A 72,089-nucleotide genomic window follows, 5' to 3' on the forward strand; every position below is an offset into this window, starting at 1 on the left:
CAGATCTTGTCTCACTGACCTGGTGAGGTTCCTGAGCTGCACAGAGTGTGTGCACCCTCTTCTCCTCCCACATGGGCAATATTTGATACACAGGTGACATCTGCCCAGAATGTGCAGGTCTCCTCATTATAACCCCGGAGCACCTCAGCCCCTGCTGCTTCTTGTGCTGTCCTTTGGGGGAAAGCCACGCTGCCTGCAGCGTGCACACTGTCTAATTACACTTCCTTGCCAAAGGTCAGATTTTCATATGTGTGTTCTCAGTAATAAAAGTCTGCCTATCTCTGGCAAATAAGCCTTGATTCTCATATTGGTATTTGTTTTACATTTTTTTTCCGTCCTTCAGAACGTTTGTTGCTTTTAGAATCAACCAAAACCAGCCTGACAAATATTTGTCAGTAGATACCTCTGACAGTTTCCTAACCACAAATCTTTTGCTTCATCTCCATTTGGCCCTGCTGTGTCCTGCCTGTCTTGCAAGCTGAGAATTATGTTTTAGTTCTTTTCTTTGTGTTCGTGAAAATGGGCTTCCAGCTAAAGCAAATCTCCATCCACTTCATTTGTAAAAGCAGGCAGGGAAATTACACAACAGGTCTGCAATGCGACTCCATCCTCCCTCTAATTCCCTATTAACCTCAAGAGAACCAATTAATTTTTTTACCATACTTCAAGTACATCCATTCTTTGGAAAGCTTTTTCTTGTTAATTGAGATACTGTCTATGTATTTTTCAACTTCAGGCCTTACTCCTCCCTCCTAATTTTTTTAGATAAGCTTCTTTTCCTAATCTACCCATTTCACTCTGATCACCTCTTTAAAAGCAGAAGGGCCTCATTTAGCCAGCACTCACATCCAATATGAAAAACTAGATTAAAGCTGGGGTGTGTGTAGGTTTATAGCATTTACCATATAGTTTGGTATCAATATTTAACCCTTAGACAGCCTTCCATCTGTAAAATACATTAAGCTGTAATGTCTGTCTTGTAATACACTTTTGTACTGACAGATGGAGTAAGAGACTCATGCCTAGAAACTGTGGTGGTAGTGGTAGTGGTAGTGGTAGTGGTAGTGGTAGTGGTAGTGGTGCAAGTGTCTGTCCAGCATTTGTATAATTGTGTCAGATGAACAGAGTATAGAAAACAAAGGATAAAGTTAAAAAGGTAAGAAATTTAAAAAGATGAGAAATTTATTTTAATTTCTCCTTTGGGAAATGAAGCTTCATTAAAAACTAAACTATCTGAAGAATGCACTGCTTTTCATGAAATTCTATGATGAAAAGAATTGAAAAGCATTTTAATAATGTCAGTGTGATTAATTTGGATCCTTTTCAGAATAATTTTTTTCATGACTGAAACTCACACCTCTTTACTAGTTAATTATCTTAGAGCAATGCATTTCAAATTTCCTGAAACAGCATCTCCGCTAGAAACTGTCTATTAAGAAACTATAAAAAAGTTGATTTTCTTCTCATTCAGAATGAGCCCAATTTTCAAGGAGTCAGAACTTCTCTACATATTATAATTGGAGTGATGTTATAACAAAAGTAATTTGAGAGTCTCAGTGGATATGATAGGAAAATTTAGAAATTAATTCCAAGGATTATGAATTAGTACCTACATGCTCCCATCACCTCTGCACATTTAAAATTTTGTGGGAAAAGTAGTGCCATGTTTTTTGTTCTGTGTCTTTCCAGAAGAAAAGCCAAGTGCTCTTGATCTCTCTCTCACTCTTGCTGATGTCTTAATATTGATGTCAGTCTAGATCTATATTATTGTAAATGCTGATTGAACCTGACTGTGTCACCATATGTTTAATGCTGCTGACCTTCAGGCCACCTCACAGAAATGTGCTGGTGTAAAATGCTAAATATGTACCACTGGAATACATGACTGGGACACACATCAGAGCTAGGTACTTCATTATTAATCTTACAACCCATGAGTCACTTCCATCATGTATATTGCCACCAGTGAAACCTTCTGCACCTGGAAATCTGCTGATTCTGGGAACTTTACTAGCAGGTCATGGGACAGAGTAAAACACTGGCTAGTTCTGCTGCCTATACAGTTTTAACAAATGAGGTTAAAGCTTTGCTTTGTTTCCAAAATAAGCAAATTCAAGCAAGCCTATAGAGAAGAAGGGTGTGATTAGCTGCTGATGATACTTGCACAAATTTCAGTTGTGTTAGCACATCTCCATTTACACTACAGCCACAGGTTTAGACAATTACCTTTTAATTATCAAGATGGTAACTGTTTATCCATTTTCACTATATATCAATTAACAGTAATAATGGGAACTAAGTTTTTCTTATTGGAGATTGTCTCTCTCTTTAACTCGGTGATCCTTTCCTTCTGCTCACTTTACTGAGAATGTAACTCACATGAGGAAACAACAACATAATGGAGAATGCTGCCTATGAAATTTTCCCAAGCCAGCTAAATTATTTGGTAGCTGTACTGGTTTCAAACTTATAGGTCTAAATGCAACTTTTTGCTTTTGTTTTGTGCTTCAGAAATAGGAATCAGAGGTATCCTTGGTAGTTATGAAGTGGGTTTCCCAAATAAACTCTTTCTTCTCTTTTCCTCTTCTTCCTTCCCCCTTCCTTTCCCCAGGTTCCACTGACAAGTCCTTTGTCTACTTAGAAGATACTAGAAGAAGATTAATCTAACTAGTACTCATTAACAGCTCCATCTTTAGTTTGAAGGATGAAAGTGGTTCTTGATTGGGTAAGGAAGTGAATATGAAGAAAGATCATTGCATACAGAAGACAGGGTCTGAGGTTGGAACTGGGACAACCACTACACCCAGGTACAAAAATGGCTGCATGTGCTGGTTTGGAAAAGTTAGCTTGAAAACTAGAGGGATGGGATTTCAATTCATCAGCAAAACCCCTTGGAGTTATGTCACTGCATTTTTGAAATACTGAAATTTAGCAGAGGATGAGTTTGGCAGCTGTAGAAACTTAAAAGAAAAGAACAAAAGAATTTATACTTCCTTGTTGTACAGACAATTTTGCCATCAAAGCAGGCAAGAGATTTTGATTCCTCTCTTCACTTTGCTTTTGTGTGTATCTTGCAGGAACTAAAGTTTATAGTCTCTCAAACTGTACATCAATGCTGAAAAAAACTCCCACGGATTGGATGGTTTGGCAGAGGTTCTGAAAAAAAACATCAGTGGAACGGAATTTGATGCTCATTTGTTGGCATAGCAGTGAATATGAACAGAATTAGGCATAGAAATATCTTCTGTGAGCAGGGAAACAGCATTAAGACACACTGTTTCCCTCAGGACTTCATACTTAATCAGGGGCAAAATTACAGAAATATTCATTTTCTCCTTTGCTAAGGTTATGAGCAGGGTGCAGCAATCCTCACCTTGTGGCACTCTTGTGAGACATGTTCTTCCCATAATTTCTGACTAAGCAGCTTCTGGATTCTCTCCTGTTTGTGGTCTCAAAATTCTGATCTCTTGTAGGCTTCAGGTGTACTTAAAAATTATAAACACATTATAAATATATGCTGAGTATTCTGAGTATTTCTCAATAGAGAAAAGCCCACTCTCTTGTCTTTTTCTCCACGGCTTCCCTTTCCAATGCCCTCTAGCAGAAAGAATAAAGCTTAATAATTTATTTTTGGTGAGCAGCAAAGGGAACATTCCAAGTTATAACCTGAACTAATCAGATTATTTTAAGTATAAATGGCAAGAGAATCTAGATAAAACACAAGCACTTCTTTTATTGGATGGCTGTATTTGCATCGCTCTTTCTCTTAGGCTCTTCAGCTCTAAGTATTCCTGTTGCCTTTTCCTTGAGTCCCTGGTCCTCAAGCTGGCTGTTTAAAGCTATACAGGTTATAAAGAGCTATAATTTTGCTAAATGATATATACTTAAAGGGGGCAAACTTGCTAAGAAGTACCTGGAGATGGGCAAAAGACAGATAGTTTTCATCAAGGTCTCACTCGTGGCCAAAATCTCTCTGGGTAATGCAATTAGAGTTGCTAATTCCTGAGGGTTTCCCAAGAGGGAACCTGGCCTAATTCAGGAACTGACGGAGCTCCACCCGCAGAGCCAAGTGGGAGGGAGTCTCACCTGCTGCAGTGTGTGCATCCATCCAACTGCCTGCCTGAAACCAGCACAGAGCTGGTCCCATGCAGGGTACTGGAGTCTGTGCAATTTGCACTTCTTTCTCTGGAGTTATTTGCATTTTCCTTCTCCTGAGCTAAGGGAAATCACAATGGACATATTCTCAGTGGTCTCAGAAGAGACTCCCACTCCCACATCGCTGGGCAGTGAGAGTTCCATAAAGGATGAGTATTTGACAGGATCCTGGGCTCATACTGTATCTAATACAGATAAAACCAACAGTTTATTATAAAGGGAAAAGATTAATAATATGCTCTCTAGGAAAATCTGATTGTCATGCTGGTATTCTGAACATGAGACAAGGACAGACAATATACATTACTACGGGGTCATGATGGCACTAAGCAGATTAGTTTCACTTTGAATCTCTCCTAAAAGATACGTGGCATCTTTAGATTGACTGGCTTGTAACATTTTTAAAGGAGCCTTACTGCATGCTGAAGAGAGCTGCCAAAGAGATGTCCTTCAAATATATCTTTTGATTTTTGTCCAATTGTTAAACAAGTGGTTTTCCAGAAGCTGGCTGTGTTGGCTGCCTAATAAATGCTCAGGAAGTAAAAAAAAAGAAGAAGAATTTTCTGTTTTATTTTTAACCTTTCTTATTCCTTAATTAAAATCTTAATAATGATACAGTCCTTATTTTCTTTAATTTTTTTTTATAATTTTTTTTGGTTACCTAGGTTGAAAAGTGATGTCTGAAGTAAGCACCAGGAATGATCCCTTTGTGGCAGCTCCCCTTTCCTGAAGCTGCATGAGCTGTACAGGCTCTCTTGCACATACTAGTTTTGGTCTCTTCTGCACTTAAACAGGACTGTTTCAGTTCTGCAGAAACAGAACTGTTTCACTTCAGAAGCCTGATAAGATTAATTCCTTTACAGGGGGTTCTTCTGTCTTAAAGTCATGTTCATTCTTTCAATTTTGAATTGTGCTGCTGCAGAAATATACGAAAGAAGAAACAACAACTGTGGTAGCAACATTACCTGTGCTAGTACAGTGTATGTTTAAGTTTAATTCCAAAAAATCTGAAAATGGAGGATCATTTTTATGTGATATTCCATATCTTAGAGGAGAGGACTTCATGCTGTACTGGCCATATATGCCAACAATGAGGAAAAGCCAAAAAATGTACCCATGTCCTGAGTTCCCCTAAAAGCAAAGGTGTGTTAGACAGGCTGCTTGGCTTCCCTCAGTGTGGTTCTCCTCTCCCCTCTCCTATTCCCTTGCTATGGTTTCCTCTTGCTTGAGCTCTGAGAAAGAAGAAATCTCTTGGCTGTGTAGTTTGTCCCCCCAGTTGACCAATTTTCCCTTCTTTTGCCCTCATGCTAAGGGCAGAGATGCTGTTGCAGACACAGTGGAGATCTCTTGCAGATCTGTGTGCTGCAAGTATTTGCCACCAGCAGAGCAATTCCATCATTCTCCCCCAGGACAGACAGGCACAGCAGACCCTGTGGCCACACTGATCATTTCCCTCCTGTTGTGTTGCTTTGAAATCACAGCTTCCCTCTTCAACTTTGCTTCCAAACCACAGAGATGGTTACAGTCTGTGGGAGGGTAGGAAACATGGGGGGTTTTTTACATGTACTTTGTTCTGAACTAAATGTTGGCATGAAGAGGACCAGTTCAGCCTCCACTCAGGTGTGCTATAGACCCACCACCACCAGCCACAGGTGACCTAGACTAGACTCGTCTTAACAAACTACTTTAAACCAGCTGGTTTTATGTTAACAAAAGGAAATACATGCTACGTATGTGAATCTAATTTCTTAGGAGTTCTGGGTGAACTGTGAATCCCACAGCTGTTTCCAGGGGTGGCAAGCACAGCCTTTTCACATTCCCAAAGAAAGGAGAGCTTCCTGTGCTCTGAAAATAACCTCATCAAAATTTTGCACATCAAAGCCTATCATAAAGATACTGGGTGCCTTTGTTAAAAAAAAAAAAAAAAAGGAAAAATAGAACACTTCTCTTTAAAGCTCTCCTTTTGCTGAAGTTTCTCTCTCCTGTGTGCTTCCTTGGGACTTTTCATTATTTCCCACCATCAATCAATCATACTCCCCAGTGAATCAGCTCATCCACTCATCTTCACCTCCCTGCAATTTCCCAACGAGGTTAGAAACAGCAAATTGCTGTAATGTTAAGTAATAAACCCCAACCTTTTTATGACTTGGCTGTTGCTTATTTTTCTCTAGTGGATACCAATAAAATAGAAAGAGCTCCCTTGAGCAGCACATCTGAGAAGCTGGAATGCTTTTAAGTGTGACAGGTTAGAAGAGGTCTTTAGAGACAATCTCTGGTACTCTCTAAAATTAACTCCTTGGGGAAATCCTAAATAATTCTGCATAATTAGAAACCTTGTAATTGGATGCAGAATAGTTACAACTACTTTATTACCTCTGTTGAAGCAGCCTTCTGTTACACTGAAGGCTAAGTAAGCCTGACTGCTTCTGTGTCTCCTATTCTGCACATGCAAAATCTCTGATGCCAAGGAGGATAATTTCTTCTATAGCTACTGTAATGTCCTATTGAATCAGATCAAGCTTTCAGCTATGTAACTACTTGTTGTATAGAATTTTATTAATCTCCCTCCTCCAGTTTGTTACCTGTTTAGAGAAATAATTCCTAATGATAGGACAATACCCTGAAGGAAGAGGCAGGGAGGGGAGACAGGTAACATGGCCCTTAACCTTCTCCTGGTCCATCCTTCTTTAGCCTCTTCCAGCATGCACATGGATTCAGACACAGTGTGTGAAGCCCCACACACAACACAGTCCCCAGATCTAGATAAGGGTTGGATCCAGCCCTGTTTGTGTTTGCTGTCCGCAAACATGATGATCACAGTATATGTACTGAGCCAGAAAATATATTGTGAGAAATGTGTAGCAGAGAAATGAGGAAGAAGTGTATCCAAAGTAGAAATATATTCCAGAGAAATATTTTCTATATCTTATCTGAAAGATACAAATTGCAAATAAAGTCCTCTGAGAACATGAAGAACATATATGGGAGTAGTCATCATGGACTTGCCAAAGGAAAATCCTGCCTGAGCAACTCCATTACCTTGAATAGACTCAATTTATAATTTCTGAAATAAAGTAATAACAACAAAGATGGGAAAGGGCTGCTTAAACTTAAATAAGTAAAGTGGTATTAAAAAATCAAGACAATAAAAAAATGCTTTGTGGATTCTGAATGTCAGTGCAATTAATTGTTCCTTAATTTGGTGTGTCTCTAAAGGTAAGTTTAAAAAAGCTTCCTCATATCTCTTGAGAAGTGTCCTGGGTTAAGGTCAGTCCCTACTGGGATTGACTTTATCACTACAAACTAAGTTTATCATCAGATGTCTTAATTCTGAAGCAATCTGCAAAGGTATTGCCTAAGAAATGTAATCTGCCTTCTACCCAGCAAATGGAGGAGTGGAGGAGTAGTGACCAGTGAAATAACATGAGGCATCTGAAGGGCCAAAAGTTTAAAGTGCATGACAACTTTTAAAGAAAGGGGTAACTAGGAAACAATAGGGTGAAATCATAAAGACTAAAGGTGTTACAGAGACCCAAGATACACAATCTTTGCTCTCAACAGAAACTCAACACCTCACATGCAGTTTTCTTGCCAGTTTTCTGATTTCTTTAAAGAACTGCTTCATTAGACTCTTCATGAGATATTTCAGAAAGAAAGCAAGAAAGAAAGCAAGAAAGAAAGAAAGAAAGAAAGAACAATAGCTACTGCAAAACAAATCAACCACAAAAACATGAAAACCCCAAATAACTTTTTAATGCTATGGATTCAAATAAGAAAGATGTGATCCTTTTTTACACTTGTCAACCTCTGTTAGCATAATAACTACGCATAAATGAGAAAAGTAGTTTGTATTTGTAACACAGTTTTCCCTGGAATTAGCCAATTAAATGACATTGCTCATAGTTTAAGCTCATCTGGAAATTAGGCACCATGCAGCTGCTCACTCAAAGCCCCTTCTCTCCCCCCAGCCCAGTGGAATGGGGAGGAGAATCAAAGTAAAACTTGCAGGTTGCAATAAGAACAGTTCAATAATCAAAACCAAAGTAAAACACAGTAATAGTGGTAAATGATAGTAATCATGGCAATAAAAAGGGAAGAACAAATGATGCACAGTACAATTGCTCACCATCCAGTGATGTCAGATCCCCCTTCCTGATCCCCCTGACTGGTCCCCCCTTCTGTGTAACTCCCCCAGTTCATATACTGGGCATGATGTTCTCTGATGTGGAATATCCCTTTGGCCAGTTCAAGTCACTTGGCTATACTCCTTCCCATTTTCTTTTGCATACCTCCTGTCTGGCAGAGCATAAGACAAAAAAAAAACCAAAAACCAAAAAATCCCAACCCAACCAACCAAAAAAAACCCCTCACAAACCAACACTAAACACCTCCTCCCCCAAAAAACCCACCAAACAAACAAACAAACTAACATAAACCCCACCAAACAAACAAACAAACAAACCACAAAATCCCAAACCAAAACCCCATTAACTAAATCAAAGTCCTCGACTTTTTAGATAAACACAATTTAGCAAGAACCAAAACATCAGTGTGTTATCAACACCATTCTCATTCCAAATCCAAACCACAGCATGGTAACAGCTTCTGAAAAGAAATTAATTCTATCCCAGCTAGAACCAGGACAGTTACCTATATTGAACCGAGTTTCACAGTTTGGGATCTCTGCACATTGCATGTCAGTGCTCCTCAGGGCAGTACAGGTCCTTAGGGACAGCAGGTGCAGTTTGTCCATGGATTCAGTCTAGAGGTAATTTATGCCTCTGTCATTACTGGTGTGCATGTCTATCCTTTGAGGAGATCTTTCTAGATCTAGATGAAGGAAATTCCTAACATCTGATTTTGTGGGGCCATAAAGGCTTCTCCTGGAATCCAGCAGTTCTCTTTTGGCACCTTAGGTCAAGGTATGTGATACAGAAAAAGGCCAAGGAAAAAGGCACCATATCCTTTTTCTTATGATTGCAATAAGTCATTGTGGAATGGAAAGGGTCATACAGAGGTGCTATGGTCATGCCAGAGTCTTACTCCAGTCATACTCCATGTTAATTCCTACAGAGCATATAGTGTGTCAGAGACTATCATCAAAGTCCATATATTGGGTGCACTTGGTTGCTTTCTGTACTGAAGGATAACATTAGCATCACACACTGTAACTACTTGCTCAAGTTATTAAGTATCACACACAGTCGACTCCAAATGATTTTTGTCTTTTTATCTAGTCAAATCATTACTTTATGGAAATTTTTGTGCACTGTATAGGGGGTGAGGTAGAATTTACACTTTAAAATGCATGAATTTCATAGCAAACTTTTTCAATATTTTTGTATGTGAGACTAATCTGGAAGATCTTGATGCCTAAAGAAGAAAATTAGGAATACTTCATATTAAGGCAAATTTTTGCTGGAGTGATGTGGAGTTTCATTCAAAATTCATTAAAAATTGTGCATAATAGCTCTTCAATATTTCCTTCGCTCTCAAATGATTCCTCTATTATTTGACAAATATCAATAACACACATAAAGAAGAATTAAACTAAATTTTAAAAAAATCTTATTCAGTTATCCAGTTTCCAGTAAGGAATATTATGGTGGTGCTGCTGTAGGGACAGAATGGCATCTCAGCTGGTCCTGGATTAGTACTGGTTCTTGCTGCCCATCTGACAGTAAAGTGATAAAGCAGCAACAGCTGATGAGGGGCATGAAGAAGGTAATTTGAAGAGATCTGCATGCCTGAAGCAACTGGTGTAACTGCTTGATAATACACACCTGCTACTCCATGGCCATAGGCAGAATGCCAGGAAGAAGGCAAAGGAGGAAGGGAAACAGGGGTGTGAACCTCCCACTGTTACTGACTGGAAACAGAATAAAGGATGATAAGTGTTACCACTGGGACCATACAGAATGACAAAGCTAACAGTTTTCTAAACATGGAGCAGTATAAGGTGTTTATATATTCAAAAATGTTTCATGAAGGAACACAAACAACACTGAAAGAGTGATTTCAGAATATGCTAATAAAATTGAGAAAAATAGGAAGAAAATTTTGGGAACTCTTCCTGTTGCACAAACTTACTTTAAAAAATAATCTTTACATCTTTTAAGATTAAAAAAAAAGTACCCAGAAAAGTAGAAATATGCATAATAGGAAAAGAAATATCTGGTTTTTATCCCAGTTTTGGTACTAGTTTCCCATATTTAACCCTTTTATTTGTGATCACAAGAAGTGTGAAGAAAGCAAACATTGCTCAGAGGTTTTACAAAGCTAACTAGTTCAATGTTGTAGAAAGCTTTTATTGTGCTCTTTCAATGAAGAAGGAATTCTCTGGTCAAGTCAGGACTTCTACAAATGATATCGAGCCCCCCAAGATTTGAGTAGCTCAAGATTTGAATCAAACTTTGCAATTTGTTTTTTGGTTGTTTCCCAGTAGCTCTAGCTGGATGGTTATGATTAAGCAATTGCATTGCGAATGTTGTATGCTTGGCTAATCTTTTAAGAAAAAAAGGAAGACAATCCCAAGATGAATGGGCTGTCTGGATGAGAGCCACCAGGAATGAAGTCAGCAGAACTCAGCAGTAACTGGGGGAAAGGCAATTCTGGCAGTACAGATTGTGACCATTGACTCATTGACCACCTACTTAAAGCAGACCCCAGACTCAACTGGAGGGAAGAACTGCATGTGCAGACTAATTAGCATGAGGAGCAAGAGATACAACTAATAGGAATTTGAGTACTAATTAGTAAAATAAATATGTATTCTGTAACCAGTGAGTGCTGATGCCTTTGTTTGTTAAAATGCATAGTCTTGGTAATCAGGGAGCCCGCCTTTTGTGGGTTATCTCCCTACTTTGTGCAAACCGGAATAAAAAACTGAAATACCTCAACTTGGTGTGTGAATTGGTGCTGCATATCAGGGAATGAGCAGCACAACACAATGGTTCACATCAACATTTCTGTTATTGTGGGAACAATAATGGGGAATGACTCCATTTTGAGACTGAGAACTTCTTCCTGGGCTTTGATATACTGCGGATGCGTTTATTTTCTAAAGCAACACCTGGGTTTGCAGACTGCCTGTTTTGCCTGATGACTTGGAAAGCACTCTAGAGCAGATTCATTCAAAGGGACTATATGCTTAATTTACAGTACACATATTTTATAAAGGCAATTTTAAGTGCTTCAAGGGACAGCTGGAGGCAATATATCCAACACAAAATGCTTATACAGTGTTTTGAGAATGGAATGTACACAAGAGCCAGACAGTTGAAAAAAAATTGTGCCCAGTGAAAACTGATAAAATTGAAATTGTTATAATAAAGATTAAGAAGCAATGGTATAGGTGGCTCAAACCTCCAAACAAACACATTCAGAAACAAACTCTAAATCCAGGTAAAGAACTGAAGAAGGGATGAGCTATAGAGCTTATCCATGGAAATTTCTGTATGCCTTCAGGTTTTGTGAATGTCTTCGCCTGAAAATGTCTACCAGTGACATGTCTACCTTTCCTGTGTGTTTAATAATGTTGTATGCAACTATTTACAACATTCCTTTGGGGTTTATTGGCTGTAGAGAGAACAGTTTTGATGACAGTACCGTCAAAGAGGGCAGACCAATATATCTACTTACATGACTAACATCTGTGTGCTGCTAAGTCTTTGAAAGATCAAGTTTGGAAACCTCCTTCTGATGTTATCTAATGATATCATTTGAACCAGGTTTACTAAATAACTTCAGTTTAAACACATGCTTTTGAGTATCAATATATGAGCATTTTAAGTCAGTCTCAAAGTCAATAAATAGTTTCAACACATCTAAATTTTTTTCAACACAGCTATTTTGTCTCTGTTGAACTGCTAAGAGGAACCATTTGGAAATATTTGTTTTCAAAAGTCCCAAATACCATGCACCTGGACTCCTACTTGCCTAAGCTGTGTGCCCTATAATAGAGATCTGCTCTCTACACAGGCCTTATATTTAGCAAACACCCTAATCTTAATTACTGTGTGCAAGGCTGTCTCTTCCAGCATCACAGGTTCCTTCTTCCTGTTATGGAAAAGCTGCCCTCGAGTGCAGGAAAGGGTGCACAGGGGTTGCCGTGGATAGAACAGGTTTGGGGTCAGAGGGAGCAGGCTCCTTCATGCACAGACCTAGTCCGTCTACCCTGTTTCTCATCCTTCTTCTGTATAACTCCACTCAAGTAGGACTAGAAAGCATTTTTATGTTTACAGCATCTCTTGTGACTGGAGGAGAGGAGGAACAGGACCAAAAAGAACACACAGCCCTTTTTCATGTGATTCCCTATCAAGACTAACATCCTTTAAGTCCTTTCAGCCCTCTCCATCTCATCTGATCATTCATTTATTTGTATTCTACGTCTCTCTCTCCCCAGATGCTTGATACTGAGCACCTCTTACAAGTTCCTGTGTGCCCACCAAGCCTGCTGAGGACTACTGAATGCTTCAAAAGAAAGACAGGACACTCCAAGCCTTGGGCAAAATCTTTGCTGCAAATTTAATGGATGCCTGTTATTGCAACTACATTGTGTCCCCAATCTCAGCTGCTGGAGTAGGGGTGCAGACACCAGAGCCTGGAAAAAACAGAAAAGAAGTAGAGTTTCCAGTTCACAGTCTTGGCACGTAGGAGGTGAGGCCATTAAGAAGAGACTTTTCCAAGCCCAGTCATAATCTACATCTCCTTTAAACTACACAGTAGAGAAGAGCCAGGCTGTCTACTGAACTCTGATTTTGGAGGCTTCTAGCTAAAATGCTCTTTTGCCTGGGGCTAGGGTCATAAAAGTCAGAATGGGAGGCGAATTAGGCTTAAAATCATGTTTTCACCAGTGTTTAATAAAAAATGTGAATGTTCTCTCAGAGGATGTTTGTAACTCATCAGTTAGCCTAGCTTGAAACTATGAATAATAAATAATTTAGTAGATATGCTACAACAAGGATTATAAACATGCAAAGTGATATAAACAGTGCCTTATAGAGGGAAACACTCAGATGAGCTCTGCCTTTGATTTTGGAAGCTGAGATTTTTTTTTTAATCCTCATGCTTCTACAAAGGCATAAACCCCTTCTATGTTCAATGCCTGCCAGTACCATAATGTGGTTTCCTAAATAAAGAAATAACAACAAAGATGAAGAAGGACTGCTGAAGCTCAGTAAAAACCAATTATAAACCAAGAAAACACAAAGAAATTAATCCATAAGCTTTTTTTTTCTTCTGATCTAAGACGGCTGTAACTGATGGCCTGATTTATACCCTCAAACTTGAATACATATTTGTTTGTCCAAGCTACAAACTTGATTGTCTGCTTCAGAGCTGACTTGAAGCTAACCTTAAAGCTGCTTAATAAAGCTTAATAGTAAAACTCAGTCAAATGTTACTGTGTTATTAAAACAGTCTCTGCATCTTGGGTTATCCTTTCATGCTAAATACTTTTACAAAATCACTAAACCAAAAGTATTAGGTGAAACTGACCTCCAATCCATAACCTGCAAGGACTGTACCCTTGCTGTGGAAAAAGTGAAAATGCAGGCTACTTTTCTGTGCTTTGCAATTTACTGAAATACACTTTAAAAGCAAATATATGAAAGAGATAGATATATCTTTTACATATGGGATTGCAGATGTATCAAAGGGAATGCCATAACTTGTTGAAGAATATCAAACTATATTAAAAGATACAGATGTGTGGGAACTGATGAAAACATGACATTAAGGATGTGCTAGCATTTCCATTTACTTACAGCCCTCCCATTAAAAGTGCCCTGAGCATGGTATATATTTAGCTACAGTTCCTCTTTTAGTCACTTCAAAGTGGAGGAGAATCTGGGTGTAAACAGCCTCAATAAACTACTTCACCAAGAGAATTTCCTGTTCCTCAGATATGCTTTTCTCACTGTATTTTGTTTCATGATACCCAAAATTCCTTTTGAAAATACACTTTCTAGATCTTAGTGCTCCCAAGAATTGCCTCAAGCATTCTCTTGCATGAAAATGAGGATTCCTAGTTTGTGGTCCTGGTAGAAGTAAGTAATTACTTGGCTAACATTTTGAGGTGCATCTAATGATTGCACTATGCAATTAAGGAGGACACAATTAATTTAATACTTGGACCTTTTCCATAGCATGCCATTTCCTAGGGCAACCAATGTTAGTCTAATCCTCAAGAGGAATTTTGCAACTTCCAAACTTCAGGCTATTCTGCATTACACCAATAGCCCCTGACTAAGGCATTTTTTGGGCAACAAAGCAGTAATTTCAGGGAATGAAAAACCGGCAGAAGTTTTTTCTCCCAACCAAAGGATGTCCTTGTCCAAGGAAGAATTCCTTGTGAGTCTTTCAGATTAATTAGCTTAATTTTTCCATTGCTGCAACAGGTGAAGGCAACTGTAGATAGATCAAGTATGCAGCTGTATTTTTGCCTTATGTATATGGAAAGGTTTCTCATTTCCTCTTTCTGGTCTAGGACACTCTAATGAATATCAAAAATCCTCACTTCCACTGAAATGGACTTGTTTTTGATGTGTCACTATTTACATAGTAAGTCATACTAGAGTGATGCCTCAGAATTTTCTCTTCAATGTAAATATTTCAGCACATTGTTTACTGTATTTAATTTTTATTCATGCCTTACATAGAGTTGTAATCAAATTGGCTTGAAATGTTTCTTGTAAAATTGTTGTATAAACCATATTTCTTAAGTAGAAGTATGTATGAAAATAAACAGATTCATTTTCTGAATTATATGAGTTTATGATAGTATAACAAATCCTTCAGTGTTTTTAACATGATTATATGACACTTATGTGGGAAATTAGGATTATATATCAAGTAATAAAGTTTCTCTAGACACCTAATAAATCAAGCTGCAAAATAACACAATCTGGATTCTCACCCCAGGACTTAAATCTTTCAGGGATAAATAAGGTTTATGCTATTTAATTTTTTTATGTTTGTATATTTTATATGAAGATTTTTTCTAAACTAGGTAGCTCCTGGTGAAAGTAACACAAAATTTTTTATCTATCTTGATTGATATTGGTCCAAAAAATTATAATATTAGATGATCCCAAGCTGCAAATAGTGCCCTTTCTCTTCTTACATCTCCTGTTCTGATGCAGTAACTTCAGAGCTATCACTTTTCATGGGGAATTCAAGCAATGTCATAAAATGCTACATGATACCTTGTTTTCCTTCAGCACAACTGTCATTCACTTTGACAAAACTGTGAATGCACGTGTATTTGAAACACAACAATCCAAATCAGTGGGGCCCAAACAATGGCTTGCAGACCTAACTTGGTCTACCAGAATAATTTCTCTGGTCATCACTTGCTCCTTGCTAATACTGTCCCCCACATCTTTGCAACTCATACTCTGTTTAACAGCAAAAAGTGTATTCCCTGCATGAGTTTACATCCCCCTTCCTTCAAGTGGATGTAAAGGAATCTATAGCAAGGAAGACTGCAGGCCAGATGGAGGCACTTTCTGTGAGCCTGCTGTGGCCTAAGAAACATTACTCCTGACATAGATAGATAAACATAGATTAGTCAAGGCTGCACTTCCCACCAAAGGATCTTCACAGTAATGCTGGCAGACTAACAGGCATTTAGAAGTACACTAGCGTTATGGTTCTTAATATCATTTTCTCAAAAAAGTCCTGCTTCTCCCTCCCAAAGAGCAATGCAGAAAAAACTATGGCAAGTTTTCAGGAGCTTCAGAATTAATTTAGGTCCTGATTTGTGGTTGAATGTATCCTACTTCCCATCTTCAGCATCCCTATTCACTATGGACCAGTTGCATGGACCTAAATGAGTCATGCCTTTCATTTCAAATTGACTCACATGTTTAGTTGGGTGTGTTTGCATGATAATAGCCCTTCAAATAAAAAATGAGACAGAAGAATCATAGTTTCAAAACACAAAATAGAATTTCTCAGTTGCTTGTGCCAGGACAAGGAAATATCCTCAGCCTACAATGCCGGCCTGGAAAAAACACTTCTCTGGTAAAAATTCTTTAATATCCACTACCATCTATATAATTGTGAGAGCATCTTTCTACAGAAACACCTTTTCTTGAAGCAGAACACTACTCCAGCTGTTACCCTGTGCCTTGCAGGTTTTACATGTATTCATTGAGAAAGACCAAAATTAAATATTAAGATAGGTAAGAAAACAGCTCACATGATAGATGAGATAATGAAAATCTAAGTAATTAGATCCATCTAAGGAAGTATAGGAGCAGTATTAGTTGATGCAATACAATAATTTAAACCCATATGAACTAAACCTGTAATTCTTATTCCTGCTACTTCAAATAATTTCAAAAAGTAACAGCTGTGCTTTTTAAAAGAACAGGTTAGACAGCATTTGCTGCAAATTATTCACTAAATCAACTATCTACTTGGGGAAAAAGGAAAAACAAACAAAAAGCCCTATCTTTTTTTGGAGAACAAAGTGTTTGTCCAGGAACTGTGTGCTCAAGAGCTTGCCTAGTTTTTTAAGTGTAATGATTGGAAAGAGAACTGCTTTTCCCTACAGATCTTGCCTTGCTTGTAACATTGCAACTGCATCATCCATGGTACAGGAACATCCTATGATTCACTGACTAGTAAGTCTGAAAGGCAGACCATTCTGTCCGGCATTTTGTCTAGCAATGTGCCAATTTGGCACATTTCCAAGGGTGTGTGAGGTTGTTGCTTTTCCCTTCAGATGGTAAGAGCATTCTGGGAAGGTTCAGAAGAGCCAGCTGACACTGCCTCTCATCTCTGTAGCTGTATCCTCTGTGCATGAGGGAGCAGCTACCAGCTCCACCCAAGTCTTGCTGGATTCCTGTGGCCTCACTTGGATGTTTATCCAAAGATGCTCCATGACCATGGTCTGTGTCACTCAAAATCGGACTATTTGTTGCCTTTCCTTCCTGAGCTATTGCTCCAGGGAACAGAGGAATGCCAGGATTAGCTATTTTTGGGAGCCCAGATGATGGATAAGGTCAAGGAGATTCAGCCTGTATATTCCTAGGGACTGGAAAAGCATATCCACTAACCAGTTAATTTTTTTTTATAGGTTAGAGTGTAATATCAAAACTGTCACTTCGATAGACCATTATGTTCTTCATACTCTCTTGTGGTCACTTTTCAAGTACATTTGCTGTAATTATAAATACAGAACCCTGTAGCTTTTAGAGTGACAGCCAGAAATTCATTCCAGCTCAGAGTGTAAGGTTCTGCACTTTAAGTATAGCAATGGAGGGGCAGTGAAAAGCTGTAACTCTGTTAGACACTTCCACACAGACTTTTTCCTGTTTTATGAAAGTATAATATATTGAATAAAAATATACACAAGCTGAATCCACATCAAAGACATATGTGCTCTTAGTATAAAACCAGAAATTAGTATTTTGTCTTCCTGTTCACCTGACCTCCCAGCTGCCCCGTTTGCTGAAATGCCTTACAGAATGTGCAAGCACGCCCATCATCCTTTACAAGCTCTAGTGCAGGGTTATGTTGACATTATTATTATTATTACAATTCCGGATGTACGCCCTGCCTGTGTTTGCATGCAAGCAAAGAGTGAAGACAAAATCAAATGCTCTCACTCAGATAAAGGTAACAGCAAGCAAGCAGGTCATGCTGGAGACATTTATCTGCAATTTCCCTGCCGTACAGAGGTTTTATTCTGCTCTTGGCTCTCAAAGACATCTGTCATTTTCTTAGGCTGATTTGCTGGATTGTCCAGATTATATTGTTTCTACCACTGTATTTTGCAAGTACTCCATAATTGCAGTACTTAAAAGATATTCTTAATTTTGATATCTGTTTGTTTGTTTCTAATCAGCCTTTAACGTTTACAACCTACACGTATTCTCGTTTAATACACGCTTGCAAATTTCCCAGCAGGGGAGTATAACTCCACTGGAGCACGTTGTATATATAAGCGTTGCAAAGAAAACAAACCCTTTCTGCACCTTGCCATTAGTAACACCAGAGCAAAAGCGACCTACGAAGCCATCGAGCCTCAGCGAGGCTCCCGAGAAAACACCCCTCTAAATGGAGCCCTCACTCCATGTCCAGGCTGTTTCTTTCTTTCTGGCAATGCCTCAAACCTCACCCTCAAACCGTGCCAAAGTGGGTCCGTGCCTTCGGGCATGTGAGCCACGCTGACCTGGCGCGGAGGTGCCGCGGAGCCCGGGCGCACCGGCTGTCGCCCCTCGGCTCAAAGCCCGCTCGCTGGTCGGGGAAGGCTCGTTCCACTGACAGAGACGGGCAAGCCGGGGTGTTTGCGGTACAAAGCCCTCACGTAAGAGAGGGAGACGTGTCAAGGGAGCGCAAGAGTACCAGTACAGTCAGCGATGCTTGAACCCCGCGCTCCCCTGACGGAAAACAGCCCGCTTTCCATCACGGCTCCGTCCAAACCCTGCTGTCCCGGCTCTGCCGGGAATGCGGGCGGCTGGCACCGGGGCCGAAGGGCGGTGTGCGGCCCGGGGCGGCTCGGGCGAGGCGGGCGGCGGGGCCCCGCTGGGGCACACCCGGCCGCCGGGGCGCTCCCGGGGCGGGGCGGGAGGCGGAGCCTTGGAGCCGCGGCCGAGCCCCGCAGCGGGGCCGGGCGCTGCTGCCGCCGGAGCTTCGCTTGGCCTCCTCCCCTCGGGCTTGCCACATCGGCACCGCCGTTCCGAGAGGGCGCTTCCCGGAGCGGAGCGGGAGCCCAGCGCGGGGAGATGGAGCCGCGGTGCTGCCGCCGCCGCCGCCCCCCGGGACTCGCGCTCCGCCAGGGCCGCTGCTGCCGCTGCCGGGACGGAGAGAGCGGCCCCGCCGCCGTCTAACGCCGCAGCCCCGGCGGCGCGGCCGAGGCGGGAGGCGGCGCGGAGGCCTCTTCGGCCCCTCCGCCCGCCGGGCGGCGGCGAAGCGCGGCCCCCTCCTCCCCGCCCTCCCCGCCGCCGCTTCCCCGCCCCCGCCCGGCCCTTGGCCGGGCTCGGCAGCCGGGCCATGGCGGGGCGATGAGGGAACGGCCGCCCCTGCCCGCAGGCTGCGTGGGGAGGCGGGGAGCGAAGGGGCTGCGCGGCTCGGCGGCGCTGGAGCCGGGCGGCGGGGCGGGGGGATGCTGGGCGCGGGGGCCGCGGCGCTGCAGCTCCTCTCCCGGGCCGTGAAGCAGGCGGCGGCGCAGGGCGCCCGGCAGGACCTGGGCCGCTGGCTGTCCCGAGCCGCCGGGACGGCAGCGGGAGGCGGCGGCAGCGGAGACACCATCGGCTTCGTCCCGGCGGAGGCGGCGGGGGCCGGCGGGCTGCTGCTGGGGCCCTGCGCGGACCAGGACGGGCTGCCGCCCGCGGAGCTGCTGCTCTGCCAGCTGCCCGAGCCGGGCGGCGGCGGGCATGGGCTGGCCGAGGCCCGGGGCTGGCGCTGCTCCTGCTGCCTGCTGGGCACCTGCTGGTGCAAGAGCTGCCTCAGCCTGTGCGTCCTGGCCGCCGTCTGCTTCGCCTCGCTGGCCCTGGTGCGCCAGTACCTGCGGGACCTGCTGCTCTGGGCCGAGAGCCTGGACAGCCTGGCCGGCGTGCTGCTCTTCACCGTGGGCTTCATCGTCGTGTCCTTCCCATGCGGCTGGGGCTACATCCTGCTCAACGTGGCCGCCGGCTACCTCTACGGCTTCGTGCTGGGCATGGGGCTGATGGTATTCGGCGTCCTCGTCGGCACCTTTGTCGCCCACGTGGCCTGCAGGCGGCTGTTGGCCCGCTGGGCACGGGCCAGGATCCAGGGCAGCGGGACGCTCAGTGCCATCGTCCGTGTCGTGGAGGGCGGCAGCGGCCTCAAGGTGGTGTTTCTGTCGCGGCTGACGCTGATCCCCTTCGGGCTGCAGAACGCCGTCTTCGCGGTGAGTCCCTGCCTGGGCTGTGCGGCCAAGGAAGACAGGTGCTGGAAGGATGTCTTTCGGTACAGTGGCTGCTCTTAGTGGTAGGGGTTGCCTCCTTTTCTGGGAACAAGCCGTGATTTCTCTCTCTTTTAACAACAGTAAAAACAACCCTCTCTGCCTGCTCTTCTGTGTATGCAGAGGGACACAGGCAGATTTTGAGATGCCTTGCTCATTGGCGTTGTGTTAGAGTTGCTCTCTTGTCCTTCAAAACCATATCCTGGTGTTAGAATCACCAAGGTGCCGCATAGCAAAATCTGTGGAGAGCTCAACAGTTATATGTGTCTCTGCTTTTAAAGTGATCCGCTTTAAAACATGGCAAGAGTCGAGGAAACCTCTTGCCAGGTCTTCCTAAACTACTTAATATACGTAATCATATTGGAAAAAAAGAAGTAGACAGATTATAATTCTTTCTCGCTGTGGTTGGTGTTTGTACCATGCATCTGGCAAATCCATACAGGATGTTAAGTCCACGCACACAAGATAGGTTGCAGGTTTTGGGCAGAGCAGCATGTAGCCTCAGACCTGAAAAGGGACTGTATTCTGGAGTGGCACTGAAAGTTAGTTTAAACTTGAGTCTGGAAAAGGGTTAGTCTTGCTTTTCTTTCTACTTTCAGGTGAAGATTGGTACATTCATTTGGTCTCTAATCATCTTAAAGGAAAAAAGTAAAGAACATGGATGGTGGTTTGTTTGAGTATTTTGCTGCTGATTACAATTTCAGACCCTCCTTTCTTCCTGAGTACTTTGTTTGAAGGATCTGGTTTTGGCTGTGTTATGCCTCAGTTGTATCTACTAACTTGGTGACATCAAAACAAAGCAAACCGGATTGTGAAATACTTCAAATGTTATCAGTAATTTGTATATTCTTTAATACAAGTGACTATCTAAACACATGTTTTGGTCTGCCACTTTTTTATAGCCCACTCTATCTGCAGTCCTGATCCTGTACCCTTCCAAAGCATTTGCTTAATTTTGACAGAATCATGTAGCTGCAATTAGTAGGTCACCAAATACCAAATTTGTTTTTTAAGTAAAATTTAATCCATTCAATTTTGGGGTGTAACATCCACACCAAATATTTTAAATTGCTGTATATAAAAATGTGTGAACTGGAGCATTCATCTCCAGAGCTGTAATCTCTATCCATAAGAACTATAGCAACTTGTAATTTCTTTTTAAAAAGTCCTTAACCATTTTCTTGTTAAGAATGAGAAACTGAACAGCTGAACCTTTGCTATTTTATTTGTTAACCTATATTACTGCAGGCTTATATTACCTATATTACTGAAGGAGCTTAGACCTGTCCAGCTGGGAGAGCAGAGTCCCTTCTGGAGCCCAAGGTCCAGGTGCAGATGAAGCTTCTGCTGTGCTGTGACCCTCCTAAAGTGAGGAGAGCTGTTGTGCTCTGGTTGTTTACAGTTTTGGGAAGTCACTTGCAGTAGTCAGCAGATGATACAGAGTAGTATTGGATCTAAACAACAGACCAGAGAATTACCAAGTTTAAATTATTTCCTTCCTGGCATAACCCTTCTGTTGGAAACACAATTCAGCAGAGTATTCAGGCCAGTTCAATATTAAAATGATGCTGTAAATCATTGTGGTTTGTATTCTCCATATTCTGCAGGCTAAATAATTTTCTTTCCAAGTGGAAGGTTTCAGTGTTAAAATAATAGATAGGAAATGAGATGAAACCAGATGCTTGAGTTATGCTAAGTAACTTGGATTTTTTGGCTAATTTTAGTTTGGTTATGTTTATTACTCCTGATTTACTGCTTTATAGCATAGTCAAATAATGCACAGTGTATACTCAATTTTTCACTCAGAACATTTAATATGAGCTACTAGATCACTGAAAAGTGATGCATACAAATCTAGGAATTTAAGACATTTTCTCATTTTGAGCCAAATTTAAGTTACGTAAAAAATACAGTTTTCTGCCTACACAGACCAAGCTGTCATTCCCTTGAAATCTCACTTATTTGAAAACTTAACACTCGTTTTAAGTTTAAAATGCATTTCCCCATGCTAGCAACTAAAGCAATGAATTTTAAAAGGATTAATTTTTAAACAACAGTGAACTTAAGAAAAAGTACATATCTTGAACTTTCCAGTGGTCTGGTCTATGCATGTTTTCTGTGTGGATATTTTAAAGTAAACTGGAGATACCGAGAATACTTAAATGAGAGAGAAGGAAGGAAGTGACACGTGAGATTTAGGGAAAGGCATAACCTTGATGTGAGCAGGGTCATCTGCAGGGCTGGGATTAAATGATTTCTACAAGCACTTGTTTGGTGGCATGTACCATCTGCTGAGGGCTTTTGGGAGGTTGACTTGTAGGGGGTGTAGAGAAAGATGGAAGAGCTTCTTAGCATTTGATTAGTGAGGGAATCATATCAATTGAAACAGCACAAGGAGAAAATTAACACAAATTCCTTAGTGTCTCACCAGCCCGACATGAACATCTTGCTTCTTAAAAGGTCTTTCTGCTGGTAGAGGGGTGAGGTAACACATTTGCTTGCCTTTCTGGAATATAGCACTTGTTAACTGAAAGTATGTTTGTATTTCCTTTTAAGTTTTGTTTAATTGTAACTCCTGATGCCAGAGTGGCCTGGACTGCTGGGGTGGGTTTGAAAGTATGTTTGCCCATGCACAGCTCTCTCACCTTGCCAGCTCTGGAGTGTTTTGAAGGCAGGTCTGTAAGGAGGCCTGGTATGCAGGTTATCATCTCCTTCCCACGAGTTTGTTCTTGGAGTGAGATTTGTGCAGCCTGGTTATTTGCAGTGCCAGATGTAGGTTAGATGGGATTTCATACTTCCCCTCTCCTCTTTAAGGGGAATATTACATGAAAGAAATAATCTGATTTAAAAAATCTGAGTGTTCAAGTGGATTCAGGAACCTCTGGGTTCAGAAATGCATACAATGAAGTCAGAGTTGAAGAAATGGTACCTGCTTTGCAAGAACATGCACACTACTTCCTCTTGTTGGAAAGTTCGCAGCTGTTTTTTGGTTTTTTTTTCTATTACTGGGATTTTTTTTAGGGGGTGGTGTTGGCTATTTTTTGGGGGGGGGCAGGAAGAGGTGTCTCTGGGGGTTTTTGTTTTGGACTTTTTTTTTTTTTTAGGAAAAAAAGCACCAGTTATCCTTTGCCCTTGGTCACTAAGCCTACCTGATCTGAAATTTGTAAAGTGAGGGAAGAGAGATTGTGCTGCAATTCTTAAAGGCATTGCAGCCCCCAGCAAAGTCTTGACAGAAGCATTTATTCCTTGACAGTGTTGAACCAAAGTTGTCAGCTGCAAAGAATGCACGAGAGTTCCATGGGACAAAGCCCATCCAAGGCTTAATGAGGGTGTGTGGGGGGATTCTGACTATTGTTATCAGTGTAATTAGGTAGTTCTTAATTGTATTTGAATACAGTTTAAATGTGTTTCTGTTATGGCCCATAACACAATTACATCCATCCTTACTTTGGGATTTCAGGGTTAGTTTTTGCTGGCTTGAGCTTTCACCAGAAACAGAACTCTGGTAGGCTCTGTAAGGCAGCCTGGCTGTGCAGATACCAGTTTGGCAGGTTCATAGAACAAGTAAAGTTCCTAGAAAGAAAAGTATGGAAAGCTGTAAGTTTTGGTGATGATTTATGAAGTTTCTTAGGCTGGGATGCTGCCCACTTCCTGTGCATTCTGGGGAAAGGGATACAACTTTTATTGATGATTTCTCAAGTTTCTTAGGCAGGGATGCTGCCCACTTCCTGTGCATTCTGGGGAAAGGGATACAACTGTAGCTCTAAACCTACAGTTCAGTTAAAAGGACATGTCAAAAATTTTTTCACCCTCTCCTTAGCTTTCATTGCAGTGGAAAGCACAAGCTGCAATTAAGCGTATCCACTGGGGCATTCTCCCCTTCATTTGGAAACAGTCTCTCTCATGACTCAGGAGGTCCAGTTGTTTCGGGACTCATCCAGGTGTGCAGCCATGTTGCTCTGCAACTGAAGTGTCCTTAATACATCTACAGAAAATGAGAGAGGTGCCAAGAGTGTTAAAGCAATCTTTGGGAACTTTCCCAGCTCCATTAGATGTAGCGATAGTGTCCTACTTAGCAAATCTTTCCTCTGCTTAGTATTTCAGAAACTTTTAATAGCAGCTCCTTCATTCCCTTGGCAATATGGGAACTTTGGACTATGCATTCTTATTACGTGGCCCAGATTACAACAATGCTTAAAAAATTCTTTTGAAAGTATTGGTCAAATGTGAAGTTCTGACATAATTATGTAATCCTTTTTCATTTTAAATCTAAATTAATCTTATCTAGAGAAGGAAATATAATATTTGTGGTGCTGGTATATATTTCAGTCTGTGGGAAGTATAATATGCAGTGTGAAGTTTGGAAATGGCTTATTGGATCTTGTTCCAGTGAATTATTTTTAATCTTTATGCTTCATTGCATTCTGCTCCTCCATTGCCCTTCCTCCCAAAAACTTTCCACTGATGGTAGTTAGAGCTCTGAGAATTCAGCACTGTGACTTTCACGGTAACTGAAGTTTATTTTAAGAATAGCATGATGAAATGAGTAACGTTGCTGCTATTCTTTGGTCTTCAACATTGTACAAAACTGGCAAGGTCAATAATTTCCATGTAGGCTCTCAGTGTTAGAGCTGTTCTTAATTAGATCTCTGTTATTATCAACTGAATTAATCTGGAGAATTTTTTGGACTGCTTGTTTTCAAAATCATTGTTTTCATACTCATTTTTAATCCAGTTTCCTCTTTTCTTTTTTCTTGTGTAAATATCTTTTGATCTCATGACACTTGCCTTTAATATTTCCTGATGGCTGCTGATGCTAATTTAGCTGGTACTGTGTGCTTTGTTCCTGTGTAAGCTTCTATGTCCACCTATTGACACAGAACAGAAACCTCACAGCAAAGAGAAGAAGATACCAAAGTATTTCTTAGTGTTTTCTCCAGATAAATTAATAAAACCTATAGCTATGCATACTATTTGTTCACTAATTGAAGTGAGATGCAAAATACCTTTGGTAGACAATCTTAATGATACTCCTATATATCAGTATAGATGTAGATGGGTATTGCTCATAGGGATCACTGAAAGACATGTGTATCTTAATAAGCTCATAACTTGCTCTGCATAGACAAATTGTATCTGCCATTCTGTTCACCTGGATCATATTTAAAACAGTGACATTTTGAGCAATTACCTCTTGTATTATTTGCCATATGCATAAATGCAAGATAGATAGATTTTTGTGCTAGACTTTCACATTCGATAAAATAATTTCTTCTCACAATTAAATTCTCATAAATCCAAGGACTCTGTTCACCAGGTAGAAATAAATATCTTCAGTGAACAGGGTAATTGCACCCCTAGTTACTGACTGTTGCACAGAGATGTTGCATAATGTAAGGTGAAATCAAACCTAGTAACTTTAAAAAGGCCAGATGAAAACTAGATACATAGTGTACCATTCTGTTATCTTCCCCTGTGCTTGAATCAAAGTTTCAGTGAAGGAATGTAGAATATTCTTTAATGTTTTTGCAGGGATGGTTGTGAGAAGTGGTAGTCTGGTTGGTTGTACACATAGATTGTGTTGAAGCTGCTTTTGATTTCTTACTCTTTTTTTTTAAACTCAGATTACAGATCTATCACTACCCAACTACCTGATGGCTTCTTCACTTGGGCTGCTTCCTACTCAGCTCCTGAACTCGTACTTGGGCACTACCTTACGCACCATGGAGGACGTGATTGCAGAACAAAGTGTTAGTGGCTATTTTGTATTCTGTTTACAGGTCAGTTAAAATAATTGCTTTCATAGACCTTGGTAACAGTGCTGTCTGTCTCTCTGTGATTTCTGTTGATTGCTAGATACCCAGAAAAATGAGTTCCCAGTGTACTGATTTCTTTAGATTTAGTTTTATGCTCTGGGAAAAGTGTAATTCTCTCACACCTCACCATAACACAAAGCAGAACTTACTCAGTGTTCTCTTTTTCTGATACAGTTTTCAGTAAGTTTTCTTCTCTTGCTGTCCTAGGGTGACGTTATGATGCTTGTATCCCCAGTATTCTGTTCTATTTATGCTGGATATTAAGTTCTGCACATTTAAGACTGATTCTGAGAGCAAAGCGGGGGAGAAAGAAGGGCACAGTTTGTTTTTAGAGGCTGCACTTGCTCCCCGCAATTCTCTCATGGATTGTGTTGTCTGCAGCCCAGACAGCAGGAAAGAGCTCTCCTTTGCTTTTAGTTAGTTTTTTTTAGCTAGCTGAGGCAGAGAACTTCCTCAGATTATGGCTTTTCTTTTTCTTGGAACTGATTGGTCCTGTTCTGGACTGAAAATTCAGAAAAACACTTGCCTTCTAGGGTAACCTGCTGAATTTTAGACTTGTCAACCACCCCTACACAAAAGCATATGTGTGTGTAGACCCGGGACTTGTGCACTGTTCACCGTTAGCACTCAGCATACCCATGTTGCGTAAATATTAACGATATTAAAAATGCTGTAGAGTACAATTTCCCTAATGCCTAAATCAGAATATCCTAATTTTACAAGTGAGTAAATTAATGAGAAGTATATAAAGTACCTTTATGTGACCTTAGCTCTTGAAATAATTTATCAGTAAATTTTGGGTATAAGTCTTAAGTGTGAGACCATTATGAGCATAGAGGTTATGGGTATTTCTGAATTATATTATCTATTAAAACCTCCTCTGACGGTGACAGTACTTCAGGCTGTGTTTGACTAACAATTACCATGGTTTGCAGGCTTTCAGTAGGTACTGCAGTAATTTCAGTTTCTCAGTTTTTACAGTCATAAAGCTGATGTTTAACAATGCTAACATAGAAAACTAAGTCTAGGACCATTTTAAACATACCTTCCTCCCTTGCCCCAAAATTTGTGCACTCTTAAATAGAACTATTTCTACTGAATAGAAATAGAAGCTATAGAATTTATAGCTTTCATGAAACATGGTTAAAATGCCTTTGTAAGTGTGGCGTAGATAGTCTTGATAAATCAAAGAGAAAATAAATTATTTCTTGATCAGCTGTTATTTTAGTCATGAAATGTTATTTCAGGGTAGTAGTTTTTAGTAGGCTTTTCCTTTTTTTTCCCATTTATATTTTTTTTTAATTGACATTGACTCTCCTTTGCAGATTATATAGGTTGTAACATAAATGTTGCTCAGGTAAGTGGTAGCTGGGTAGCCTGAATGTTTTAAAAGGAGTACTGACCTCTTTGAGACCAGTCCTTGGGACGTGACTGAATAACTGAAGGGGAGGCCTTTAGCAGAGGAATTATTTACATTCTCCCACTATCTCTCAGGCTTCTGCTAAGTGCTTTGCCTGGGTGAGCTTTGATGGGACTTTGATTTAGTAAATAGCTCTGAAAATCCTTCACATTTCATGGTTGTCTATGTATATAAATATATTTTTTAAATTATTTATCTAGGGAAGTAGGTTACTGGTAGCAATATTTCTAAACCAAAGCAAATTTAAATATTTGGGTAAGCTTCTAGAATAGAAATTTTCCTATCTGTTCAAAAATCAGTGTGTATAATATTGTTGTGAATATTACATTAGCCAGCTTTTGAAATGTATAGCATAAATTGATGAGGAATGTGATTTAAACCCCAAGGGTAGTCAAGCACTGGAGCACAGTGCCCAAAGAAGTGGTGAAATCTCTATTTTTTTACAGTTTTCAAGCCCTGATTGGACAAAAGTTCTGTTCTGATCTTACAGCCAGCCCTGCTCTGAGCAGCTGCTTGGGCTGGAGACTGCCAGGGTGCCATGCAGCTGCAGTTGTCCTGTGCTCATACTTGTCAGTTGTCTTAGTGGTATTCCAGCACTGTCTGCCATGCTGACAGGTGCTTTAAGCAATAGTACTCAATGTTAAAGAAAGCAGCCCTACAGTTAGTAATGAAGTTCAGGTTTTAGACTCAGAACTCTAGGTTCTGTTGTAAGTAATATAACTTCTTTGCCTTTTTGAAAGGAAGCTGCAGATTCCAGCTAGTTAATGTTCTTTTAAAAGGCAGAGGAACTTGCTTCTTTCAAATGGATTTTCACTATGAGACACCTTGCTTTTTATTTGAAGATTTTATGTTTGTGTTTTTTTCCTAAGGAGGATCTCAGCTAAAAACTTGACTGGTATTGTATTGAAGAGAGAAGGTGCAAGGATTGCTTTATAACATGTATAAGGAGTTTAACAGAAAGAAAGAAACTTATCTTTTCAATGTATATAAATATTTTAAGCTCTGTGTGATGTCTATGTCCTACTATGCTGGTTACATTGTTACATATGCAGGTTTAGAGCTACTCACGGGCTAAGTTCATCTCCCTTCCAGTGTCTTGCATGTGAAGCTTTGAGTCAACAGATGCCTTCATGAATCTTGACATTGACAACTTTTTGTTTCATTCAGATCAGTTGTATTCATTCCCACAGCCTGTGGAGCCTACAACACTCTTGTTTTATTTGCAGATTGTCATAAGCATAGGACTCTCGTTTTATGTCGTTCACCGGGCTCAAGTGGAACTCAATGCAGCAATTGTAGCGTGTGAAATGGAAATGAAGACATCACTTGTTAAAGACACTCAGCCAAGCATCAATGGCTCAACCACATACTGCAACAAGAGGACAGTAGCATTCTCTGGAGGGGGTGTCAATATTGTGTGATTTCAAGTGTTAATGACTAAGTAAGGTTTTGTGAACCTGAGCTAGAAATATCTTGAACCTTGCCTAGAAATATCTATGGACAATTGAAATGGATTTTTAAAAAATTACAAGTGATTACAGGTTGTACTGTGGCACAAACCAACTGACCAGCTCTTTAATTGCACATGGGGTGACTTCTAGCAACATAAGGAAGATGGCAAAGTAACTTAAGATGTAAATGCAAATTTGGCTGCACCTTTGGTCATTTATTATGCCTGTCATGGCCTGTAATCTGCACTTTAAGTAGTTTTTTTTTTCCTTTGCTCCTATAAACTGAGAAATGCTTCTATAAACAAAAAAGTAGCACAGAGGTAAATATTTTTCTGCTTAGCATTATTTATAAGGCTAAATAATTATATACAGTAGAATTTTATTACTGATAAAGGTGAATGAGAAAGTATACAATTCAATGTGTGTTATTCTTGAATGTGCTTTTGCTTAGGAATTGCTTCCAGAACTTGGAGTGTATTATTTAGCTAATGATGGGACCATTTGGCTTTTTCTTCATTTTTTTTTATTTAAAAAAATAGAACCCTGTATAAAGTTTTGGTTGAATGTATTTTTCTAAGTCATTACAAATGTTGCAGAGCCATGCAAATGTATTCATACAAGCTTAAATCCTACATTGTGGGACTGAAGTGCTCTTAAATTACATTTTAAGTTACACTGTGTAATATGCAAAGTACAAGGGAAAATACAGAAGTTGGATTGCAATGACTATTTGAATGACACTTAATTGGTTTTGCCACCTTGGTGATTGTAACAAAGGGCTGTTCCACATTAGTCCTATATATGATATTTTTAATTGTTTAAAGGATGAAGTTTTTCAGCTCACATGACTGCATATTGTAAGGCTTCTAGAACAGGGAGTTAAATCTCTGCTCTAAACAGAATGGTGGGATATTAGCAGTACTAATTTTACAAGAAGGTGGCCTTTATTTTGTAAGTGAATCCCCTCTCCCTTTAAAAAGCTTTAAAAATTCACTTTGGTTGGCACATCTTTTGTACTAGTTTTACATTTTTTAAAAGATGCAATCTATTACAAATTTCATTAGAGTGAAGAAATGAAAACTAGAGGTTCTCCTTGGAAAAAAGAAATAATCCAGTAATGGAGAGGACAGCAATGTCTCTGAGACTCAGGAATTCTGACTCCACTTTTGCAAGACAACACTATATTGGATACTGCTCCTTTTACGCCTGCTGTGGACTGTTTTTCACTGCATTAAATAGACTGGATAACCTGGTAGTAACTTGTGTGTGTGTCTAAAAGAAAAACAACAATGATGCCTGAACACAATGTTCTGTATGCGTGAGTTTCATGTAGATATACATACTGATGTTCAATGGCTCAAACACACGCAAGTCATCTGATACAAAAATAATGTAGAGTATGGCTTCTTTTGTAGTTATTTTGTGTGAGTTTTTAAGGATGCTTTCAGTCTTCAAAATTTTGTGTTATTTCCTAACTGTATGACTCTGCCTCCTTTTCGTAAGGTTGGTTGTAGGGTCCAAGCATTTTTGTCTTAAGAACAGTGGGTCTTCAAGGCCATTGGGAAGCTGAGATATGAGAGCCTCTGACAGCCTTACCGAGAGGACGTGCAGCACTCGCGTAACCGAACATCGGCACAGTCCTTCATAGCGGGAGTTCCATTTTGTTCCTCAAATACGTGTCCTTTGCAGATTGCTGTTCTTGGTCCTGCGACCTAAAGAACTGAACTAGTCCAGTGAAAGCAACAAAGTTCAGATTGTCTCCTTTCTGTTGTTTAGGGGCTTGGTTTTGGTTTCTCTTTTGGTTGGGTTTTGTTTTGGTTTTTTTTGTTTGTTTTTGTTGGGTTTTTTTTTTTTCTTGTTTGTTTTTGGTTTTTTTTTGTTTTAGTTTCATTTGGTTTTGGGTTTAGTTTTGATTGGTTGGTTTTTGAAAAGGCAATCTGTATCTACCTGGAAGTGTTCATTTACACATCTCTGCCTCTGACAGCTCCTATGTGAAAACAAGAGAGCCAGATAACTTTTTGATGGCGTTATTTGTCATCATAGTATAATTGAGTCCTTTCTTAATTAAAGGTGTTTTTTTTGTTTGTTTCTTGTGAAGAACAGTCCTTCAGTGAACTGATCTGAACTTTGCTCTATCTTGCCAAATGAACAATAGTGTTTTGAAGAGGGTAGCTCTTTCTTTGCATTTTGTAACTAACTTAAGGTTGCGTTGATTATTTGAAACATTTCCCAAATATGTATTTTGAAGTGCTTTTATTTCCATGACATTTTGTAACCAGAGTAACTTCACTATGTGAACACTTTTGTAGTATGGAATTAGTTCTTAAGACTTTTGCATTTTGCTTGATACTTGTAATATTTGTGTACAAGTTAATGGGAAATGTGCATTAAAAGGAACTTTTCTGTACCATGCCAATCATAATTTTATACAATAAATTCACTTAAATTTCTTTAAAGGAATATGTATTAAATGTTTAAATTGCTATGACGTAGTTGGAAAGAAGGTGCAGTGGAGTCTCATCTTTATGCAGCCATACAAAGATAATTGTCTGCATCAAAGGAGAAACAAGTTAGACTTTAAGGATGAATTCCTTGGGCAGGGAGTTACTGACAAGAGTAGTAGACTCAATTTTTACTTTCATTTAAATAAATACATGCTTAATTCTATTAGGTACTTTAAAGGTTTGGTATTTGCAGCTGCCTTTTTAATAGAAGAATAAGCATACATGTGCTTATGAGAAACATACTACAAAACTGCAAGAGGATTGACATTTCTGAACATAATAGTAGCAAAAGTGATGTAATCATTTTTTTAAGATAGGCTCCCTACCTAGTCTAGTTAAAACCCACAAAGGTATGAATCTAGTTTAAACAGTATGTGGCAAGTCACCTTCAAGAATATTTTCTGGGTTGTCATGATGGTGACATTTCTGCTTTTTGTATATGAAAGATACCTAAAGGGCAGGTCTTGAAGAAAGACTCTCAGCTGCATGGCACCAGTTTTTCTTCTGCCTTGTGGTAAGTGCAATTGTGCAGTAAATTTGTCAAAATTTACCTCTAGACTAAGCATCTGTGAGAAAATCCTTTTTTTTAGTCCCAGAGCTTTATGTACTGTTCTCATACTGATTTTTGCACAACAACTTGGGCAAGCATTGCTGAGGCCAAGTTTGAAAAATGGAAAGCTGCTCTTATATTGTGTGTGGCTTTTGTCCCATACTGGATCCTTAGTGTTCATTTTCAGCTTTCCACCGGAGGCTGATACGGTTTGGATTTTGACTGACTGAGATAACTGGAGTCATCAACTGTCTTGCAAATAATCTAGGATAAGATGCTTAAGATGAAATATAAAAGAGTTCCCATTCACACTGTGGTCATTTTTAATGGTGCAAGTAAAGAACTTGGGTAGCTCTGTGGCAGGCTTTCTCACAGTAATTCAAAGCTGGCACTAGTCCTGTCTGTGTAATGATGGTTTGGGCATGAGGGGATACGAATCGATTGCAGAAGGGCAGCTGATGCAAATTCTGGCTGTGCTGTGCAAAGCAGCTTGTCTCTGTCCTCTCCAGTCCTGCAGAATTAGTGATGTGCCTGGCAGCACAGGGGCAATGAGTCTAACAAATTCTCTCTTCAGGGACATTAGCATTTGTCTTGCACTACCCTGCTGTATTGATTTTTAATTTATATTAATTTATTAGTGATAAGTAGCAAGAAGCTGAGTCTGCGGTGTCAATCCTGTGCCTTTCCTACTACAATATATTATCCTGGTGTATTGCTAAACTTAAAATTACATTTTAATGAAGTCCTAAGTTCATTAGTGTAAGTTAAGTCCTCCTTGCTAGCCAAGTGACTAATATGTAGTTGGTTGGTTCTGGATTCTCGATTCATTTGGGAAGTTAGCTGGGCCTGATTTGCTGTTGTGAGGGTGAAAAGTCCTCTAACTTTCCTTCTAATTATTTAGAGCTTCAGATGCATTGCTAAAGAAATTGACAGAACAGGCTTAATGTACTGGAGGTTTTGCTTTTAGAGCAAAAGTCATTAGCAAGGTAGTGGAAGGGTTTGTTCTGCCTGATTCTGAGACTTGAATATTAGGTGCCATCCTTTTTGGAAGACAGTGTTTCCAAGATGTAGCCCACATAAGCTTATGTCAGTCGAGGTAATAAAGGACTGTAAAACTTGGATATTCAGGTAGTGTGACAAGTCTTTTTACATCATGCAATCTCCAGCCCAGCACAGTTTGGCATTGGTGACTGTAGTGCATTGCTTCCCATCCCTCCTCTGCAGGAGGAGGAATTTAGAGAGCTACAAGTTGTTCAAGCTGAAGGGGAAATTACCATCTGGGCACAGTGGACACTGTTTGAAGAATTAGATTAACCATAATGTTGCCAGACCTTTGAATACACCTACGTGCCTCGGTTTTGTAATTGCCACATCCTTTGGCAGCTTCTGCTTCTTACCAGCTGGGGTAGCCTGGCCTAGGGGCAGGTCAACATTTTCCCTTCTAGAGAATTCTAGCATGCTTTGACTTCTAGACCTCTTAACTTCTGAAATAATCTTCTGCTGACTTTTCTGTAAATTAGAAAGGCTTAGTTTGTCCTAATAACAGGGTAAGATCACCTGGGATACAAATCTGTGTACCAAGTGGTGTTCCTGCCTATGTGTGAGCTCCCTTTGCTGAATGTGAGGTGTTTCCCTCTGTTCCCTGTAAGCTGCAACTGTTTCCCTTAAAGTCTGTAGGTGGGTGGGTGGGTGGGAGGAAGGATGGAAAGGCCTGTGGTGATGAACTGTTCTAATACCAAATTTTCACTGTGCTTTAGAAACTTGATTGCTTAAGATCACAAATATTCTCCATTTAATGTGAGAAATGGTAGGTGGTGGGGGGAATAGACTAATGAATTCTCTGATTTTTGTGAGGGAGTAGGAATTTGCTTGAATAGATTATGAAGTACCCAGATGATAGAGGGTTGTTTTCGGTTGGACTTCAGGGGGTGGAGAGGGATGGGGGTGGTACTACTGGAAGTAAATAACATTGAAATGGCAACAGTATGAAGCTTTAAACCTTGACTTTTTTGACTGTTCCAGGTGTCTTTTACAGTTATGGGGGACAGAGCCTCAGAAGAAGCTGGGGTAAACACTCAAAGAGTGTTTCTCGGATTCTGGAGAGCTGCTGGATGCACACCTCTGCCTCCAGGACCTGCTTTTTTAATTTGAGCTAGAGAGGTGCAAACCAGAAGTAATGGCTAGATCTCATTAAAAGTGGAACATTTATTGCTGCCCTTTTGATGTCTTATAGAGCAGCAGCACATGGCAGATGGTTTGCCTGCCTGAAAGGCTTCCTTTTCGCCTTGCTCTGCTTTGCCTGGCACAGGTGGTGGCTGGGGGAGGAAGAGCTGTGCACTTGCCATTTGCTTTTCCACCAGCTGGGGAGGCAGAGATTGCTGAGCTGAAGCCAGAGGTTGCTCTGTCTTTCATCCCCAAACCCCTACGAGTAACTTCCTTTCCTTGTGATCTAAAAAAAAAAAGTTACAAAACCAAACCAAAATAAATGATAATTTAAAAAAGCCCCCAAACACTGCCACCCAAGAAAGCTTCAGAACTGGTAAAATTCATACCAGTAAATTAATATTCTATATATTCTCCCATGGATGCATATTGAGGTACAAAATTATGCTTTTTCTGTTCAGACAGCTGTAGTAATCTCTTCCACTTTCAGCAGCTTCTGTGTGAGATTCTGCAGTCAGTGAGCTTTGAGGGACCAGTGCTGTGGTAGCTGTGCAGGCATTTCCTTGCAGCTGACACTGGACAGAATCACTGATTTCCACCCATTCTCTCGTGGTGCTGAATTTCAGGGTTTCACAGCTGTGGAAACCATAGCCATATGCAGCTCCAAGGTCATATAGATTGGTGCTTTACAAGCATTTTGTGTTGTATTTGTGTTGTGTTCTGTGGGAAGGCTGCAGTGGTTGTAACACAATGTGTGTCTTTCCAGGTCTTAGGCAGAGCACGGTTGATTTTTGTGCAGTGAGTTGAAATGTATTTCTCTGACTATAGCATGACTCTTTCCCCCTGCCCCCACGGCAGCCACAGCAGTTTCTCAGATGTTGTATGGTTATCATTTGGTTTGCAGGCAAATAGAGGACTCTGCTATGTATACATGCTGGTCCATTATTAAGCAGATTTTTTTTGGTGGCTGTCTCCTTTCAGCTGAGGAATCTATCCATCTTTTTTCCACCTACTTCACTCAGTCTAATGATAGACATTCATTTTGTAATGGATGCTTCCTTTAATTAATTTGGGCATGGTCATGTTCTTTCAAACAAGCTTGGAGGTGGGAAAATGGCAGGGTCTGGAGAAATAACTCTGGACTCTTCAATGGAGAAAAGTCTTGTAGTAATGAGTTTCAAAAATGTTTCCATAAAGAAGCATTTTGAGAATTTAAAATTTAGAGGAGGAAGGGGAAAGTTGCAATTAGTGAAAAGAATATTAGTATACTTAGCAAGAGGTAAAAACCCTGGCAGCTATAATTAGAGGACTTTATTCTCTCCTTTTCAGTGAGTCATTGAAGAAAGAATGGATTAAATGTATTTTTTTAATCCTTTTTACTTGTTAAAACCCGAATAGGAAAAGGAAAGGGAGTCACAGGAGGATGTATTAACAATGCAGAAAATGCAGACTTGTACAGATTACTGAATACTAACCTTGAGACAAGGCAGATATTTGCTTTTTTAAGTGGCAGGTATGTTGGTACAAGTCTACTTTTCTTCATTATATCTGCTCTGATAAACAGAGGTTAAAAAGTAACCACGTAGTGAAGCATGGGTAGATTTGTATCACATGTATTATATTCTCTTGGGGAAAAGTCCTTGAGTATTCAGTCTTTGGAGTTATTGCAGAGCAGAAGTATCTGGTGGTGTTCTCTTCCTATGCTCCACATTGTATATGAGCCACTGCAGTGTCTCAGAATTGGCCAAATGTGTAGCTGTGATAATGTGGCATAAGCCTGAGCAAATAATCCCTCCCTCTTAGCAGTAACTCTAGCCAGCTTAGAACTTGATAAAGGAGATGCACCTGCCCTTTCTGGTAATGGATATCATTGGCCATAATGATATTTACAATGTTTGAGGTACCTCTGATGGAAGCCCGTTACAGGTGCTCTGTGTGATTACATTTACCTAAATAAGAGATGAGTTTTCTCCTAAAAAAAAAAAAAAACAAAACCAAAACCCAAACAAAACAAAACTACTTCTTATTTTCCCCTATATTTAAGAATTAACATAACCAAGCTGGGAACTTCTGCCTTGAACTAATGAGATCATTTTGACCAGCTGAAGCTCCAGAAGAGCAGTTTGCTTCCAGGTTTTAGCATTATAGAGTAATGAAGATTGGAAAGGATATCTAGTCTAGCCCTTGCTGAGTTAGATCTGCTCTCCTGAGGGCAATATATGGTTGAGGCTTAAATATCTCCAAGGGTGGAGGATCCAGAGGCCTGGGTGACCTGGTCCAATCTTTGACCAACCTTATGGTGAAAGAATTTTTCCTCATACTTTCTTGTGGTTGCAGTTTGTGTCCATTGCTTCTGTTACTGAACACCTCTGGGAAGATTATGGCTCTGTCTTCTCTTCCTGCCCATTAGGTAGTCAAAGACAGCAACTGAGTGGAAGCTGGGGGCTACAACTCCCTCAGAGGCACTTCTGCTATGTAGGAGCCCAGCAGGAATGAGCAGGAGATGCTGGTGGGAGGCTGGTGCTGGGGGCTTGGGTACTGCAACAAGGAAAGAGAGCAGAGGTGCAAAAGGTCATGTTCTTACATTCAGCCCTGCAGGTCGAAGAAATGCACAGTTCCTTGGATTCCTTGTTTCTCTGTGATTGTAATGATATGCATGCACTTGAATATTTATGTTGCAAAAGAGTTATTTGTGCATGAAGATCACTGATGAGGAGAAAGGCATCTCCAAACATTGACCTGGCTAAGTTATAGCTGGAGAACAAAGAGAATATGACATCCCAATGACATCTCAGACTAATTTTGTTTTATTCTGCTGCTGAATATGCATTTTTGCCATTTCATGCAGTAGCTTCTTCAACACATCCTCAAAACTTGTATTTTTGAATTGTTGCATTTAAATGCTTAAATTAAGTATCTATATCGTATATGGTTTGATTCCAACTTTTTCTCTTAAATATCATGGTAATTATTAAAGTGTACTTTTCAAAGTGTCAGATTGGTAAAAATGATACCAGCATATCAGCTCTTCAGAGCAGAGTGTTTTTCTTCCTAGAGGTATCTGCAATAATGACAATTAAGACAAATGTCCAAACACTTGCAAATAAATGTTTTAAGTACAGTGAAATTACTGTGAGTCATTTTCAGATTCATGCTGCCTTGGCAACTGTTTTATTTTTCCTATTTTGTACTGGTAGTGGGTATTTAACTGTAGCAGGGCAACAGTCAATGCTGTCAATACAAGAGAAGGAAATAGTTTGTCTGAATTTATCAAAGAAGTCCTGTTATGTATAACAAGTATTAGGTACCCAGAAAACAGTTTCTCTAAAGTAGCTTTGTGCCTAAAAGATGCCTGAAGCCATGTGCTAAGGGTCTCCAAAGCATTTCAGCACCAATTCCGCTGAACACTTCTGATGTTTTCCAGTGCTTTTAAGGGGCCTTTTGTGACCTGCTGCATCTGTATTACTCAGTCCAGAGTTTGGAGAGGCACAAGAGGATCAGAATGGGAGTGCTGTGGTGTCTTTTGCAAAGCAGCAATTCCCTGATCCTGATTCCCACTGATTTCTGAACTTGTCAGCTTTAGGGGATCTTCACTCGTGATGAATCAAGATACTGTGATAAATGTGTCATGCCTCTTGGAGAGGTACAGTCTCTTGTTAAGTTGCCTCAGGCACGCTTCCCTCTAGTTTGGACAAAGAAATTAGAATTTTATCTACTTTTCTTGAAATCTTGCTGAACCCTAGTCTACCTAGATGTCATCTAAATGCAGACTGCAGAACAAGCTCAGAAGTACATTAAAACAAATCACAAATGAAGGCTGTGGCTGTATTGAAATATTAGACAGGGAACCAGACCTGCTCCCTACCATCACCTTAAATTCCTCAACTTGAATCATGTGTAGGTTGTTAGCTGGAGCTGCAATGCAATTCAAAGCAAAAGCACTGCTTGCTATATATGGTTTCACTTTGCTCTAGAGATCCCTCAGCATATGTCTGAGATGATCCTGAAGAAAGTAGTGCTGACACATTTTGCTTGTACTCTTTGTACTACATACAGGAAGAGAGAGGAGGCGTGGAACAAAGAGGTCAGGAAACTGGTTGCTCTCATATATATATGTATACACATACATATAGATATATATATATATATACACACATATATGACTATATATATTCATATAATATATTCATATGTATACATATATGACTGCAGATTAAATAGGCTCACAGCTTTGTGATCTCAGGCACACAGATATTCTGGACTTCAGAGTCCATTTCTTCTTAATCTGAACAAAGTACCTCAGCAATAGTGCAGGTTCAATCTATAAAACAATTTTGCACACAGGGTTTTGTGGAACGCTGTGTCTGTGTGCTTGCAGGTCAAAAACCGCTTCTCAAAATCTCATGCTTGCAAAACCAGCCTAAAAGTCTGGTCTCACAGAGTCATTTTGTGAAGCTAACTCTGAGATGCTGCACTAGTTCATTGCAGGGAGGAATGCCAAGAAGCCATGCTGCTAATTCAGAAGTCTGCTGCTTGCACGAATATTCTTCTGCTGCCATTTGGAAAAGATGAAATTTTGCAATAAAAAATTAGTATCAATAAGGAAGGTTTATTATCTTGTGTCAATATTATTACAATATTAACTTCTCATTGATTCCAAGAGCTCTCTGTTATATTTAGATTTGTGTCCTCTGATGTATACTTAACAGTTTCAGGATTTAATAATAAATTAAAATACAGATGGCACCCACACTGGAACTAGATGGATTATCTCATTGTAAGATACTGGAACTGGAGAAGATAAAAGCAAAACTAGTTGTATTTTATAATTTTAGTATAATTTAATCTTATATAAATTTAGGGTTTTATATCAGTATCAGTTCATACATATGCATTAAATATGCATAATCATATGCATTAAATCTCTAGCTCTTACTTAAGTAATCTCCAACTTTCTTAAAGGCTTAAGAATATACTTAGATGAAAAAATCAGTATGCTAAATATTTCAGACTGGAGGGATGAGAGAGAACTCCCCCACTGTATCTGACATCCTCCCCTTGCTCTGGTTAACCAAAAAAAACCCCTAATTTTCCAAGTGTATTCATGTGTTAACGGGTTTTAGATTTCAAAATTCCAATAGAATGCAGAAAAACTACTTAAAAGTTTCCCTTTTCGGTCATCTTCGTAGGTGGCAAATAAAATCACATATTTAGTCAATATTAATAATTAATAAAAAAGAGTAATAGAAAATAGTCCTCTGTCACTGCCTTCATCTATCCTCTCTTTTGAATACATGGAGAAAATGCCAGGTAAGATTTCTGGAAAATTTTAAAGTCTCACTTAAAAATAATTGAGGTCTGAACTCAGCAGAGAGGTCTGTATAGCAAGGTAAGTTCCTGCATTGTCACAGAGCAATGGCTAAATAAAGTAGTGCAGTATCCCCCAAAGAAAAGTCTTTTCTTAAATGGTACATTAAATTAAACATTTTTACTCATTTTACTATTAGAATAATATTCACTGGAGAAGACTACTTACAAAATTATAAAATATATGGTGTTACATTGTAGTTTACAGAAAGTAAACTCTGTCAATCTCTTGAAGAACAGTATGTTATAGTCTAGATCAGAATAAATAAAAGAAAAATGTTCACTGAAAATATAAGGAAGTTTTTAGGTGGCATGGAAGCAGACAGGCGGATTTTGTACAGCACTTATTTTGAACATCTTTCTCTTTCCCCTTTTCCTATTCTCAAAATGGATTCTTTGTATTGGCAAGGTCAATATCTGGTTTTATGTGTGGGGTTTTTTGTTTTTTTGTTTTTTAAAGGGATAATGATTTCTGAGGGTTAGGAATCTTTAAAAACTCCCATGACAGCAAGAGTTGTTCCCATCTCTTCAGTGGAGCTTGTTCTCCTCTGGCAGTTTGTTTTCCTTTTGTAATGCTGTTTGCCTGGCTTTTTACTTGAAGCAGGAGAAAAGGCAAAGATCTGGTCTGCTGCCACCTGCATATTTGCCTGTAACAAGAAAACAACCTGATTCAAGACTGACAGTGGGGGTTTATTAAAGGGGTGGCTTTGGGATAGAAAACTGCTTTATATTTTATCTGTATTCGTTATATTAGCTTGACCTATTTGTGTGCACATCAGTAATCATTTCTCTTTAGAATTAAAAAGAAAACTCTGTGTCTTGTTAGGAGCTTCCTTATATTGATAACTGAGTTTGCTACTTAACAGGAGAGATTGATTAGTGTGCTCAGGATGAAGAGTTAGAGTACACAGTTTGTAGTCTCCCTGACTGCCTCTACCCAAAGAGGGATTTGTACAGGAAAATAAATAATTATTGACCTTGTGGTCCGTAGCATATGAAAGAGAGAGAGAGAAAGAAAGAGGAAGGAAGGAAGGAAGGAAGGAAGGAAGGAAGGAAGGAAGGAAGGAAGGAAGGAAGGAAGGAAGGAAGGAAGGAAGGAAGGAAGGAAGGAAGGAAGGAAGGAAGGAAGGAAGGAAGGAAGGGTTGTGAATGGCAGGGTGGGGGCACAGGGAGAGAGTGGAAACATATCACCTTTCCAGGGGTCCTAATGACAACTCACAGCTTCCCTCCATCTGGTTTTCTTGGTGCTGAGTCCCTCACCAAAAATTATAGAATCTCAGGGGTTAATGTATGTTTTGGCCAGGTGGGAATGCCCACCTGCCTCCTCTGGGGAGGGCAAGTTTGACACTGTCCCTTACAACACTGTGGATCCATTGCAGGGCTCTGGCGCAGGGTCTGGGGACCCCTTTGGGGGAGTCTTGGATGGGCCATGATGTCCCTCTGTCCTTGATGTGGAGGCAGCTTATCCCGGGGTGAAGGGGCCTCACAGCTGAGCTCTGCACAGAGCAGAGGGTGGGTGTTCACTGCCTCTGAGCAGAGGCTTTTCCACCACACACCCAAAACCTCTCCTCTTCCCACCAGGGTCTGTTCCAGCCTGGCAGCTCATAGCCCTGGGGCTCTGGTCTCACCCGAAGGTGCTGAGCTTGATTCCTCTGAGAATGTGTTCTTCTTCCCCAGCCCAGACCTGAGGCATTTTTTTATCTTCAGAGTTCAGGGCCTCAGTCAGGGCCAATTCAGTGTGTGGTGGTCTTCTCTGCAGCTTTTATACAGCTTTGCTGTAATAAACAATGTCCTTCATGAAGATGTTTAAATTATAACATTCAGTCTCTGACACAGTCCCATGGTAATTCTTATGATAAAGCCACACTCAGATACTCTTTTTAATGCTGACTAATTCTTTATGTCTCAAAAGGTCTTACTTCTCAGGGTGCTTCAAAAATTCACATTCCCACAAAATTAAGATGGGTTTATCTAGAAGAAAGGAGGCCCATCCTTCTGGGGAAAGAAAGGTGGACCCACAATAAATGCTGTGCTGAAGAAAGCAAATCTGAGGTTGAGTCTCTTGTGTTTTGGGAGAAGTGTCTCTCAGTTTTTGTTCCTCATCTATAAATAGAGATTATTTCTGTTTTCTTGGGCACTTGTGCTGTGTGCTTGTGGCAGTGTGGTCTTGTTCACAGCATAAACATCTACAGACCCACTTTGGAGGGATTCTGTAGCTGTGGGAGGACTCCAGGCACTGTATGAATTATGAAAAATAATAACAGGTACACAGAGATCTCTAGATGACAGGGATTTGGTGATTTTCAATTCCTTAGAATATATAGAAAAAAACTCTGGAGAATAAGGATTATATTTATGTTTTATTCCTTCAGTGTGCAAGGAACCTTCTCTGTTTTTAAGGAAGGGATTAATGCTAGATATTAACCTATGACAAAATGACTTGTAACAGCAGGGATCTAAACTCACATAAAAGGATGGGGGAATGCTTGTTTAGTCCAGCATGACTGTGATTTGGTCTCTGTGTTTGTACATAGAATGTAATCACTGGCCTACAGTTCTGCAGCACTGCAATCCTGCAGAAATATGGTATTTGTACTGCCTCAGGAAGGAGATACCAGCTCTAAATGTGTGCTATGAAATATTCAGCACGCCTTGCTACTGCAGGGAGTTTGAAAGGCTCGCTGCTGACGCTGGGGTTACAGTGCCTCGTTTGATTTTGCACTCAATACGGTTTGTGCCAGATGAGGATGCCACATGGACAGCTGATGTCTGTCAGGAGTGGCTTGGGGACCTAGAGTGCTGAGTAAAGGTAATTGAAAGAGTAATTAGATTCTAATTAGTAGCTGTTAAGGCATCTGCTTTCTCTAGCTTGTTTTTCCTTGCAGTATTGTGCAGTCTTCCTGTGTGACAACCCAAAAACTGATTTAATTAGTGCTGTGTGATTCAGATGATGAATCTTCACAGTTCCACGTTTTGTTGACTTTTGCAAGCAAAAGTATTTTGAGTTTTGGCTGTAACACAAAAACCACATAATGAACAGTGTCAGCCATGTGTACAGCAGAATGCACATCGATGGTACTAACACCTCTCACATTGTTTTAAATAGTCACAGGAATATGAAGGGAAGATGCAAACAGCTGTCCCAGCCTGCCTGGTTTCCTGCTGTCAAAGCTCATGGTGTGTGCTCTGTGGCACAAGGTACATTTCCTGCTGTAAAAGCTCACAGTGTGTGCTCTCTGGTACTCTCTGCAGGCCTAGTTCAGTATTATCTCTCTGGCCCTTTTCTGACCTTTCTGCACATGCCATGGTACTAATTGTTCCTGTAAGATGCTGGTTGGTTTCAAATATCTCTAGACTTAATGCAGGTGAAGCAACCACTTTGGGAGGTCAGATCCACAGTTACAGTATTACCTGGGCATGTTGTGTACAGACACTGCAAACTCCAGTGCCTGAAGAAACAGGGTCTCTTTGTGCTTATAGATGAGAAATTTCTTATGTAAAATGCATACCCTTCATAAAGCCAGGAATATTTTTGTTTTCCAAATGTCTGAAACTGCTTGAGGTGCCTGAAACTTCCAGTGCTCACACTGATCAGGATTATCAGTCTATTTGTCTACTTTTCTGCTGCAGGTTAGGAGCTTTAGCTTAGTACTAGTTAAACTGAGCTGTGCTAAGAAAGGGTGTGCCTAACCTTCTATTGTTTCTGGGCAGTATGAAGCATGGTCTAGGGTCTGACTTGCTGCCCTGGGCTCAGCTGGGCACTGCAGTGACCCTCCAGAACATTGCTCTGGTTGAGCTCACCTAACTTTAATTGTCTGGTTGTTTTGGTTTCCAGCAGAGTCCCAGCAGTGGAAATTCAAGTACAGTTCATTTGATCATAGGAAAGATGTTTCCTTGAGGAGGTAATGAGGCAGTCCCTGACCTGTTCTTGCTGTTCCTGCCTAGCTCCCTCCTCTCTGCAGGACTGTGGAAGGATCCTATGGTGACTTGGCCCACATGTGTGCTAGACATAACTCACACCTGATTCAGTGAATCCCATAATTTGCTGTCTGGAGCTTTGAGATCTGTACAGTAAACTTTTTAATCATCATCAAAGACATGAGATCCTGTTTCTGGGCTCACCTGCTGAAAACACAGAGTAAATGTGCCACTAGAAATGGAACCAGTCCTGTCTCCTCTTTAATCTGACTGATTCAAACTAATTTCCACCTACATTCCTGAACCCTGTCTTTTCTGCCAATAGCTTTCAGCAATCTGAAAGACAAGGTTAGACTGCCATCATCATAAGCAGGAACTCTTTGATGTTCTAAAATAAGTTGTAAATACGTTGTGCTGTTTATGTTTCACTAGTCTCCTCTAAATAGAACCAATGTCTCCAACAGAGCAAGCTGTCCTGAAACTTTACTAAGCAGATATACTGCTTGGCAGTTTATGCAATCTCATAGACACAGATTTCCTAGTCACTCAGGATAGAAATTATCAGGAATTAAGCACATATGGAAAAAAAGCTCTCAGATGTAAAAAGGAGAGTAGGAATAATACAATAATTTAACAACAACAACAGCAACAAAAATGTATTTTTCTAAGCATTTTTAAGAAGATTGTAATGCCTTCCTTCCATGTGATAAATACAAAATTTCTGTTCTGGTCATTAGGAGACTTAATTTTCCTCTTCTATTTCCACAAATGCAGCCTAATCCGTTGCCTTTTAGCTGCAGTGACAAAATCAATGTTGTAGCTAAATATATGGTTTGCCAAGTTGTTCTTGCAGGAGAAAACATTTTGTAGATTCCCTTGGGTCTCTTCCATCGCTTGGACTGCTTATCAGTTCATATGCTCCTGTTGTTTATCAACTGCTTTTAAATCTCTGCAGGTCACATTCTTGTAATAATTTCAGCGTCAGCTACCCATAACTTGCAATATTTGGCTATGTTGGTATTCACAAAATAAACATGTCTGGGAATATTCTCCAACACTGAGACCAACTAGCACAGAATAGCCCTTGTCCAACTGTTACACTAGTTTAATCTCCAAAAAAGGGATGATTGCATCCAATCTGCCTGCAGGGAATAATCATGGTAGGACCTAACTTCTGAGATGTGCCTGTAAATTGTTTGTGAAGGTGCTAGTTGGTCCAAGTCAAAATAATGCTTGCAACTTTCCTAATGTTTAAACATTCAAAAGATTGAATTCCATCAGATTGAAATTTTTCTTGATGCTGTTTAATAATTTCCAGTAGACATATAACTTTTATCACCATGAGTTTTGTTGGGTTTTTACTCAAACTACAGCACTTTTTCTGTCCACTAGCAAGGTGGTATCTAGATTTGGCCTGGATTTTGTTGGGTTTTGGTTTTTTTTAAAACTCAGCCATATATTGGATACTTTTTTGGATAGTATTGTGAGAGCCTTTCCCAGCTCTCATCTGGGAATATTTCTGACTTTAGGCTGTTTTTGTTTGTTCTTTGTTTTGTTTTTGTGGTTTTGTTTGGGTTTGTTTTTTTTTTTTTTTTTGTGGTGTTTGCTTCTTTGTTTTGTTATGCTTTTGTTTGGTTTGTTTTGGATTTTTTTTTGTTTGGGTGGGGTTTTTTGGTTTTTGTTTTGTTAGTTGGGTTTTTTGTTTTACTTGTTGTCTGATTTTTTTTTTTGTTTTTTTGTTTTTTAAGGTCACTTTTAGCACTTCTGATTCAAAGTGATGTAGGTCAAACCAATATCATGCCTTTTCATTATCTTTTTTTTTACATATGTGACTTATGTTTGTGGCTTTGAAAAGCATAAGATAACTTTCACTGTGGATTAAAACAATATATATAGAGATATATATATACATATATATATGTAAACAATATATATAACAATATAAAACAATATATATATAGATATATATATCAGAATATATATATTTATATATATATTTCTGATATATTTCTATATATCAGAACCTAATTCCAAACTCATGATGCTTACTCTCTGAAAAACCTTACCCATTAATATTTTACACACTGTAGGAATCCAGTGTCCTGATTTGTCCATTTCACATGTTCTCCATGTCAGTAATTTAAATTTTTTCTCAAGTTTAGTTTTTAAGTATGTAACTTTGGTATTTCACTTCAGGATACAGCTCTAAAATTGTCTTTTTTCTATTCAGCTCTTGTGAGTCTCCAGCCAGTACAGCTTCACTGCTTGAATTCTCCAGTCAGCATGATTTCAGCAAGTCTGTTACAGCCCTGTTAGGATAAATGTCGAAGATTTTCTTGCAAGAAGCAGCAAAACAAAGTACTGTTTTCCCCTCACATAGAAGTTGCAGAATGCAGTGAGGTCTCCCCTGAGTCTTGTCTTCTCCAGGCTGAACAGACCAAAAGACCCTCAGCTGCTCTTCATTCAGCCTCCCCTCAAGGCCATCTTTATTCCCTCCTTTGGACACTCTAGTAACTTAATGTCTTTCTTATATTGTGTTGACCAAAACTACACACAAGTATTCAGGATGAGGTTAAAAGTGTGAATTCAGATAAGGGCAGACTAAGAGGTAAAGCTAAAGTTATGCCCAAAAGCAAAGCAAAGCAAGGAATTCATTTCCCACTTCCCATGGGCCCTCAGATGTTCATCCATCCCCAGGAGCACAGGGCTCCATCATGCACAGCGGTGACTTGGGAAGACAAACACACAACATCCCATATGGTATGGGATATCCCTTTGGCCAGTCAGGCTCAGTGGAACTGTCTGTGTCCTCTCTCAGACTTGTGCCCACCACCAGCCTACTTGCTGTCAGGGCAGCATGAGAAGCAGAAAAACCTCAGCACTGTGTAAGCACCACTCAGCCACAGGCAAAGCACTGGTGTGCTGCCAACACTGCTGTTACCACAAATCCAAAACATAGCCCCAAGACCAGCTGGTTTTCCATCCCAGGGAAACCAAACCCAGTAAAATATTTCTTAATATTCTGCACAGGTAATAGCATGAATGCTCTTGATGCATTCTATACATTAGCAGTAATGCACAGCAAAGATTGTTCAAGTGAGTTTTTAGCTCTGCCTATGGATCAAGGCATTCTGGTGTTACAATTTTCTCAATGCCATAATGTAATGGTCACCATCCAGGGAACAAATAAGGATAGGGAGTATGACATTTTCTTTATGACATCTTCTTTATGACATCTTCTTTTATTACCTCTTAGAATAATCCTTTGAAAGTCTAAACCAAGGAAGTCCAAGAGGAAACCATGGTAGATTTAAGCAGGCAGGGAATTAGGCAGTGACAAATATATTTGTATCTATGTAAGTCAGGCAAATTAGGAGAAAGAAGTTTTCATATCTGGACACTGGATTGATTTTTGGAGTGAGGTCTAAGTCAAAACTCTAACTTTTTTCATGTAGTGATTTGGACAGACATTGTTTCTGTCAAACTTGGAATATATGGATATATTTCTGCCTGGACATTTTCAGAGTAGTGAGTTTCAATTTTTTGATTTTCAGACTGAGAACTTATGGATCATTATGTAGTAAATTTAAACCCATTTGCCTTCTCTTAATTAAAGGTCATGCATTTTTTAGATTAGTACTTGGATGTTACAGAGTCAAAAACATTGTTCCAGCTCATTGCCTTCTGGTGCCTCTGGAATCAGGGTGTTAGTATAGATGTCTTTTTTCTCTGATCAGTCTGGTCCAGTTTCCTTAAACTACGGACTGTGCAACTTTTAAAAGCACTTCCAGTCTATAAGAGAACATTTTAGGTTCTTATAAATTTTCTCCATGGTTTTGGGGATAGTGATCAATTTAGGACACCAAGATAAACAGGAAACCCAAAAGGTTCTCTTCTCATCTTCTGTAGTTAGTCTTGGGGGGGGGGGGGGGGGTGGCGTCTAAAACAGTAGTATGATTTAAGAGTACTTTTAATTTTGCTTTTACTCATAAGAACAAAAATTCTTTTCTTTCTTGACCTCCAGGGGGAACATGCTGACTTAGAGCTGTATTGCACTTGGTTTTGTCTCATCTCTGTATCAAAGCCTGAGAGAACAGCAAGATGAGCACTGGGAAGGATTCCCGTTGTGCAATTTCATTCTACACAGAACTAAATTGACTAATCAGTGCAACAAGGTGCTTGACCTTAAACATATTGCAAATATTTGCAGGATCAGAATCTAATATAGATTTCTGGAATGCATTCTTTGATTAAAGGGTGGAAAACAACAAGTAAAGCAAAAGACTACCTGCCTCTAAAGATTGCTTTTTAAAATAATTCATGTCTCCACTGATTTATGTTTATGCAAGTATTTATGTTGCTGCATTCTGTTCTCTGCTGCAAGAATAAATATGGGCAGTGTTTAAACGCTTTAAACCAACCACTGATATCTTCCCTGATAGAATAACTGCATCCCTGAGAACAGTTTGTGCTGTCTATATATTTTGTGGAATTAAAGCTTAAAGTTATTTTCTAAATATCAATCTCCACAAAACAGAAAAATAGACCTAAAATGAGCAAAGAATTAGGGCAGATAGGAAACTGTCAATATGATTTATGTTGTTGATTTTGTCATGTCTGCTGCACTTGCCATTGTTTCAAAACTTTAATGTACATTTCTTGTTACCTGAAAGACATACTAAATTAAATTTATCAGTGTAAATGTTTCATAAGCAAAATTTCAAGGTTTGCTTTCCAAGTAGTTTCACAGTCCAGTGAGTTGCAGAACATTTACAATGAATGGCTCTTAACACTGATGCTGCAGAAATGTGCTGAAGCAATACCTGGTTGACATTTGTATGAATTGTATTCCTATTCATTTTTCCAAGTTGAGTTACCTGCTGTCATCTCAAAGAAATATGGGAAAACGGGAGCTGTGTAGTGAGAAACACATCTTCTTACCTTTGCAATCAAGCTCTTCCAGTGATCTACAAAAATGACAAGCTGAAGGTCACTCTTTTGCAATCCATGTAGGATGAAACAAATTGACAGTCATTAGAGAAATAATATTACAGCTGGGGTGTAAAACTGAGTAATGTTTTGCTTAATTGTTACATTTTTTCTGACCTGCCTGGTAGGACACATGCAATTCTAAATTAAATCTCACCAGGGAAGAAATCTTCAGCTTAGTTTTGGATATCTCTTTAATTCTGTTCAGATGTGTTGCATGATCATCTCTGGCAGAGAAAATCTTAGAAGTTCATCTCAAAGGTGGTTCTTGTGCTGAAAGAGCTCAGACACTTCAAACTACCAGGGAATAAAGGAACTAAGTTAGATGACCTCCTAAATTTCTTCCCTCTTTATTTTCCAACTGTCTATTAATGATTAATAATTTCTTCAAGACGCAAATTATTGTCAAGCAAATAATTTTCCTTTCAATTCTCCAAAAAGTCTTGTCCTTTTTTTGTCTTACAGAATAGTATTATTTTCTTTATAATGTGCTCTTTTCTAAAATTGTTTTCTGCTTTAATTTTTTTCCCCAAGGGTCCTATATACTTCCTTTTTCAGATTTTTCTCTTTTCTTCTACTGCAATTCATTTTGCATTGCCTATAGTGCTGTTGGCTGTATAAATACTGTGATATTTTTGCTGACTGCCAGGAGAGAAGCCAGTAGGAAAATGAAAAAGGGCAGAAGTGAAAAGGTAGCTTTGTGCTTTCTATGACCTTATCTTCATATTTTTGCTAACAAAATAAATTACTTTTTCAGAAATAAAATGTTCCACATACCATTAAAAATGAGCTTACTGACTCTGTGGAAGAATTTTTACTTCTTTGCCCAGCTGCTGGAGTTTAGCTACTATTGTTATGCAGATGAATATTTACAGTTTATGAGGTAGGACCAGGAGACTTGTCAAGGAAATGTGGGGAACATAATAAAATTCTAAATGCCAAGATGAATGTGTTTTGCTCTCCCATTCTTTAACCCCTATGAATAATATTTCAAAATTGTTACAGCAAGGTTTATCTATTTCACCCCATTTTGACCTGGAGTTCTTTATATGGTCAAGTAGTGTTCTTGGATAAGGTTTTCATCTCTACTTCTTTAGCCCTTAAAGATGCATAAAACAAAACAACAAACAAAAAGCATGAAGGAGCTCCAGAAACCTTTGTTCCAGCTCTAAAGGGGGGAGAGGGAGGTGTTTTCCCTAATGTGAGCACTAGAGAGGGCAGCTTTGTAGCTTGTCTCCCAGGTATCTCCTTGCAAGCCCTGGTGTCTGCAGGGAGGCAGGTGGCACAGCACAGCTCCCAGGGCTCTCTGCCTTCTGGGTTATACTTGCTGTGTCTATTTGTAGGTAATTTAACCCCATGCCTGTGAGAACTGAAATAGCAGCAGCTGTTCTAACTTTTCCACATGAACAGAGTGTGATCAAAAGTTATATTTGTCATCCCTAAACTAGTCTGGGGAATGCCAGATTACAGTGTTGAATATTCATCCCACATGTATATATATAGTTATGAGTACTGGAGAATATGAGTGGAAGCATTACATCTGGAGACTTGGATATTTGGATGCAGATTAGGCTGGTTTTGGAGGGAATATGCAATTGCACGATGTTATTATAACAAGGCTTGCTAGAGAAATGGCCTCATTTCATCCCCAAAAAAGGCCATCATCATTCCCTCAGAATGACTCAGTGTTACCTCAGACACAAAGGTGCTGGTGAAGGTAAAATACTGTAGACTTCTCTCCAAAGTGAACAGCTGGCAGGGACATAAGCACTTCTATGTATTTCAGCTCGGCTCCTCTTCCAGATTGAATTTTGGAAAGATTTGCCCCTCTCTTTACTAACATCAGGAGAAGACCAGCCTCCTGGAGCAGGCAGCAGGTTCTGAGTTACCTCAAGCTGAGTAGTGCCAAGGCTCCCTCTCACTTGCATTGTCATTATCCATCAGCCTGGCAGAAGGACTGTGGGGCCCTTGGCACCGCTGGACTGTGCAGCAGTCTAAGTACTGCGCAGTAATTTTCCTGCTGGCAGAACAGAACTCAGCCACTGACTGCAGAGTTTAGAGGTCTACACAAAGTAACTTTGCAGAGAGAAGCCAGGAGGTACTGAGCATCAGCAGTCAGCCAGGACAGCATGTCCTGGTCATCACCTCTCACACAGGCACAGATAGACTGCTGTTGTGATGATCACCAAATCTTTGCATAGCTTATCCTGGAAGCATTAGTGTTGAAACTGGCGCTTTTTGCCACAAAGGACAAAGCAAGAGATGTGCCCAAAACCCACACAGAGATCTGCAGACCTGTTCTGTGCTGGTGTGAGGAGTGCCCTAGGAACACCCTGAGGCTGAGAAGCACCCGGTGACAGCATCTCTGCCGTTGTATCATTGAAACTGCTGCTCTAAGCAGCTATAATCAGAAATAAAATAGGTCACTTTAAATCACAGGGAAACCATAACCATCATTGCTCGAATTGCTGGGTATGTTTCTCTTCACTGATTGCATTCTGCTTGCAGAAATTCCCCTTGCAGCTGTCACTAGATAGGATCCCTTGCATCATGACACATAATGCTGTGTAAACTTAGTCCCTGTAAATGACTGCTGCGACTGTCTTAGCTGAGTGACTTGACAATGAAAATAGAAGAAAGCCAAAAACTCCATTAGCACAACAAAGGAAAATGCTCAGCAAATGCTATTATACAACTGCACTCATGTATGCATATTAGAAACTCTCATAAATTATTCTTTATGTCAAATACTATAACAGAAATGATCCCAGCAACAAGAAAAGCTACACTTGCAGTAATTCTTACAGAGTGTCTGGGAAATGGTGTTTTCACAAAATCAATAATTTCCATCCTTATTTCCTCACTATGCATGAGAAGTTTTGCACGTTATCTATGTTATACTCCACGTACCAGAGATGCCATGGTAGTAGAAGTTAGTAGGACACTGATGCTGCCCCAGGCTGTGTTCCTCTGTACTGCTGTGCATGTCTTGCTCAGTTTATTCAAGTGTGCAGTATGGTGGGCTCATTTACTGGGTTTGATTTTGAATTATTTGCAGTACATTATTCAGTCTTTCAGCCAAAAAAAATTATCTGAATAAATCAGAAGAGTTGGTTTCTCTAAGAGAGAGTTGGTTTCTTGCAGATCTGTATATGCAATAATAGACCAGTTTTACCGTGTAGTTTTATTTGACATACATAAGCCTAGGACTTCAGCAGTTTTTATTGTTTGCCCATGGTTTGTGGCCTCCACAGGGAGTTCTGAATTCCCTTTAAATTCATCTTCTCTCAGTGAATATGAATAAAAAGTCATATATCACAGTATTCCTTCAAATGTGCATCTTCTCTTCTTCTTGAGCTTCAAGTGAACGTAGCTGCAGGGAGTAACCACTTTGTCACCAAGAAGTCTTCTGGCTTTACACCTTGTGGGCATCTGGTACAACTCTCTTTGGTTGTCCAGATTTCAGACTGTGCAAATATTGCTCTCCCTCTCTGCCTTTCAGTGTGCTAGGTCTCAAATGTGGGTTGTACTCAAACCAAGGGGTCCACAGAGGAGCAAAGATGCATTCTGTGGAGGACCCCACACCACAGCAGGTGGATTCCTGAAGGTGGCTGTGGCCCTGTGGGAAGCCTGTGCTGGAAAAGGCTTCTGACAGGATCTATGGACCCCTTGAGAGAGGAGTCCATGTAGAGCAGGTTTGCTGGCAGGACTTGTGATCCCACAGGACCCATGCTTGGAGCAGGCTGTTCTCGAAGGCTACACACCATGAAAAGGGACCCACATGGGGGCAGTTTGTGAAGAACTGTAGCCTGTAGGAAGGACTCATAGTGGAGAAGTTTGTGGAGGACCTGTCTCCCATTGGAGAGACCTCATACTGGAGCAGGCAAAGGAGTCCTCTCCCTGAGGAGGAACCAGTGGCAAAACCAAAATGTGATGAACTGACTGTAACACCCATTCCCTCTCTCCCTGCGCTGTTGGTAGGGAGCAAGTAAAGAACTGGGAATAAAGTTTAGCCCAGGAAAGATGAAGGGATATGGGGAAGGTCTTTTAAGATCTGTTTTACTTCTCATTATCGTATTCTGATTTTGATTAGTAATAAATTAGACCAATTTCCCTAAGTCAGGTGTGTTCTGCCCATGACAGTAACTGGTGAGTGATCTCTCCCTGCCCTTTTCTCCACTCACAAACCTTTTGTTATGTATTCTCTTCCCTGTCCATCTGAGGAGGGCAGTGATAGAGTAGCTTGGTGGGCACCCAGCAATCCAGCAAGGGTCAAACCACCCCACAAACTAAAGCAATATGAAGTACTGTGGGGGTTGAAACAACAAAAGCAGTCATCATGCATCAGCCTCAGGGAAAGAGTGCCAACAAAACCACATTTAAACATGGTTCCAGAAACAAACACCTTAAACTTCCTATTAACACAGAACAGAAAAATAACACAGAGCCAGCAGAAAACCAAATAAGACTTAGACAGCAGGTCAGAGAGTAGGAATACCATTGTTCAAGCAGTTGCAGAGAAACAGAGAGTGATGCCAGTATCAAAAAGTTTGGTGTTTTCCTCCACAAAGGTCAAATGGTTTTTGTTCCTTGATCACTTTACTGGGAAGTGTTGATGATATGCTGTAGACCTAAGGCAGTTTTGATTTGAGTTTTTGTTTTGTTTTGGTTTTGTTTTTCTCAGTGTAATTTTAGCTACAGTGGGAGTTGTGCCACTGATTAAATAAAATTTATGTGTATTATCTCACAGAACAGCATATCTCTGGAGTAAAGGATAAATTGCAACAAAGATAATCTGTGACCTCCAAAAGCAAAAAGAAAGCTAATGTGTATTTCAGACAGCACTAATTGCATGTGAAATAGGAGCTTCACATTTCAGCTTGAATTCAGAATGTTCAGGTGACTTTTTGTCTGTGTTATCCCTCAAGATAAAAATCGAAATATCTGGGTGTTTTTAATTTGGCTGAGGGTCGGAAGTGTTTTGCAGTTCCAGCAGTAAGCATGTGTTGGTGTAACAGGAAAGAAGCTCATGTTGCTTGCTAAGCTCACCAGGAAGGCTTGGACTGTAGGGGGTTGAAGCAGCTCACTGATGCCACTGAGCTGAGGCTGGTTTCCTGACAGATATTTAAAAATTTCCAGTAAAATGGAAAGAAGAATTCCCTTCAAAATATTTTCTCAATCATGGACCATGCCTACAGGAAATTGTTTTCCAGTTCTTTAGAAGAAATTAAGAACAATGTCAAAATTGTAGACATTTTTATTGCTCTCCAGAGCTTTCAGACTAATTTGGGATTTGTTGGGGTTTTTTTTCTTTGGGAGGGGGGGAGATTGTGTTAGTTACAAGAACATATTTCCTGAATATATTTTACCCCATGATTCACAGCCAGTTACACTGTGATTGTGCAGCATGTTACATGCTGGGAATTGTTCAGGGTATTTTTCTGTCCCAGGGCAGTCTGGGCAGTAAGTGTTGAAGGCTGGGTCAGCATCTACTCTTGCAGAGGATTAGCTCTTCTTTCTTTGAAGGTTTGACCAAAAACTCCTGGATGCTGAGGTGGAAACTTTACATTGTCTTTTCAGGTATTCATTTTTTTGGAAAAGGCCTGTACACTCAAAGTCAGCTTCTACCTTCAGCAAAACTGACTTTTTCACTCAGTAGCTACAAATTTCCCATTATACTTCCTTCCCTCTACTGACTCTTCCTCGGATTTAGGTAGCTGGTAATCATCTATTAATTGATCCAATCATCTCAATGAAGGGGATTGTTGTATGTGGTGGAGGACAAGGAGAAGTTTGGAAATGCTGCTGTTTGTACCCCTACTGTTTGTAGTGTTTAGATACTCATGAGAATGCCCTGAGTCGGGTGATGAAGCTGTGGCTTGCCAGCACAGCTCTGCAGGACCCCATTGAGAAGGATCTCAGCTCCTTCCATTCCTACATGGAATGCATTTTAAAGAATTTCCTGAGTCTCCTGCCCCAACTCTTGATCAATAATTCCTACACTCAGCAGTACTAAATGCTCTCAGATAATGCCAGGGTTGAGGGTGGATATTCTGCCATGCCTTGGCCTAAAGCCAGGCTATGTTCAGTCCAGAACACTGGCTCTAGATCAGACTGTTTGTGAGTGGTTTGTGCTGAGTGGATCTCTTTGGGATCTGTTTGAGGGTTAGCCCTATGTGTCCAGATATGTAGTATTTTCTCTTTAGTTGTTTGATTGGAAGTTTCAGAGAGGATGAGGGAATTCTGCTAAACAAGTTAGGGTTATTACTGCTGATATCTTGAAGGAAGTTTGTTAAATGATCCTAACAGAGAGCCAGGGATGAATGGTAACTCATTTCTGATCATAAGGGGAATAAGGGCAGAAGACTAAATGAAGAAATGACTGATTTTGGTGAGAAAACTTTGTACTGAGCTTACCAGGGGCTAACTGCCATGGAAAGTTCCAAAGTATGAGCAATGGTGGGATGGCAGCAGATGTAAAACATTTTACCAGCCTGAGTAGTATTGAGTTGCTCTGCTCTGGAGGCTGCAGAGCTTCCCGTATCTGAGTTATTTTATTGGACAAGGTTATACATGGATACACAGCAGTTATAACCCACCTCAGCTGGAGCAGGGATAGTCCAGATTTCTTGTGGAGATTTAAAATAACTTTCTAGGGAATGTTTTGCTTCATCTGTAGCAGCTGCCTGGATGTGTGTGTCGGGTTTGTGTGATGTCGGGTTCGGCTGTCTGTCTCTGCTCTGACACGGGTAGGGTGGTTCTTGGGTGGCACGCGTTTCAAAGGGCGAGTCTGGACTCTTCAGCTTTTCGATCTTCAGATTGTTTATTGTTTCTTATCTACAAAATTTTCTGTCTGCCCAACAGAGGTCTGATCTGCAAGGCAGCCAAGGGCACTCGTGACCACCCACGAGGCCGTCATGTCTTTTTATACTAAAATCGACGTACATGATATTTACTTTTATTTTCCAATACTTTTCACCCATGTTAGTAAGTGCACCTTCACCATAAACCAATCCCCAAGTGCCAACATCACCACAGGAGATGGAAGACAAGAAGAAGAAAGAAGAAGGACGAGACACACCCTGATCCCTCCATCTTGTCTCCATAACCCCCCTGTACCAAAAACCTTAAAGTTTATATTTCACCCTATAAATGTGTCCATTTTACACCCTTCACTCTAAAGTGATTCTCATGTCCTCAAACTGCTGTCACTTCTGTGGATGGATCAAAATCAAGCCACCAAGCACTCTTGGCAACATTCCAGGATTTCCGAGACCCCCAAGGGTTCTCCTGGCAACTGTGGACATCGGGAACGATGTGCTGAGTTCCCACAGTGTGATTTATTTTCAATCATACCTTCTGAATTTGAGGTTTTATGAAAGTTGTGAGGGCTTTTTCATCAGGGTCCTAAACAATTTTTGGCCTTGTTTGTTTGTTTTGGTCTGGTTTTTGTTTTGTTTAATTTTGTTTGTTTTATTTTAAGTTTTGTTTGGTTGGTTTTGTTTGTTTGTTTTTGTTTGCTTTGGGTGGGGTTTTTTTGGTTTTTTTGTGGGTTTGGTTTTTTGGGGGGTGCTGGTTTTGGTTTTGTTTTTTTAAATCTAGACTGTTCGTTAAAGTGATGTACTTAGTGGCTTGGTGTAGTGGTTTAACCCCAGCTGGCAATGAAGCTCGCTCCCTTTCCACTGGTGGGATGGGGAAAGAATTCCAAGACTAAAATGAGAAAAATTCTGGGCTGAGGTAAAGGCAGTCTAACAGGTGAAGTAAAAGCCACACATGAAAGCAAAGCAAAACAGGGAATTCATTCACCATTTTCATGGGCAGGCAGAAGTTGTCAGCCATCTCCAGGGCTGGAGCAGGGCTCCATTGCACATAGCAGTGAATTGGGAAGACAAATGGCTTTGGTCATTTGTCCCAGTTATGTCCCCTCCAACTCTTTGTGCACCTCCTGCCTCCTCACTGGCCAGGCAGTGTGAGAAACAGAAAATTTCCTGCTGCTGTGTAAGCACTTCTCAGAAATAACAAAAACATCTATGCATTGTCAACTCTATTTTCACCACAAATCAAAACCCCAGCCCTGTAGTTGTTACTGTGAATAAAATTAACTCTATCTTAGCCAAAACCAGCACCCTCAGGAGTACAGATCAGTGCTGTGTGAATTCATTTTCATGCTGGCAATGCATTTACACAGCAAACTGGCATCTGTCAGTAGGGGGATCAGGGTCATGCAAACTCAACATTGTCTAGCACTAAAGAAGCAGATGAGAAAAGAGGCTGCTGCCTCTTTATGTGGCATGAAAGGTTTAAACTTCAAGGCTGGAATAGAAGTTGAGGAGTTGTTACCTTATACAGATGAAGTTGTACATCTGTTAAGTGCTACAAAAGGAAAAAAAAAACATTGTGTCTGTGCTTAGTTATTGGGATTTAAGGGTGTGTGCTCAAACACCTCCCTGTGGAAGAGGAGAGAGAGGCTGGTGCATACCCACCTCTGCATACACACCAGCCTCTGGTACAGAGCTGGGAGCTGTCTGGTTATGCACCCAGACACTGAAAGAGTTTTGGGGTTCTGCAGCCTAGGCAGAAAGAAGAGCAGACTTCCCTCATTTTCACATCTTGTGCTGTATGGAGTCTGCTAAACTGAGTAATCTGATGTGGCATAGGTGATACAGCTGACTTAACATAGCAGTGGGGGGCAAGGAGCCATTTTCTTCACAGCTTGGAATTGAATGAGTCTAGGACAAAGCAGGAAAAGTCCAACACTGAAATTGTTCTTTTTCCTTCATGTAAAGTGCTAATGTTACCAATGTAATAAGTTTAACTGTTGGTTTCCCAACTGTTTTATATTATATAGCATTGGCTCTGAAGTAAAAGAAGCAAAACCAGTCATTGTATCACTTTTTATATGTGCATTAATCATTCTCATTCAGCCTAATAGCAATTTTTGGCCTTGCTTTTGGCTAGCAATTTTATAATTGCAAGCCCTTGAAATCTGATCATTATATTGCAGCATGCGTTTTTCTAGTGATAGAATGTCCAAATTGTAAAACTGAGTCATGATTTCAAAATTAAATGTACACTTAGCGAGCAGTACCTCAAATTGGCACACGATGGCAGAATGATGACATTTTAAAGCAAATATCCTGAAGCACATTGTTGGTAGTCATAGAAACTAGTTTGAAATGTAGTCTTTAAGTATGTTTTGCAGAGGCAAATTTTTTTTATTTTGCATTTTAAGGTGCAGGTGATATTACCTTTTCTTTTTTAGTTAGTCTTGAAATCAGCTACATATTTCAGGTCAGAGATTCTATTTGATGGAGAAAAAAGCAGTTAAGAACATAATATGTGGAGTTATTGTCACAAGCCCTTCAAAACATTCAATGAAAATCCCTGAATATTTTGTTGTGCTTGGTTTTTTGTTTCTTTGTTTGGGGTTTTGGTTTTTGGGGGAGTTTTTTGTTTGGTTTTTGTTTCTTGGGGTTTTTTTCAGGTCCTTCTTTCCAGGAAGATTTATCTTCATTATATTACAGCAAACCTTTGCTTCTTCACATGAAACCAGACAGCCTGAGTTCCTCATCAGTGAAGAGAAGGTGGAATTAGTGGTGAGAAATATTTTTCATTTGCTCCTACTGAAACTATTTTATGCACCCAAAATTGCTGAAATTATTATGAAGAATCTTTGGTGTTTCTGAGTATCCAGATAGTGACAAATTATTTTCAGAAATGAGTTCTTGAAACAGTCCAAGGAGTTGATGAAAGTCTTTATATCATGATGTTTGGTTTTCTGATATTTGATTTTGTTGCATTAACATATCTATTTGGCAGAAAAATAATCCAGATACTCTATTATTACAGCACAGAGTCAAAAAAAACCACCAATTAATTTTGCTTTGGCCCAAAACCAGTGGCAGGTTCCTCAGTGGAACCCAGGTGTCCATCTGCATTTATTCTGGTAGAGAATGGTTTGGGACTGAGATGTCACAGCTCCAGAGAAGCTGAAGCTATTGAGGAAGGATTCAGTGTCACAGGATACATTCATCAACACAAGGGAAAAATGTTTTGAGTAAGCTTAAAAATATGTGGTAAATTCAGACACACAATGGTGTTGAAACATCTTATGATCTCAGGTTGCTCCAAAGCACACACTTCTAATGTTTTCACTTGAGATGGCTGGAAAGCATTTAAGAGCTGCCCCTCATCATCTGATACTGATGATTCTGCTCTTTCAGAAACCTGAAAACCTACATTTCTCACTACATTTCAGAATGCTTTGTTTCCCATTCTGTTTGAGAGGGGGGAAAAAAGGAAGATTCTGAGTGAAATTCTTAGATATATCCTCCCCTCCATTTCCCTTTGCCCAGTTGCACTTGTCTTCACATGTAGGAGTGTTACAGCAAATATTTATACAGAGACAGATTATCCTTTCCCACATGGCATGTTGACACTGCTTTTAACAAACCCACACATTTTCTGAAGATTTATTTTGAGATTAAAATGTTATGATTTTGGGTATAACTCTAACAAAAGAAGAAAAGCAAATGAAAAATAAACCAAAACCAACCCAACCAGTGTGTACAGGATAGCTAGAGTGGAATGAAGCATCTTGCTCTTTAATGGAAATCTTCAACTCTGTGAATTCAAAACAAGATGTAACAGCTTCACAGTAAAATTGTTTTGAGGTTTGTTTTGATATTTGCTATTGCCATCATACATATGCATTAAACATTTTTGTTATTCAGATAGTAATTTGCATCAACACCAAGGCTTTGTCTCAAATGCTCATGAAGAAGGCTGTTCTTATGTTGGGTCAACTGGAAATTATTCTCCTTTACTGTAGGGCTTTTCATTAATTAAATTCAAAGAATCTGTTTGACTGCTAATGCCTGTTATACTTCAGATGCAAAAAACCCAACATTTTTCTTATGAGAGTCAGTAAGAAATTGAAAAAAATGTTGGGTTTTGTTTCTATGTTATTTATATATTTTAGGGATTTTTTTTTGTTACTTCTGTTCCACTTTCTGACTGCCTCTCTGGTTTTGCTAACTGAAGCAGAAGCTCTAGAGTGGCCACTTTCTGATCTTGACTGTATTAGTAGAAGAATTCAGATGGAAAACTATATGACAATCAGGTAACAGTTGGTCCAGGCATTTGAAACAGATACCAGTCAGGAATCCCTAAATGTCTGATAGTTCTGCATGAATCAGAGCTGATAAATGGGGACATAGCTTAACAACAGTGGAGATGCTTTTTTCCTATGCTGTTGTTACTATATACACACTGCTGGTCTGCACTGCCTCACAAACATCTTCCATAAATTGTGAGACTCCCCAAAAGGAGCTAAGCTAGACCTTGTAAGACAAGACAACTACTCAGCTTAAGAAAAGGAGTAGCAGAAGCCCTGTTCTTTAAGATATTTAATAATGTTCACTCTACCATTGGCAAATATCTTTACTTTGAATCACAGAATCATAGAAATCATAGAAAATTCTCATGAGAGAGAGGTAGAGGGGGAAAATCTTTGCTTATTTTGATGCAGCTTAGGGTATGATTTGCTTTCTTGGTTGCAATCACACATTGCTAACTTAAGTCTACTTTTTAATCCCATACAGGGCTGCTCCCAAAGATAAGTCTTTAATTTTTCTAAGGGTTCTTAGCATTCATATCTTGCTTTGCTTTAGACCTTCAAAAATATACAGTAATATTTACCATTTAAACTAATTTTTATACATCTTGAAATCTTTTGCAAATTGAATGATAACACAAAAGGTACCAAGGGTCAGGGAATGAATTTGTACAGATTTTCATAAACCTAAGGACTTGAAAAGATTTAATTGCTCTCTTTGTTTCAAAGATAGAATTTGAGACATTGGGTAGGTAAAAGAAAATAAGTTGATGGGTAAAGGAGATATGAGACTGAAAGCCTGAGGAGGAGAGAAAATTTGAAGAGCAAAAATATGATACAATCCAATTGAGCAGAAATAGAGAACAAAAAATCATCAAGAGACTTCCCTTAAAAGAGACAGTAGAATGGAGATATATTTTATAGGATGCTATAGTGGATTAAAGGAAGCCTAAAATGAAAAGCTATAGGCAACAAAGGCATCTGTCAGATAGGTTTTTCCTTGCTCATTTTATGGCTGAGGGCTTCCAGCCCTTTCCACATTTGGTTGATTGCAAAGTTTGAGATCTCAGAGGGTCACATTTGTCTTTGGCTTTTGTTGGTGAGAGGCACAGAGCACATCCCATGGCATGTTGCTCCTGCTATAACAAAACACTTTCCCTCAGGAAGAGTAGGTGGGAAGCTATACAGACTGCTTTTATCCAAATACATGGTAGAAATACAAGAATCAGAGTGTAGACCAGTTTCTATCCAGTGGGCCAAATGCACACTGCAGATTTTAGCCAATATAAAGTTTGATGCAATGCTGATGCTCCTCTTTCCTGTTCCCTCGTGGTTTTCTGTGGCAAACTTCAGCTTTTCCCTCCACATTTCTACAACATCACTAGACCTGATCTTCTGAAATGTTAAAATATCAAAAGTATTACATCTTGGTGATGCTCCAGGCACAGTTGTGTCGTGGCCCTTTAGAAAGCCAAGCCTGTTGGGCAACCTGGCATGGCTGGCTCCCCCCAGACAGTCAAATCCTCAGAGGGTGTGCTGCCTGATGTGGGCAGCAATATGCTGTGGCTGCAGCTGAAAAGACATCGTGAGGAGAACCTGAGCCATGGGCAAGGCACGAAAGAAGTAAAACAGTTATTCCAAATCACTTCTGCCAATAACATGAGGTTGTAAATTGTTTCCCTAACAAGAGTTTCCCTTCATGCAGAGGCTGATGGACCCAGCACTCAGAAATTTGGTTTTAACCCATTGTACAAAGAGTGAAGTCAACACAACCTGGAAATATGCACTCATAACCCAAAAAACCCACCCTATCCTGGGCTGCATCCAAAGCAGAGCTGCCAGCAGGTAAAGGGAGGGAATTCTGCCTCTCCTCTCTGCCTTTGTGAGACCCCACCTGCAGTGCTGCATCAGCTCTGGGCTCCCAACATAACAAGGACATTGACCTGTTGGAGCAGGTACAGAGGAAGCTCACAGAGGTGCTCAGAGGGCTGGAACACCTGTCCTCTGAAGAAGATTGAGAGAGCTGGGGTTGTTCAGCCTGGAGAAAAGGACAGTCCAGGGAGACCTTAAAGCAGCTTTCCAGATCCAAAAGGGAGCTTATAAGAAATCTGCAGAGGGGGCTTTTTACAAGGACAAGGGGGAATTATTTTAAACTTAGAAGAGAGTAGGTTTAAATTAGATGTTAGAAGGAGATTCTTTACTGTGGGAGTGGTGAGGCAGTGGAACAGGCTGCCCAAAGAAGTCATGGCTGTCCCTGGAAGTGTTCAAGGCAAGGCTGGATGGGGCTCTGAGCAGCCTGGTCTAGTGCGAAGTGTCCATGCCCATGACAGTTCAAACTAGATGATCTTTAACATCTTTTCAACCAAGATGTTCTATGATTTTTAAGTCCTTTTTTTCCCCTAGGAAGCATGGAATTTGGGTCAATATAGTTGCAATCTTTCTGAGTTTACTTCTAAAATCCTTGTCTTGACTTTCATCTTCTCAGTTCAACTGTTGTAACCCTCTGTCTCTGTCTCTCTGCGAGCCTCTCAGGAACCCTGGGCCAGTCCCGAGTCAGCAGACACCGGGGGGAGCCCTGACAGCAGGGAGACACTCTGTGTGTGTGCCCCGAGGGTGCTGAGGGCACCTGGGCTGGGGGCAGACACTCTCTGTGTGTGCCCCGAGGGTGCTGAGGGCACCTGGGCTGGGGGCAGACACTCACTGTGTGTGCCCCGAGGGTGCTGAGGGCACCTGGGCTGGGGGGAGACACTCTCTGTGTGTGCCCCGAGGGTGCTGAGGGCACCTGGGCTGGGGGGAGACACTCTCTGTGCCCCGAGGGTACTGAGGGCACCTGGGCTGGGCGCCTGTGCAGCACAAGAGACACCAGAGACATCGGTAGAAGAGAAAGGGCCGATTCTTAGCAGGGGTTAATCCAAGGTTTTATTAGGAGTCCCGAAGGAGCTCCTGCACCTCAGGGGGCCTCCTGCTGAGAGCCCCGGGAGATGTGCCAAGGTTACATTTAAAGGGAGGTGGAAACCAAAAGCAGATAACGTTTTACCAACCAATAAGTGACCCTAAGGGATGGGTACTGGGGGATGGACATTTAGGACAGTGTATGGGGCAAGGCTTGGGGGGCTGACCCCTGGCCACTGGCTGATCACTCAACGACCTGGACTGAAACTTCTGGATGGAGGGGATGGGATGCTGAGTGATTGACAGAGAGCCAGGGTGGGGGTTTGGGGATGATCTCATCCCGGGAGAGGGATAACACAGGTAAAGGGAGAAAGGGAGGGGGGTACAGTTTGGGATAAACCATTTGGGAAAAATATGGGAATACAAAACAAAACTACTTTAAAGTATTACAAAGTATAAAAAAACGCACTACAACATCCCTCTCTTTACCATGGCTGCTTACTTTGCACTTCCACTACCAATCTGCACAATCAGCTGAAACTTGACTGAGCTGTACTTCACCTGTCCCTCATTTCTGCTCTTCTGTCTCTCCCCTGACTACTTGGTCCCTGTGTTTTTGCACGTTTGCAGGGATGCTCAATGCTTTTTTCAGTACCTCTGTCCTCATTCTGTTTCTTGACCTCTTTTGTGTTGTTCTATACTACAGGATGGCTGAGACAAAAAGGCTGGGACAGAGCATATCTCCTTCACCGTCTTGCTGGGGAATTATTTATTCCAGGAAACCTGTTATATTAGTCTCACCTATCTTTGTTGTGTTGTTTACTATCAAGCACTTATCCAACAGTGTGAATTGCAATTAACATGAATTATACAAATGACAGATTTTGCCCTGGTTTTCTCACATTTTCATAAGTGCTGAGCTGTAAGCACACTTTGTCTTACAAACTTTTTCCAAACTTCAGAGTAGGTGCTTTTGAAAACCTTTCATGACTAAGGACATCAGACTTCTGAAGAGGGACACTAGTGCATGAGTAAAATTTACAGTTTCTTAAAATCTAGCCCTGACTTCATGACATTTCTATGCTCTGCTGTGGCTTAGATGTGGGTGATGAGGGGCTAGAAAAGGTGTGGGTAGTTAAAGAAGAGCATATGGAACATGCTGGTTCACAAAGTTGAAACTCCAGTGCAATTGTGATTTTTCTTTCTGCTTGCATTAGTCAGAAAAAATTTTAGGTAATATGAATATGTCAGGACCTGTATCTTGTCTGAGGCATAAATCATGTCTCTATCTAAGCATCACTTTCTTTACTGTGCATCATCACATACCCTAGAAAACTCTCTTTAAGATGTGTGATTCCAGTAACTGAAGTTCAATTTCAAGGACACGTTTTTGAACCCTAAGCTGGGGCAGTATTTTCCTTTCCTTCTTTAAGAAGTATACATTTAACATAATGCACATTGCAGTTCAAAATCTCCCATTTGTTCCTGCAAGGCTGAGATAGTGCTGCTCTTCATGGTCCCAAAAACCATTACTGATCAGCCCTGGCCTAAACGATGCTGCTATTTCATCTGGAGGCATCTTTCTCTCCAAGCCATATAAATCCAGACTTCTAATGCTATTTCTCTCTTCAGTATTTAGGTACCACCTAACACTTATGGCTAAAATGTCACTTGTGTTTTGCCTGTGAAACCAGTTTGTGCAGCAATTGGTCTCCTTTCAAAAGAGTACTATATAAATGTAAGTCATTAATGTTGTCATTACCCAAGGACAGAACATGATGAAAATGTGCATATATAGTTTTTAGGGCTGGTGTAACTACATCATTCTGTAAGCTTATTTAAATATTATCAATTTGGCATAATGGTTGTTAGTTTTAAGCAAGAACAAATACACATGGTTTATGCTTCTATTAGTTCCATTTGGAGAATGCTATTAAACTTAAGGAAATTTTGGATTGGAGGGAGTCAAATAATAGGTTGATTTTAAAATAACAATGACACAGAATAAAAAATTAAAATAACAGAATCATAGAATGGCTGAGGTTGGAAAGGACCTTCAGGATCATTTAGTTCCAACCCCCCTGCCATGGAGAAAGAAACCTTTCACCAGAACAAGTTGTTCAGAGCTCCATCCAATCTGGTCTTAAACACCCCTCCTCACGAGGGGAAGTGGAGGGGGGCTCTCTTCACTTTTGTGACAAGAGACAGGACTTAAGGGGATGGCACAAAACTGAGTCAGGGGAGGTCTAGGTTGGATATCAGGAAAAGGTTTATCACCTGGAGGACGGTTGGGCACTGGAACAGGCTTCCCAGGGAAGTGGTCACAGCACCAAGCCTGACAGAGTTTAAGAAGTGTTTGGACAATGCTCTTGGGCACATGGTGTGACTCTTGGGGTGTCCTGCACAGGGCCAGGAATGAACCTGATGGGTCCCTTCTAACTCAGGATATTCTATGGTTCTATGATCCTATGATTCTATGATGCTATTTCTTGGGATGGGATATTCACAGCTTCTCTGAGAAAGCAGTTCCTTTGCCTCAACACCCTCACAGTAAAGATTTTTTTTCCTAATGTCTAATCTAAACCTAATCTCTTTCAGTTTGAAACCATTCCCCCATGTCCTGTCACTACACACCCTTGTAAAATCTCACTCTCCATCTTTCTCCTAGGGTCCTTTCAGGTACTGGAAGGCTGCAATTAGGTCTCCCTGAAGACTTCTCTTTCCAGGCTGAAAACCCAATTCTCTCAGTCTTTCCTCATAGCAGAGGTGCTCCATTCCTCCAATCACCTTGGTGGCTCCCTCTGTATTTGGGATCTGTGAATGGAAAATGTAGAAGCAGGTGAAGAAGGTAGAGGCGGGTGCACTTTTACTGCTGTTTGTTACTTTAAGTAGTATCTCTATGTAACCAGTTATTGGTTGGGACAACCTCCAGTATGAGGCCTGAACTGATCCATTCCTCCAAGCACCTTGGTGGCTCCCTCTGTATTTGCTCCAACAGGTCCCTGTCCTTCCTGTGCTGGGACCCCAGAGCTGATGCAGCCCTGCAGGTGGGGTCTCACCAGAGCAGAGCAGAGGGGCAGAATCCCCTCCCTGGCTCTGCTGGCCACACTGCTCTGGATGCAGCCTGGGGCACAATTGCCTTCCTGGGCTGCCAGTGCCCATGGCTGGGTCATGCCCAGCCTCTCACACACCAGCACCCCCAGGCCTCCTCAGCAGGGCTGCTCTGGATCTGTTCAGGCCTCATAGTGGAAGTTGTCCCAGCCAATAACTGGTTACATAGAGATATTACTTAGAGTAACAAACAGCAGTACAAGTGCACCCGCCTCTACCTTCACCTGCTTCTACATTTTCCATCCTCAGATCCCAGAAACTTGAAACCATAGTAGAAATAATTCATAAAAAAATCTGCCAAGTCTATGTACTTCTACAATAGGATTATTCATTGGCAGGTGGATTCCCCATCTGGCAGTAAGTGACCAAAAGGCTGAGACCACCACCGTCTCACTTGCAAATTGTTTCACAGTTTAACCAGTCACACTATTCAGAAGATATGCCTCCAGCTCAATCTAAATTGTCTGCAATCATATTGCTTCCTTTCCCTTGTTATCCTGAGTAGTTCCTCCCCACCCATGTGTTTAACCTCTCTGAAATATCTGAGGATGGCAATCAGATCCCTCTGAGTCACTGCTTAGCTAAGCTGTATGCGTTTTGAGCTTCCTTCTTTTCCCATGTAAGTCTTTTCAGACATTTAACCATTTTTCTCCTCTTTCTTGTGAAATCCTCAACTGAAATCATTAGAAAAATTGCCACTGGCTGAGCATGGGAATCACAGGCCAGTCTTACACAGATGGTCTCTTCAGTGGCCTGTGTGTAGCTGGAGCTATGCTATGAAGACAGTGTTTTAGCTACATAAGAAGTGAAGTCTCAGCCCCATTAAATGCCAGTGCTTGCATTCTTACTAGCTGCAGCATGGCCCAATTTAACCACCCAGGGCATCACGAACAGTGAGCAGGGAATAATGTGTCTTTCAGACTTCAGTGGTTGAATGATAATTTTATTTAGATTACTAGTTTGAGGAACTGTGTATGATTAGATACACAAAGAACCTTTTCCATTTTCAATTTATTTACATTTTGATTTGGAACAACACTTTGAAAATTATGAATATTCTATGGAATAGAAAGGTTTTAGCATTTTGCCTTAGGAGAACTAATGTAAACCAACATTTTTGAAAACTTCTGTGAGCAGGGAACTGACTCTTGGCCAGAGAAGGAGCCCAGGAAGCCAGACAGCTTGTCAGAACTTTTGACTGCTCCCTTCCCAATGAGGCTGGTAACCAAAAATTTGTCCATTCTTAGAGCTAAGGAGCCTGGAAAGTAAGACAGGTCACACCAGCCTGCCTGCCTGCTTTCCATCAACAGTTTTGTCAGGTCCCCACAGAGTGTTGTTATTAAATCAAGTCAGTATTAACAGCCAGAAAATATCTGTCAGAATATATTTTTAACAGGTTGAACTTTAATTCTTCAGCTGTCCTTTGCAGACAGTTTTTCATTTCTTTTTCCATTAAAATGTTTGCAGTTTGACATGCCAAAATAATCCTTTCTCAAAAAAACACCAAACAAAAAAACAACAATAACAAAAAAAACCCCAAACTGAAACTTGTAATATAGCAAATATAAAATCACTTATTAACTTTTGCTCCTCCAGAACTAATTTTAAAGGAAGAGAGAATAGTGCTTAGGTGCCTAAACAAATTAGAGAGCTTATAGGGCAGTGTTACCCAGTCAGATTAAAACAAAACAGCAAAATGACAAAACCAAAAGAAATGCATGAAACCACATCATAAACAACCACCAACCAACCAAAAAAAAAAAAAAACAAAAAACCAAACCAAACCAAAACCAGAACAAAAAAAACCCCCACAGACAACCCCAAAAAAGCCCAAATCCACAAACCAGCAAAGAATAAAATATATAAGGCAACTACTTTGCTATCTGTGATTGTTTTTGAAGCTGAATAAGGAGAAATAACACTGCCAAGAGTGTGTCAGGTAAAATAACTGCAGGAAGCTGCAGTGGTGTACATTCAGGATCTCTGGCTCCATTATCCTTGCAAGGTAGAAGCACCAGGTAAAGCACTTGGAGAAGATATTAGTACAAATTAGCACACCTGATTGGTCTACATTCCACAGCAGTCCTAGCTCCCATAAAAGAAGCAAACATCTCTTATATTTCTGCCTTGTTTTTGTTAAGGAACATCAGTGAAGTTTCTAGTTTTGCTCAGAATTTCTCATAGATCTGGGATGAGAGTCCTGCCCATGAATGGTTGGGACTAAGGGTGATTGGTGTTGTAGGAAGACAAGAGGAAGAGGACAGCAACCCGGTGTAATGGGACCAATACTCATAAACAGAGAGATGGGGAAAATCTATTTATTTTCTTGGTCAGAGTCAACAGAAATAAATTTTTCTTTTTAGTGTTATATAGTGAACGTAGGTAGCATTGATGAAATTTTGTAGCTGCAGTGTTTTATGTATGTCTAGATTTGTTTTCATGTTTCTTTCCCTAGGTAGCTTACAACATTCTGGCTCCTTGTGCTGATTGTGACTGGGATAGAGGCTACATCTGGGGTCATGGATAGGTTCACACCAGAGCAGGTACATCTCAAAGCACCTGTTGCATTTGTGCCACAGCAGGTCTACCTCTAAAGGGATTGTGGCCCAAGGATAAGTGGATGCTGAGGAAGGTACACCTTGAAGCACCCTGCTGCAGCATGGATTTATCTACACCTTGAGGCATCAGTGCCTATGCAGGAAGCCGGGCTGGAGCACCTCAAAACACCCGAGCTGCATGTTGCAGAATTTGCAGTGGCAGGAACCACCTGAAGCAATGGAGCACAAACCTTACAAGGAGGTGCAAGTGCAGCAGTGACCTGACCTGAGCTGCTTTGGTGCCCAGTAACTCCATGTAACACACCACCTCTCCTGCCAGGAGTGCCCCCATAACATATGGAGCCTGAAGTCGTGGACTAAATTAACTCAATGGGCACTTGGTGGATATTAGTGGGCATTTTGCAGGTGGCCCTGCAAAATATCCACTAATAGACTGTATTGCATTTACAGAGTGCCCCAACGAAGGAAGGAATGATGAATCTGACTCCATGTTCTCAGAAGGCTAATTTATTATTTTATGATACTATATTATATTAAAGAATACTAAACTAAACTATACTGAAAAATATAGAAAGGATACTTACAGAATGCTAAAAAGATAATAATGAAAACTCGTGACTCTCTCCAGAGTCCTGACACAACCAATGAGTGAAAACAACTCACAGCAGAAACCAATGAAACAATCACCTGTTGGTAAACAATCTCCAAACACATTCCAGACAAGCAAAACACAGGAGAATCAAATGAGATAATAATGGTTTCCATTTTTCTCTGAGACTTCTCAGCTTCCCAGGAGAAAAATCCTGGGCAAAGGGATTTTTCACAGAATGTGAATGCCACAAGACTGAAGCAATGTTGTTTGCATATCATATCAAAGGATGGAAAGGAAAGTGGTGGTTGATGAGGATGTGTGGGACCTGAATATCATGTAAATGGTATGGAATGAGGGGTGGAGAATATGTTTGTCTGGGATAGTCTTTGTTTCCATAGTAGCTTATATGAAGTTTCAGAGTTTTTTTTTTGGAAACAGTGTTTATCATACATGGACATTTTAGCTATGGCTGATCAGTGTTAACACAGAGCCAAGGCCTTTTCTCCTTCCTACACTGCCCTGCCACTGAGGAGGCTGGGGGTGCACTTGGAGCTGGAGGGGACACAGCTGGGACAGCTGACACAACTGATCAAAGAGATATCATAGACCATGTGATGTCATGCTCAGAAATAAAAGCTAGGGAAATTCAGAGTTAGCAGCATTTTGCCTTCCCAAGTCCCAGTTACAAGTAATGAACCCTGCTTTCCAGGAGACAGCTGAATGCCTGTCTTGTAATGGAAAAGCAGTGAATTAATTCCTTTCCTTACTTGACTTGTGTGCACAAATTTTGCTTTACCTATTAAATTGTCTTTATTTCAATCCATAGGTTTTCTCACTATTACTCTTCCAATTCTCTCCTCCATCCCACTGGGTGAAAGTGAGTGAGTGGCTGGGTGGTGCTTATTTGCCAGCTGGAGTTAAACCATGACAGTTCCACCCACTTCCATCACTCCAATTTAGAAACCTCTTAATTAGCAAGAGTAGCAGAAAAGACTTTGGAGTGCACTCTAAGGAGAGCACAGGTGCTGTTGTCAAAAGGCAAAACTGGGGGATGTAGCCATGGAGAGATGACTGCATCAGGAGGGATGGAGTCATTTCAGCTAAAGTAGTGGGAGGAGGGACAAATGGAAAGGGAAGATCAGAAGTCCAAGGTTATGGGTGTCTGTGAGCCTTTGTAGAGGCTGCAGCCTAAGAAACCCTCCATCAGAACCTTTCCCAGACCATGCTGTGTTGTTACTGGATGATTTTGTGTGTTTTATAATCCTTCAGTGAATTGGTGTCCAAATTGTCAAACAAGTGAAATCTGAGAAAGAAGACAGAAGCTAAAATTGTGGAAGGTACAAAAGTTCGTGCAAAATTCCTGAAGTCTGGCTGGTTTTAGGAAGTGAAATAGAGGAAACATTGCTGTTTATTTTACTCTTCTCCCCACTGGATGTGAGTTTTTGTTTTTTTTCCCCTATGCTACAAGTGAGTGATACCAGTCCAGTTCCTATACATAGGTTCATTTAGACATTTTCCATATTGTTTGCTTACCTGGGGCTGCAGTAATGGGAATCCAGCTGTGCATGGACCTCAGTATGACACTCATTCAAATGAGCCCTAATTGTAATATCAGTGGATGTGTTGTCCTCAGGGCACTAATGCCATTTCCTAAGAATGGATACTTACTGTTCACAAACTCTGAACGTCTTTAAGCTGTTGAATCCTGCTGCTATAAAATCCCCTAACTGCTAGTGTACAAACACATCTCCCTAAATCAGTATAGATTGGATTCAGATTAACAGATACTTCCTTTTATAGAAACATGTTATGGAAACCCTAATTTCAGAATCAGATGTATGCTGCTCCTGAACTTTCCTGCTTTTTTCTTTTCTGGATAAACTTGAAGTACCTAATGAACATACATAAAATTGGAAATTAATTGTAATATGTATGGTTTTGAGATAACCAATACAAAACTGGATGAATTTGTTTGTGTCCATTAGCAAAACCATCTTCCTTTTCTTACACTTTTAGAACGTCATAGTTACTGAAGTACACACTCTGAATTATAGTTACTCTATACACTCTGAATAATCTAAGCAAGACTTTTTTTCTACATGTTCATAAAGATATTCAAGAAATATCAGCAGCTGTGTATGCAGATAGCTGAGTGAAGCTGACATTTAAAGTCCTGCAAATTACATAACAGCTACTAATATAAAAAAAATTACAACCGATGAATGAAGAGCTGTGAATTAACATTTAGAAATTCAACAAAGCTGAGGTTTCTATGTGAATGAGTATGAAAGGTGAGCGAGATATTTTTAAAAGCTTTTATTGTACGTCAGCAGAGTGTATGTCAGAAAGAAATTATTTTGAGAATGCTTTAATATCACAGTAGCAGTAATTAGCCTTTAGATAGGTAGAAAGGAATGAAGTGGCTCTGTGTTTTTTTTTTTTCTTAATGGGAAAGTTTTCAGAGCTTCCTTTTTTCTTGCTTTAGAAACATACCCTGAAGACAAGAGAAGGGAAGATCATGGATTACTGGAATAATTTTATGAACCATCCATTTTCTTGAAGTCCTTTAAGGAAAAAAACAAGGTTGTGATGTGCCACATAATTGTAAGTTTTTGTGAGGTAATCATGGGTGGTTGTAGTAGAGAACCACATATTTTGCAAGGGCAGAGTTAAGAACTACTTCTGAAGGTAGAAATTACAGAGGCTTACAGAAATACAAGCTACTATAAAATGAAATTAATATAAAATAATGTTTAACATAGAAGACTAAATGAATGAAATTATATCTACTGTGATGATTGTGATAGCTTCAAGTTTTGTCCTGGAGGACCTGGTCATTGGCCAAAGCATTTTGGTGAAGCAAAGAAAGTTTGCTGCCTGAGGAATCAGCTCATGTGGGGATAAGCCCAAAAGTCACTCAGCCTTTGGTGTCTAGCTTCAATTCCAAAGAAACACATCAGCCCATGGTTGTCTAGGGGCAGCCATGGACAGACTGAGCTCCATGCTGTAAAGTACAAATCACTGCAGCTGAGGTGAGCCAGAGTGAGTGGGCAGATATTATGTAATGCTGTGTCAGGTGCAAATCATAACTAGAGAAGTACACAGTCTTTGCTTACTTTATATGAATGCAGTAGAAAAAAAAACCCTTGCATCTCTATAGGTACACAGCAGCAATGGGGTGACCATGGGCCACCTCTTCCAGCAGAAGGCTTTGAAATGATTACTCTAGTTATCATTCACAGATCCTCTTGACCCTTCTTGGGGGTAGTAGATATAGGTCAGGGTTATCTCCTCATTGGTACATTCCTGTAAAACACCCAATTCTATCCTTTAATTCAGCTGGTGATGTAGTGCTTGTTAGCAGAGGAGATTCCTCATTATTGGGTTGACTTGTGTCTGAGGGTCTTTATTTCTCATGTGGTAAAATAAATTGGAAAAGAAAGGGTGGACAAACTGTGCAGTTTCATTGACTAAGCCATGTTTAATATTCCTTAATGAGACACAAAACCATCAGTCTTTGAAAAGTCATAAGCATTACCATCCACGT

The 72,089-nt window shown here is 40.4% G+C and overlaps 2 protein-coding genes across 2 annotated transcripts; one reads left to right on the forward strand and one right to left on the reverse strand.

The window, feature by feature from the left end:
• Positions 1-18,521: 18,521 nt before the first annotated feature.
• On the reverse strand, positions 18,522-19,163 carry LOC136555724 (POLG alternative reading frame-like). The gene has a single exon (XM_066548721.1). The coding sequence runs from the start codon at positions 19,161-19,163 to the stop codon at positions 18,522-18,524; it is 642 nt and encodes a 213-aa protein (XP_066404818.1).
• Positions 19,164-19,273: 110 nt separating this feature from the next.
• On the forward strand, positions 19,274-31,238 carry TMEM64 (transmembrane protein 64). Its single transcript, XM_066547925.1, has 3 exons — positions 19,274-20,041; positions 25,720-25,875; positions 28,558-31,238. The coding sequence occupies exons 1-3, from the start codon at positions 19,274-19,276 to the stop codon at positions 28,750-28,752; spliced, it is 1,119 nt and encodes a 372-aa protein (XP_066404022.1). The 3' UTR covers positions 28,753-31,238.
• The last annotated feature ends 40,851 nt before the right edge of the window (positions 31,239-72,089 follow it).

This window comes from Molothrus aeneus, chromosome 1 (genome assembly GCF_037042795.1).
Source record: "Molothrus aeneus isolate 106 chromosome 1, BPBGC_Maene_1.0, whole genome shotgun sequence".
Classification (NCBI taxonomy): domain Eukaryota; kingdom Metazoa; phylum Chordata; class Aves; order Passeriformes; family Icteridae; genus Molothrus; species Molothrus aeneus.

Excerpts from the sequence above, each read along its gene's own strand:
- LOC136555724 (XM_066548721.1), bottom strand. The coding sequence starts at position 19,163 with ATGGCCCGGCTGCCGAGCCCGGCCAAGGGCCGGGCGGGGGCGGGGAAG.
- TMEM64 (XM_066547925.1), top strand. The coding sequence starts at position 19,274 with ATGCTGGGCGCGGGGGCCGCGGCGCTGCAGCTCCTCTCCCGGGCCGTG. Across the intron at positions 20,042-25,719 it reads TGCAGAACGCCGTCTTCGCG|ATTACAGATCTATCACTACC; the intron begins GTGAGTCCCTGC and ends TTTTAAACTCAG. Across the intron at positions 25,876-28,557 it reads ATTTTGTATTCTGTTTACAG|ATTGTCATAAGCATAGGACT; the intron begins GTCAGTTAAAAT and ends TTTTATTTGCAG.